At 45.9% G+C, this 72,089-nt stretch overlaps 1 protein-coding gene across 1 annotated transcript; it reads right to left on the reverse strand.

Moving 5' to 3' along the window:
• Positions 1–1,861: 1,861 nt before the first annotated feature.
• Positions 1,862–47,027, reverse strand: PPTC7 (protein phosphatase targeting COQ7). Its single transcript, XM_068271623.1, has 6 exons — positions 46,613–47,027; positions 20,252–20,431; positions 11,529–11,727; positions 6,926–7,049; positions 5,416–5,545; positions 1,862–2,322 (listed from the first exon to the last, which is right to left on the reverse strand). The coding sequence occupies exons 1-6, from the start codon at positions 46,812–46,814 to the stop codon at positions 2,264–2,266; spliced, it is 894 nt and encodes a 297-aa protein (XP_068127724.1). The 5' UTR covers positions 46,815–47,027; the 3' UTR covers positions 1,862–2,263.
• Positions 47,028–72,089: the final 25,062 nt, after the last annotated feature.

A 72,089-nucleotide genomic window follows, 5' to 3' on the forward strand; every position in this document is an offset into this window, starting at 1 on the left:
GCATGGAAAGCACAAAACTTCACTCTGAACACCTCCGCTTTCCATACTGTGGTCCCAGTTAAAACTAATTAGCCGTGGTACAGATATTTGATTACTATTTATGAAAACTAGTATAAAAAAATAAAGTAGTGGTGTTGTCCACAGCAACCTGCCCACTCTCAAGCAAAATATGAAACGACTGGTTGTTTTGAGCAACAACTTCACTTCCATTTCAGTTCTCTATACCCCAGTTTTTATAACATATTGCCTGGTTTACGAAGATTCTACAAGGTCGGTGAACAATGGAGAACGTAAGTAATGCAGCAACCTGGGCCTGGATTTATTGCACATAGTCTGTTCTTAGGGGCTCACTTGGGTCATAATAAAAACACAGTAAGGATACTGGCTATGCTCTAACATGATATAGATGAAGGCATCAGACTAATGCTGGATACACACGGTGCCTTTCTGCGCTCGATGCGCCCGTCGATTCGATTTCCGAGCATTTCCGAGCGCATTTCGATGATTGTTAGGTCAATTTACATGTAAAGTATGCCAAATCGACCTAACGATCCATCTAAACGCGAATCGGACATGTTGGAAATCATCAAGTGGATGCAAATAGACAGGCGCATCGAGTGCGGGAATGCATCGTGTGTATCCAGCATAAGACTAATAGACAAACTCACAGTGACAGACCACAGAGGTTGGATCACTGCTGGTCAGCTGCTGTAGTGTGACAGGCTAGCATGTGTAGATTGCTGGAGGCATCTGCGGGTGGTGGTGGTGTACCACATTGCTGACTGAGCAAGCTTTAACTGCCCACCAGTGGGTTTTCATGTCATAACTGCACAGATGTCAACTAACCAGCAATCACTGACCCCTGCCATTCTTGTTGATTGCCCCATGTCAGAACAACAACAGTAGGGTGAAATCTTCAAGTTCAGCTGCCTTTTTCATGCAGATTTTGCGCTGTTCTACAGCCCTGGAGAACTTTGGTAAATCAGGTCCAAAGTAGCTACACGCCTCATGTATGTAGGTAGTGATTTCTCTAAGTCAGACATTCAGTGATGAGCTGCTACAGAGACAGACATGCATGTAGTACATTACAACATTTCATGGATGTCCCAAGCACTGTACACACCTTCACTATGGCAGACCCTGTCTGGTACAGTAAAGGTGGGCTCTCAGAAACACATGAATGGTTAGAAGAGCTCGTAAATGGGCCATAACTACTCCTGAAAGTTGTGAATGAAAGGTCTTTCTTGCAGAAGCAACAGGCCATACATACCTCATTCTTAGAACAAACAAAAAACTGACCTGGACTTCATGCAAAGGGAAACTGCAGAGCAAATAAAACTGCTACAAGTGAGGCAGCAGAGATTGTTCCGATTTAAAAAGCAGTCAGACACCCGCAGTGATTAAAAACAATGGTGCATGAGCCAGCCTGGGGCCCCGGGAATGCTCACTGCCCGGGGCCCCAGAACCAGCATCTAACACCATATGTGAGCGCAGCCAAAACCTTGGAGCTGCCACCTCCAAGGCCTGTCTCCTACTGCTCTAAAACTTACCAAACACACAATTGGAGAAACTCACTCCCAAACAGTTCTCTGCTGCTTTATAAAGCCTGCAGGCTGCTTATAAGCCAATGAGAAGTGCACACATAATACACCTAGCTTGCAGTGATAATCAAGTAGAAGCTGAGCAAGTCAGCCAATTAGTTGGAGAGGGCTTCAGTTGCATATAGACCTATATGCAACTGAAGCCCTCTCCAACTAATTGGCTGACTTGCTCAGCTTCTGCTTGATTATCACTGCAAGCTAGGTGTATTATGTGTGCACTTCTCATTGGCTTATAAGCAGCCTGCAGGCTTTATAAAGCAGCAGAGAACTGTTTGGGAGTGAGTTTCTCCAATTGTGTGTTTGGTAAGACACCCGCAGTGAGGCAACAAAAACTGAGGCAAAGGGACAACTGATGCCAAAGTAAAGCGCAGTGCAATCTCTGTACAACAGTAACCTGCTGTGTCCTGCTCCTAAAATGTGCATGTGACTAAACTGATAGCATTTGAGGCAAGTTCCTTCTGTATGCATACCTAAACCATTAGACAGTAGTGGTTCCTACAAAGACCCCAGTTTTCATGTGGACAGCATTTCACTTCTTTCAAAACTGGCCAATTAAATAGGTTGGAGGTAAATTGCAGTCCTGCCAGCAGGATACAGTGCAATACATTGTTAGAAAGTCTTGGGATTGTACAGGAATTAAAAAAAAAATTGTAGCAAGTGTTTCAGTCTGTGTATTCAGCTACAATTGAAAGAAGAACAGTGATGTCATCCGGCTTTCCTCCTACAGAAAACAAAAAGTAAATGAGAAATCAAACTTTACCAACCCAAGGAATGCAAGTAGAAATAATTATACAATGGTCAGTCATAGCACTTCAGTAACCTAATCAGCATAGCTGATCATAAAGCATCCTACAAAAACAAACTTAATGAACATTTTTGGTGGCTGAAGGTACAAGTAAACCAAAACTGACAAAACAAAAGACCAGTGGGATAATTCTTGCAGTGTGTGAAAGTTCATTTTATTTGGTAAGGCTGTTTTATGCTAACATGTTGCCTTGCTGCTCAGGTAAATGCTCACCAAGCACAGGTCTTCAGAGACATCCCCTATGTAGCTTAGGCCTTATGTATTTGTACAGGTTAGCACTGTTGATTTAGCGGCCATTCAGATAGAACAGCACCCGGGATGGGATTTGTATGTGAATTACTGGATCACAATGCCATAAAGTGAATGAATCGTTTCCTCGATTTTTACACCCATTTCTCTGCCCCAGAGCAAAAGGAAAAAAGTATGTATTTAAATATGGATCCAAACTATTTTAGTGCATGGTCTCTAAAGAGTTAAGAAAATTGCTGTGTAGGGCTGATTTCTTTACCTTACTCCATAGCAGATAAGAGTAAGAGGGCTGCTTGAGCCACATTCACATGCTAGAAAGCCACAAGCCCGGCCGATAATGACTGCCTCTATCTAGCAACTGTACAGCAGTCCCTCGATGCTTCAGCCAGCAAGCAGTCTGGTGGATAGCCTCGGTCAAGCTCTTGCCAAGAGTATGGTTCTCCTCACTCGCCCCGCTCACTCCGGGAAGATCTATTGGCAACCGCCCCCATCCCCCCCCCAACTTCCCCATAGCAACATGTCACTATCATAGAGGCTAGTCACCCAAGGAATGCAAGTCCCTATAACTGTTGAGCGACATAACCTAGAGAACACTCACTGGTGAATCTAGTAATACATGATGAATCGAGTAATAAATTTGATCTTTTCTTAGGGCTTGGTAACACCTGGGGAGTTTTCGCCTTTTTTTTTTTTTTTTTTTTTTTAAGTGTCAGCGATTTTCAAAATCATCCTAAAAGTGCTTGTGCAAGGATTCCTTATTAGAGTGTTCACAACTGAGCGGTTCAATTCTGATCCACTCACCAAAGTGCTGCCTGTAACATTTTTGGAGCGATTTGCCTCAATGGAAGGTATAGGGTAATCGCAAAGCAATTGAAAAAGCGCTTTGTATAGCGATTTCCGAGCACTTTTAAGAATAAATACATTGTATTATTTTCCGGGTCAAAGAGCTCACTTCCTGACTTGTGTCAGGAAGTGAACAAACATATCGCTCTGCAAAAGCGCTTAGAAAAGCACTTTAGAAAAAAAAAAAAATCACAGCGCGCAGGCAAGGGCCTCAGCGATGGCTACTTTAGATGTGAACAGCCTAGGAATCTTTGGGGGTGGAAGGTGTTAGTTGGGAGAAGCACTCTGCACACAATAGGTCCAGTATATGTACTTCAGGGGTACTTATGCTTGGTTCAGGGGGTACTTGATTCATTTTAATAGGTTTTGAGAAAAAAATTACATACGAACAAACCTGAATAAAATGTAAGTGTTTGGGAAATATTCATACATACATAAATGTGATAAGACATTGCACACAAGGGAGTACTTGGTGAGCACTGTCAAAGGGATTGTGAGAGAAACAGCTTTAGGTAGCCAGGGGAACACCTTAGTATATAACTAGAGGGAAGCCTAAAGGTGCATACACACATCAGACTATAGTCTTTGGAAAATGAAAGATCACAGACCAATTTTACCCCCTTCCATGTAGTATGAGAGCCATACCTACACAGTCTTTTCTATGGAGCTGAACTCCACATCAGAAAAAAATCTTTGCAAGATGCTGCACACACAGATGCTGTACAGACACAAAAGATCAGTATCTGCAAAAGATCTGTTCCTGCCAAAAATCCATTCCTGCAAATTGCAATGATAGTCTATGAGATCTGCAGATCATCATACACACATGATTTAACTGACATTCATCTGCAGATGAAGCAATCATCTGCAGATCTGAATATCCATCCTGGTGGATCTGATCTGCAGATGAATGTCAGTTAAATCATGTGTGTATGATGATCTGCAGATCTCATAGACTATCATTGCAATTTGCAGGAATGGATTTTTGGCAGGAACAGATCTTTTGCAGATACTGATCTTTTGTGTCTGTACAGCATCTGTGTGTGCAGCATCTTGCAAAGAGTTTTTTCTGATGTGGAGTTCAGCTCCATAGAAAAGACTGTGAAGGTATGGCTCTCATACTACATGGAAGGGGGTAAAATTGGTCTGTGATCTTTCATTTTCCAAAGACTATGGTCTGATGTGTGTATGAGCCTTTAGGCTGCAGAACTGGTGAGGATAAGAGGATGTTGCATGAAAATTGATTTACATTTGAGTATGTATAGTCAAAGCTGCATCACGAGAAGCTCAGTTTTACAGCATTTATGAATGTGTTTAAAGGCCCATACACAGGTCGGAGTTTTCGGATTTGATTTTTCGGAGTTTTTTGATTTGGCGTGCGGACGACTGAACGACGGGACGTTCAAACGACCCGTCGTTCGGAAAAATCCGACGTGTGTATGGGCCTTTAGAGGGGACTGATATGAACAGAATAGTGATGTGTATCTGCAATCAGGGGCGTGAATACAAGCCATGCGGTGCCCCTTTCTAGAATCGCCCCCATAAAATCAGCAGAACTCTCTCCCCCTCCCCAAGGGGACCAACAGCCCCCTCTTCTACATATACACCCAACACAACTGTAGCTGCCCCCCCCCCCCCCCCCCACAACAAGCGTAGACTGTATAGCAACCCCCCCAACATCCCAACAACTGTGGCTAATGTAACCTCCCTTCCACCCATGTAGCAAGTGTGGCCAGTATGAACACATCCGCCACCTCTTTTCCTCAAAAACAAGAAAGGCCAGCATAACATTTCCCCACATAGTGTGGCCACAATTCATGACTAATATTTGATAGGAGTGGAAAATGTTTTGCTTTTAACAAATCCTCCCTCACACAAGTATAAGAAAAAACTTTCCATGTTAAACTGTGGCCTTACCTCTGACATTCAGTCCATAGTCACACGCAAACTGTGCAAATGGTGACATGTAATTAGGATCATAGGCTAAATCATGTGCTTGCTCTGCAATGCTGCGGGCTGTCTGCTGTATACTTTCATAGTTTGCATTCTGGAAAGATATAAACAGAAATCAGATTCTATAGGATACTGGAAATAACACAATACTAAAGCGAACCAAGGAACATTTCAGGACATAGAATAGACAGATTGCCATAGTAAGAAAGAAGAAAAAAAATAAAATAAAAAAAAAGGATGTCAATGGATATCTCACGGGGGTACTATGTTCACTACTCAGTCACATGGGCATTAAAGGGATAACAGAGCTACAAGTGAAGTTGCTCTACTGTAAGCAGGTAAAGGCCTTTCAATTGGGAGGTGTGGAGATTTCAATTAGTAGATCAACAAAAATCTAACATTGAAAACAGAACAATTTAGACTTTTCCACAACTGAAAAGCAATAAAGAGGGCAAATCTGATGCTAGTTCTGTACTGCAACAGCACCACGGAATATGTTGGCGCTTTATAAATCAATAATAATAATAATAATAATAATCTGTTTCCGACTACCAGTGCTAATTTTTATTGCATTATGTACCTCAGAAGGGCCACATGCTGCCCAAGTACAGTACCATCCAAGGAAACTGAAAAAAATTACATTAACATTCACATTTTATGTGGCCTGCCACATTTTCAAATGTGCAGGATTGTAAGGAATAAAAAAAAAAAAAAAAAAAAAAAAAAAAAGGAGGAAGTGGAGAGAATCAACCTGTGTTCAAGCAGAAGTTACATCATAATAAGATGCCCTGGCACGTCTACCTGCGGCAGCTGGAGTTTCCGTAGAGATGTCGGCTCTAAGCCAACATATGTAAACGTATGTAATTTTCTTGCCTTGTGCACATAAACGCGTACACACTCACCCATCTCCCGCTGTGATTATTGTATACAGGTAGGGGATGGGTCTACAGTTGGCACACAAACTTGACTTGCTTAAAAGCAAAACATATTTGCCCTTCCTGTCCATACCTGCTGCAGGTAAGCATTCATTTTTTTACATGAAACTGTTTGGAGCTAGCACTCCAACCACCCACATGCCTTGGCATCTTACAATACTGATATTTCAGTTTCCTGTCAGCAAGTTCATGGAATAAAGTGTACATCATAGGCTGATGCTCTCCATTTCCTCCTCTCTTTTACTGCAGATGACAGCACACTGTCTTTCCTTTCAGAGGAGGACTCCAGTGACAGTGCTTCTAGTTCAAACGTGATCAGGTTAAGACTGTTCAATGTTAAATCTTCAACAATTTGGCCTGCGACTTGAGACCGTTTTAGACCCCTTAGGTGATGGAATTTGACACCCCTGTGCAGGGTCACTTATAATTTGTAGAATAAACAAATCTCCTTCATGAATATCTGACTATTCTGTTTGGGACAGGAGGTGGGGAGATATCACAAGGCCGGGCTGGTTTACAGTGTTGTTGGTTCACCTTACCTTTAACTTTTTTAATTCCTGAAGAATCATATAGTCAGGCATGTTGTCAAAAAGTCCATCAGTGGCGGTAAGAATAATGTCACCCAGCTGGACATCAAATGAACTACTGTCTGCAGCATCAGGGCTATAAAAGCAATCAAGAGAAAACAGACATCATAATCTGCCATTAGGGGGCCTAGGAAATGCTTTATCTGCGCACAAAGATAACATTACTCCATTACAAAGCAGTGGGGGTGCAGTACTATGTAGACACATATCTGATGTTTGTTCCTATGCTTTGTGGTATGAGGAGGTCATGTATTGGGTGTTAAATAGGAACAGCATTTGCTATTCACACATATTAAATTGGTGCTGGCATTCAAGACTTATCAGCAACAACTCGCCAGACAAGGTCTATAGTCGCCGTTTTAATGTCTGGGAATTAAAAAGGGATGTACACACATTCAACAAAGTAAATGACCAACACCACAACAAACCATTTTCCCTACTTATTTTTTTCATGCACCAACCAAATGACCAACCTTCAATAATGCCACATGCACCCACGTTTACACCGACAACCACGTGGGGCGCGTGTATGCGGATGGAGGCCAGCACCAGACATGGACAGGTAAAGTATACTGCACTCTGGGTTATGGAGGCATTTTAAATTGGGGGACAGGGCGGCTGTGTTGAGTCGGAGTCAAGACCAATTCCTGAAAGATTTCATGCTGAAATCGATCAGGAATTGTGCTGTGGTGTTTGAGCAGGCAACAGATCACGGGAACAGTAAATTCGGGCGCCTGAGGCAAGTGGACAAATCGGGCGCCGCCATTCACTCCCATAATAAATATCGTTTAATGGGCGCCCGACAGGAAAAAAGGGCGCCGGAGAAAAATAACGTTTTATAAGCGGCGCCCGGAGACTTTTACTGTTTTATAACTGCTTCTCATGATTACACATTATTTTATGATTTATAATTTTTTAAACATTTTTAAACGAAAAACAGTACAATCTTTTTTAAAACATTATTTTTAAACGAAAAACAGCACAATATTTTTTTCACGTTATTAATGCTTATCACAGGGGGGTCTTAGGTTTAGGCACCACCAGGGGGGTCTTAGGTTTAGGCACCACCAGGGGGGGTCTTAGGTTTAGGCACCACCAGGGGGGGTCTTAGGTTTAGGCACCACCAGGGGGGGTCTTAGGTTTAGGCACCACCAGGGGGGGTCTTAGGTTTAGGCACCACCAGGGGGGTCTTAGGTTTAGGCACCACCAGGGGGGTCTTAGGTTTAGGCACCACCAGGGGGGTCTTAGGTTTAGGCACCAACACGGGGGTCTAGGGGTTAGGGGTAGGTACAGGGAGGGTTACTTACTATTTTTTTTTAAACGTTATTATACGTTTCACTTTTTAAACGGAAGATTAACGTTTTCACAATTGCCAATTTCATGCACATTATTTAATGATTTATAACTTTATAAAACATTATTTTTAAACGAAATATAGTACATTATATTTTTTAAACGTTATCCATGTTTATCGTTTAAAACCCGGCGCCCTTTTTTCCCAGCGCTCCTTTTTAACGTACGCACAGATCACTCCCTGATCAGATTCGATTAGAGAGAGACCTGATTCATTGTCAATCTGCCCATACATCGTCTGATCTATGGGCCCTTTATATCCAAAGAAGAATCACTGAGGAACAACAGGCTGTCTGGGCTTTGTCTGGTAGAACAAAGTTTATCATTGCTGGCACTGAGGGAATCTTGTAGAAGTGCATGTAACTCAGGCCATGCCAGGGGCAGAACAGGGGCAGAAGGTGCAGTTATGTGATATTTCAGGATTATAAGCAAGGGAAAGGGATGGAGGGAGGGGGGGGGGGTGTTCAAATGAATTGAAAAAATTATAGGAATGGAAGTTCAAACAACTGTGCAGATAGTCTTTGAAAATATACATCAAGGGTACCAAACAAGCTTTTGGGCCTCACTGGCTATGGATGTCTGTGCAGCACAGGGACCTATAATATAAAAGTATACACAATTTCTGCCCTCCATAAAAGGTTGCACTGTGATTTGCTTTATTTGTACAATTGAATATTCAAATATTTTCATTGAGCCATCAAGGTTCAGTACAATGGTCATGGCAGAGAGCGCATGCTGTGTGCCAGTGCTGTCTGCTTATGACTGAGAAACCCTTTCCACACATCCTATGAACAGCCTGCTTTACGGACACTCCCTTGTAGCAGATAGCTCGCTGCCAAGTGTGGAGCTGCTTTTCTCTGCAAGGACACAGTGTGCTGCTGGGATTTCACGCTGATGTGAAGCAACCTGAGACAGCTTTGATCACATGCCCACTACTCTGTGCTGAGGAAATGAGAAATCAGATACAAGTATTGTGCATTTCTCTTAGGAATACAATGCTTCATTAATGCTGATAGTCTAGTAATGGAGCGGGGGGATTTTTTTAAGTGATTTAAAGTCCCAGTTCAGATAGTTTTAAATTTAATATGAATCCAACAGGATAATTAAAAATGTATAATAGGTATAAGAAGTGTAAAAATGAAACTAAATCTGAAATAAACGAGAAAAAAAAAAAACACTTCATCTGCAAGACAATGGAGTCACTTCTGCGTCCAGAGAAAAGGATAGGAAACAATTGACTTGGCTGTCCCATAAGGGCCCAGTCACGCTTAAAGGTGCAAAACGGTTTTGCGCTGGTGATTTTTCTGCGATTTAATTCAGAAAAATCACTGGACAAATACGCATTGAATCACGATTAGCGTTTCAATATATGCTAACCACAATCGCTCCGGAATCGACAAAAAAATGCCGCAGGTGGCATTTGGCAATTCCAGCCAAGCACCAGCAATTGGCGGCAATGAGATCACTGACATATACTTACTATAGTGCTAGCGCAATGAAAAGCGCTACGCTTTGGCGATTAGCGGGAATTGCCCTAGTGTGAATGGGCCCTAAAGGATATCTGAGTTGGCAGGGAAAGATTAGATTTACTTACCTTGGGCTTTTTTCAGCCCCTTGCAGTCTATCAGGTCCTTCGCTGTAGTTCTGCTGTCCCTTCTGAAAGCAGGGCACAGCATATGCATCTCCTTTAATCGCGCTACCATGGCCGGGAGAGTTCTGCGCTTGAGCAGTTTAAGTCTGTGTGAACCGTGCAAGCACAGAATGCTCCTCGCCACAGGAGCATGATCCAGAGAGGCCGCATGTGCAGTAGCCCGCCACCACAGCTGTGGTCTAGAATCTGTTGGAGGGGACAGCGACACCCTGGAGAGCTGCGGTACTGCAGCGAGGGACCCAATAGACTACTAGGGGCTGGAAGAAGACCCAGGTAATAGTCTAATATTCCCCCTAGCTCAAATATACTTTAAAATATCTGGCATGCTGTAGCTTCGGAGAAAACCCGTACACGCTAGATTCTTATCCAAACAGTCTGTCTAAAAAGCCTAGCTTAAAGAGACTCCGTAACAAAAATTGCATCCTGTTTTTTATCATCCTACAAGTTCTAAAAGCTATTCTAATGTGTTCTTGCTTACTGCAGCACTTTCTGCTATCACAGTCTCTGTAATAAATCAATGTATTTTTCCCCTGTCAGACTTGTCGGCCTGTGTCTGGAAGGCTGCCAAGTTCTTCAGTGTTGTGGTTCTGCCTTCCAGGCCCCTCTATGCACACTGCCTGTGTATTATTTGGATTAGGGCAGCTTCTCTCTTCTCATCTTTTACAAGCTCTTTTACAAGCTGGATAAATCGTCCTCTGAGCTGGCTGGGCTTTCACATACTGAGGAATTAGACAAGGGCAAAGCTGTTTGCAGGAAGAAAAGAGCAGCCTGAAACTTCAGTGCATGAGAACTGCAGGGGGAAAGAAACACACAATGATCTCTTGAAATTCAAAAGGAAGAGTGTATACAGCCTGCTTGTGTATGAATGTATTTTCTATGTGTGGACATACTGTACATCAACCTACTTCCTGTTTTGGTGGCCATTTTGTTTGTTTATAAACAAACTTTTTAAAACTGTTTTAACCACTTTTAATGCGGCGGGGAGCGGCGAAATTGTGACAGAGGGTAATAGGAGATGTCCCCTAACGCACTGGTATGTTTACTTTTGTGCGATTTTAACAATACAGATTCTCTTTAAGTACAAGGCTTTTACTGGCATATATAAATTTGACTTACACAATGTTGGGTTTAGATGGGCTAGCTAGAATTAAAAATGATCAATCTGCAGTGTTAAGTGACCTCATCGCAAGGTTTGTTACACAGAAGAAGAGTTTGTTGCCCTTCCTAGCATTTTTTGGTCTGTGGAAATGCAGGCTGTCTGGCACTTCAACTGCACCAAAAAGGCTTCTCTAGCTGGTCACTGGGCTGAAATGAAGAGGTGGGCAGACAGCATGGCAGTGCATTTTAAACTAATTCAGTGATTTTCTGGATCTGACACAGATTAAAAATGTTCTACCAGTGCTACTTTCTAATGGCACTTCTGTAAATTACTGCAGAACACATAACTACAATATAAAGCTTAAGAATAACGGGGGAAAAAATATACTGATAACACACAGAAAACCCATGACTTAGTCAAAGAAATGTAGATACTGCATACAGAATACTAACCTGTCACTAAGAACTACTCCTTCAGCTTCAGGGGGTGCTATGGACAACTGGAATGGAGTGTTGAAATAGTGCTGCTGTTCATCTGACCGATGTACAACTTCTCCTGCTCGTACTACTAGGAACCCAGAGTCGCCTAAGTTTGCTGTGTGTAATCGATGACTTCTTCTATCGAGAACCACTAGACAAGCAGTGCTGCTTCCTTTAATATAGGAAAAAAATGACAATCATATCACATCTAGAGACTGTGTACACTACATGCCAGAGCAATTCTTACATTACAACTACAGTAGGTTTCTAAAGATTCAGTAGCACCTTTGCTACAATTTATCACAAGAAAATAAAATTATAGTGTGGTTGAAAATGTAACTGTATTTGGACATTTATCCCGTTTACCACAACAAACAAATTACAATGCTGGCACAATTTTTAAGGTATCTTTCTGCTTTATGATTTTTATCATGCTACTTAACCTCCTGGGGACCCCGCATAGAAAATCCCCCGCCTCACTTGTGGCTGCCTAAGCCTGATGCGGCGCAGGATTTATGCCACATGCTTTTTCTGCTCCAGTCGCGATGGCACGCACCCAAGAGGGGAGATTAACCACTTGAGGACCCACCCTTTACCCCCCCTTAAGGACCAGCATTGAAATATGTGATCTGTGCTGGGTGGGCTCTACAGCCCCCAGCACAGATCAGGGTGCAGGCAGAGAGATCAGATCACCCCCCTTTTTTCCCCACTAGGGGGATGATGTGCTGGGGGGGTCCGATCTCTCCTGCCTGCGTGTGGCTGGCGGGGGGGCACCTCAAAGCCCCCCTCCGCGGCGACATTCACCCCCCTCCCTCTCCTACCTGTCCCCCCGTCCTGTGCAGCCTGTGACAGGACGTCCCCTGTCACATGGCGGCGATCCCCGGCCGCTGATTGGCCGGGGATCGCCGATCTGCCTTACGGCGCTGCTGCGCAGCAGCGCCGTACAATGTAAACAAAGCGGATTATTTCCGCTTGTGTTTACATTTAGCCTGCGAGCCGCCATTGGCGGCCCGCAGGCTATTCACGGAGCCCCCCGCCGTGATTTGACAGGAAGCAGCCACTCGCGCGAGCGGCTGCTTCCTGATTAATCAGCCTGCAGCTGGCGACGCAATACTGCGTCGCTGGTCCTGCAGCTGCCACATTGCCGACGCACGGTATAAGCGTGCGGTCGGCAAGTGGTTAAGCGGTCATATGACAGATATCTCCCCTCACTGATCAGAAGCCATGGCGATTGGTTCCTAATCACGTGATCACTACGATCGCCAGCCGATCGTAGTGATCAACTTAAGCAGCGGCAGTAGGAGGGGAAGAAGAGGACCGGGACTCACCTTCCTGACGTCCCCCCGGCGATCCTCGCTCCCCTCTGCTCTGCCTGGCATCCCTGCTCATCGCTGGAGCTTGGGAGATGAATAATGGCTTCTGGCTATATGGGGAACACCACTGCCTTCCTATCTAAACACATCCCCCATTTAAAAATGCTCTGGTTCTTAAAGGAGTCGTCAAACCTCCCCCCCCCCCTCTACTTACCCGGGGCTTCCTGCAGCCCCTTGCAGCTGACATGTCCCATGCAGCAGTTGCACGCTTAGTCGTTGGCCCGGGGTCCCTGCCGATGCGCCTGCACCGCTGTCAATTAAGTCCACACTGTCTGCGGTGTACTACGCAGGCGCAGTAGTTCTGCGGACAACATGGGCTTGATTGACAGTGGTGCTCACGCAGACACGACCTCGATGTTGTCCTCTGCATCGACGGTGACCCTGGGCCAATGACTGAGCGTGCAGCTGCTGCTTTGGACATGTCAGCTGCAAGGGGTTGGAGGAAGTCCCGGGTAAGTAGAATTGGGGGGGGGGGGGGGGGGCTTTTTTTTTTTTACGGATGACTCCTTTAAGGGGAGGGGTTAGGCTGCTGGCCCCCAGACCGTTCAGGTTTACAAAACAAAAACACAGGAATGCTGTTGAAGAACCACTAATACAAAAAGTGTAAGATTTTGAATACATTTGCAGGCATGTGTATAAAATATACATTTGTTTGAGTAAAGCACCCCATAAATTACCTTTTTCTTAAAGAGAAACTCCGACCAAGAATTGAACTTTATCCCAATCAGTAGCTGATACCCACTTTTACATGAGAAAAATAATGATTTTCACAAACAGACCATCAGGGGGCGCTGTATGACTGATTTTGTGCTGAAACCCCTCCCACAAGAGGCTCTGGTACCGTACGGTACTCCTGGCAAACTGCCACAATGTAACAATGTTCAGACAGGAAATAGCTGCTTACAGCTGTCTGTTAAAGCCAGACCAGCTAGCAACAGCTCCTTAATCTGCCCACAGTAACAATGTCACCATGTAATACATGTCAGAATGTGAATCTGGGAGAGGAAAGATTTTACAATGAGCAAACACTGACTAAATCATGTATACATAATTATTGTAAAAATGAAGCACTTTTTTTATTACATTATTTTCACTGGAGTTCCTCTTTAAGTCACTGTCACTTTCAGTAATCATTTTACCAAACTTCTCACACTAGCCCTCTCCCCTACTTATGCCTAACACTAACCTGCCACCCATCCACCCATCATCTAGCACTAACCCTAAAGGTGCCCATACAATGGTCGATTTCAGCTTTCGATCGAACGGCAGATCAATTTGTGGCCAATTTCAATCGATCTAGGATGATCTGCTGTCAGCATCAGATCAATGGCCCATAGGGTTGCATTGGATCAGGGGTGTACCTAGAAAATCCACGGGCCCCCTGCACACAAAAAAAAAAAAAAATCCACCACCCCCCCCCTAGGGCCCACTCAGACTTTTTGGGGGCAGGAGGGGTCGCAGCATAAGAGGAGAGTGTGGCAGATCGGTGGGCTCTCCTCTCAGCTCTCCCCTCCTGCAATCAATCATTGGTGGCAGTGGCAGCAGGCTGAATACATTACCTCCTTCTCGCCTGAGCTCTTCCGTTCTCTAAGAGCAACTTCCTGTTTTCACAGGAAGGTGCATGAAGCTCTTAGAGAACGGAAGAGCTCTGGCGAGAAGGAGGCAATAGGTATTCAGCGTGCCGCCGCCACCAATAATTGCAGGAAGGGAGCGCTGAGAGGAGAGCCCGAGGTGAGGGGGGGGGGGGGATTTCCCCCCTCCCCACCAATCTGCCACACTCTTATGCTGCGACCTCTCCTGCCCAGAAAAAAAAAAAGTTCCAGTCTGGCGTAGTTTGCATGCACACACTACGCAGCACTTTTGCGCAGGTGCAGAATGCTCCTGGCTGTGGGAGCAGCACGTGGCCGGACTGCGCTGACTGGCTGAATTACCGGGACTCATAGCAGAAGATCCAGGTGGCGGAGGACAGCAAGGGACCGATTGGCCTGAAGGAGGCTGGAGGAAGCCCCAGGTATGTATAAAAAACTTCATCCATCTCAGGTACCATTTAATTTGTAGTCAAACAAATTTTAACATATCAAATTATTTGATTTCATGAGCAAATAGAGTGCATACATTTGCATAAATCAGCATCAACGCAGAATTATTTCCATCTCATTGACCATCTCTATTAGTGACACGACTACACATCAGGCTTTATTCTTACAGCACAGATATTTAGTATATATATATATATATATATATATATAAAAAAGATTCCTGTGTACTCATATATACAGTCACAATCAGATATGTATATCTGACTTTATTGAAGCAGCACAAGTAACTAATTTTGATTGGTTTATTTCATTTTTGTGGACTAAGCACAGCTATTACTGTATATATACTGTACATATAAATTATTTATAATGACTATTATGTGAGAAATAGAACAATTTATCATATGTTCTATTTTAATTACAGTTACAAATTCATTAGGAGTTGGAGCATTTTTTCGACTTAAGGCACCCAAAATTGCTCCGACTCCGACCCCACAACTCCGACTCCACAGCCCTGTGTCGGCCTGTGCTCATTGAGAGACTCAGTGTAAATGTAAGCCAGAGATTTACATGCAGTCTCAGCTGATCTAGACACGGGAGGGTAGGAGGCGCCCTTGGAGGTACTTTTGATCAGGCTTCCAACTCAAATGGATACATTTATGTGTAAAATACAGACCAATTAATGGGCAAAGGTTGATATCAATCTACACTCTAATAGTGGAAGTACCAGTATTAATCAGTTATTAATTCAAAGATATGGAATGATCCTACCTTAATAAGTAGTCACTTCCATACGGTTTGATGTAAAACTAAAATTTATTGTAGCACTTTAAAATGACTATGAGTATATGCGATCTTTTCTTAACGAAAGAAACCATTCGTGAGATACTACACCAGATTGGGCTCCCGGTGTCTTTCTGTCCCTTTTTCATTCCTCCAGCACACACAGCTGATCTAGACGTACTTTAACAGATGATGAAGTTGTTAATCTAGTCAGTTGCACCGAATATACGTCTTAAAGTTCACTAAAAGTGAACATCTGTTTTTTTTTTTTTGCCATGCATGGAGAATGAGGGAGACTGAGGCTGCCAGGCTTTTACTATGCAAGAGAAGGTACAGTTTATTAAACCTGAGCACTGTCCTGGGTCTTCCAAGCACACATGAATCAAAAGCTGGTCACTGTATGCAACGTTGTGAAAGGTGATCGAAAGGTCACTAGGCAATAATTAGGACCAGTTCGGACAATATTGAATATAAAATGAAACGGTATTTAAAACACAAAAACCAAATAGGTCTTAAAGTATGGAATGTTAAATAGTGGACTTCTTTTTAGGGAGTCCAGATTACTTCAGTATGCTTTTGGGCTCAAGAACGCAATTCACAGTAATTCCGCAACCACAGATTCTGCTTGCATTGCACTTTTCAAAGGTAATTATTGGCCCTGCAGAATTCTTGGAAGAGTGTAACTTCATTAGCAGGCAATATCTTTAACCTATGCATGCCCATGTATATAGCAACATGTGGCTGAAGTAACAACCTTCACGTTACAAGCACTCATTTTATAATCAGTTATATACTACCATGCCAAAAAGGAAAATGATCTAAACGTTTCAAGCTGGAACTCCAAGAGCCGTCTGTATGCCAGAAATAGAACTCTTCATCCTGTATCAGTTTCCCTCTAGAAGTACGAACTTTCCAAGAAAAGCCATTATGAGAGCCTATGACATAATATGTAACTGCCCAAATCAGATAATCTTCAATAATAGAATTCTTGTTTTGGGGACAGGACAAATTAGGCTATAATGAAGCTAGATTTGCACAGAGGAGGTAGAGGCACAAATTACTGTATAGTGGCAGCATTTTGGTTAGGTAGGGTCACTGATAACCCAAGTCAGTCCAGGTCTGGAATTCTCCGACCAGCCCACCAGGAGGTGCAGTTGCAGAAATGTGCACGTGTCCTCCTCCCCAGCTGCTACTGTAAGCTATTCGTGACAGGGGAGTGAAGGCAGGTGATTGACAGTACCCTATGGTGTGCTGAGGACGGGTGTTTGTGTTAGTGGATGAAGGTAAGGGTGTGTGTTGAGCGGTATGATGCTAACAAATGATGCAGAGGTATAATCTGGTAATAGTGTACAACACTGCAATAATTCAGGAAAGTGATGCTGTAGGAAATAATTGTTGTTGGGGCAATTCATTTGGAGGTGTGACTGATGCTGCAGGAAGCCAATTTAATGCGGATGACATTTCAGAGGCTGTAATTTAGACTGTATTTGCTGGAGGTACATGAAGACAAATTCATGTAAGGGATGATGATGATAGGAATGATAAGTGTGTGGTCACTAGGAGCTGCCTGTAGCTAATAAACACATTGCAGGAGGTCCTGCAAAGCTGAGGTAACTAGAATACACTTTAGGCAGCACTGGAAAGATGGACACTGGGGCAATAGAAAGCTGCCATAAAAAAAAATAAAATACATTATGCATTACATCCGGGGGCGTAACAATAGAGACTGCAACGGATGCAGCCGCAGGGGGGCCCAGAAGCAGCAGGTGGCCCTGTGGGGGGGGGGGGGGGGGGTGTGTGTGTGTGTGGGGTGTGTGTGTGTGTGGGGTGTGTGTGTGTGTGTGGGGTGTGTGTGTGTGTGTGGGGTGTGTGTGTGTGTGGGGTGTGTGTGTGTGTGGGGAGTGTGTGTGTGTGGGGAGTGTGTGTGTGGGGAGTGTGTGTGTGGGGAGGTGTGTGTGTGGGGAGGTGTGTGTGTGGGGAGGTGTGTGTGTGGGGAGGTGTGTGTGTGGGGAGGTGTGTGTGTGTGTGTGTGGGTGTGTGTGTGTGTGTGGGGTGTGTGTGTGTGTGGGGTGTGTGTGTGTGTGGGGGGTGTGTGTGTGGGGAGGTGTGTGTGTGTGTGTGTGGGTGTGTGTGTGTGTGTGGGGTGTGTGTGTGTGTGGGGTGTGTGTGTGTGTGGGGGGGGTGTGTGTGGGGGGTGTGTGTGGGGGGTGTGTGTGGGGGGTGTGTGTGTGTGTGGGGGGTGTGTGTGGGGGGTGTGTGTGGGGGGTGTGTGTGGGGTGTGTGTGGGGGGTGTGTGTGTGGGGTGTGTGTGTGGGGTGTGTGTGTGGGGTGTGTGTGTGGGGTGTGTGTGTGGGGTGTGTGTGTGGGGTGTGTGTGTGTGGTGTAAAGTTTCGCATGGGGTCCAGTGATTTCTAGTTATGCATTACTGGCAGCTTTTCAGCTTTGGCGGGATACATTTGCTGCAAGTTGATTTGCCCATTCTAACATCTCAGAAGACTGGGTATCCTCTACATCCAGATGCTAAATCACTGCAGTGAGCTCCATTTACCCAGCTGTTCAAACTAGAGGAATATGCAGAGGAAAAACTATTGGGTAACCCAGGATTAAGGTCGACCTGAAATGTGCTGCCTAATAACACGCTGTGAGCATTTCATCACAGGAACTGTTTTGTGTAATAACAAAGGAGATGCCATGCTGCTCAGGGCGCCATCACTCCAAAACAAACCTCTGCACAGTAGAAAACACCAAAAAAAAAAAAAAAAAAAAGAAGTCTGCAGATGCTTCATGAGGTTAGCAGGCTTATCCAACTATAGTAGTTTAATAAACATTCCTAGAATGAAAAAATGGTAAAAGACATGTCTGCACATCATTTTGGCAACTGTTGCAGTATACTTTCAGTAACAGTTATGTTGGCTCTTGGGTTATTAGCAGCAGCAGCAGCTTCCTGAGCTCTCCCATAATGTGTTCTGGGTTATTAATATGAGCTTCTATACTTGGAAAGCAGTAAAATGGTGTTGCGATCTCCAGAAGAACATTCTGCTCCTGTCTGACCTTTTCATTTAGAATAAGAACATCATATTCCCAATCACAAGACCTGCATGTGTCCAGCAGATCTATTTCACTGTGTGCTCCATAAACTAGATTCAGTTTGCCACTATGCTCTATTTTAATTTCCAACCATGAATTAATAAGCTTCCAGGTATGCGCAGCCTTCCATCTAAATGGAATCCATCTGACCAATATAGGCATTTACATAATCAAGAATATCAGCTTCTGCAAAAAGTACATTTCCCAGCATGCATTTTTTTAATACCATTCCACAGGCATAATCAGATGATTAGCGCAGCACACAAGGCTCTCGTTTCTTATTCTGGGAATACACGTCTCGATTCTGCGCCATTTAGATGGCTTGATCATTTCCAACACGTCCAATAGTTTCGCCGCTCGATTACGCAATGGGAAAAAAAACCGAGCGGAAGATAGTAGAATCGCCTAGGGAATTGAGCGGCAAAATCGAGCTGTGTATGCCCAGCATTATATCATGAAAAGTTATAAAAAAAGACTGAAATAATGCTGGATAACTAGTGATGATATCTAATGAGTTTTTCACAGATCAGTCCCTTACTACAGATCCAGTTTAACCACTTGCCGACAGCACACTCATAACGTGCGTCGGCAAAGTGGCAGCTGCAGGACCAGCGACGCAGTACTGCGTCGCCAGCTGCAGCCTAATTAATCAGGAAGCAGCCGCTCGTACGAGCGGCTGCTTCCTGTCAAATCACGGCGGGGGGCTCAGTGAATAGCCTGCGGGCCGCCGATGGCGGCTCGCAGGCTAGATGTAAACACAAGCGGAAATAATCCGCTTTGTTTACATTTGTACGGCGCTGCTGCGCAGCAGCGCCGTAAGGCAGATCGGCGATCCCCGGCCAATCAGCGGCCGGGGATCGCCGCCATGTGACAGGAGACAGCCTGTCACTGGCTGCACAGGACGGATAGCGTCCTGTGCAGCCCGGCTTACCAGGGGGGGCCAGGTAGGAGAGGGAGGGGGAGGATTTCGCTGCGGAGGGGGGCTTTGAGGTGCCCCCCCCCCGCCACCCACAGCAGGCAGGAGAGATCAGACCCCCCCAGCACATCATCCCCATAGGGGGGAAAAAAGGGGGGCAATCTGATCTCCCTGCCTGCACCCTGATCTGTGCTGGGGGCTGCAGAGCCCACCCAGCACAGATCAATCAAACCAGCGCTGGTCCTTAAGGGGGGGTAAAGGGTGGGTCCTCAAGTGGTTAAAGACCATCCATTGCATAAAAGATACACACAAAATTTGACAAAAATATTAAAAACAATCTAGTCCAGATCCCAGCAATCACCTGTGCTAGCCCCCTCCCCCCCCCCCCCCACACACATATATAGCAGGGGTGTGGGTGATCACAAAATTGGATTGTAAAGGGTTAATATGAGCATAGAAAGACGAAGTGGTTTGAGCTGAAGGGTAGTTTCTACTTACCTAATAAGGGTACTTTGTTCTGGAGTAACTCACAATAACTTGAGGTTAGGATCCCAACAGGGCTGGTTGGCATAAACCGTCCTTCTTTAACCAACCGTTCACACGTCCGCATGAGAGTCTCTGAAAACTGAGAAGGGTCAACTCCATAGTCTCTCCATCCACCTACTCCATCTGCCACACCTAGGAAGGAAGAAAAGTGGAAAATGCTACTTTATGCCATATGAGAACATTTTATATCAAATACAAACTAGTATATAGCACAGATATAAGAAACTTGCTCCATTACAAAGCCCCACAAGACATAGGAGACACTGTTCCATCACAAAAAATATTTTCTTCTGGTGCACAACAATCGAACAAATGAACGCACACTCTTACCAAATCTATTTAATAATATAAGGAATTGATCACTAGCCAATCCGTTTCACATTTGGAGGAGATAGAATAGACTGGCATCCTCGGCCATTTCAAGGGACCAGGGTTTGAATCCTGGCTACGAACAGTATATTTTCAGTAAGGAATCCTTAGGCAAGACTATTCTATTGGGCGCACCCTAATGGATGCAGAACTCAAGTGCTTTGAGTCTGACAGGAGAAAAAGCACTTCACAAATATTGCTATTCATCAGTAATAATCACCTGCCTAAACCTCACATGCTGAAGTCAGAGCACATGACCACACAGCTGTGCATGTCAGTTACATTATACCATGGTACAGCACGAATATTTGAACATGTACAAAATCAAATGCAACAGGATTAAGAGCCCAACCGCTGCGTCCAAATGGGCAGCTGATAATGAAACCACTAACTCTACTGAAAGCGAGAGCAGAACCTGATACAAACACTAGTTCATGCTCACATTTAAAATGGACCCAAATTTAAAAATACAAGATTTCAGAAATAAAATCTATTTTCTAAATTATAATAATAAATAACAGCCTTTTTTCAGCTGCATGATGACAAATATAAAATAGGTTACATTTATTGGAGGAACCCCTCCCTTCCTTTCATATTGCCAGACAGAATCCGTCAGACTGGTGGAGTAGATGGTGTCCAGTAAAGGAGGAATTGCTAATAGCTGCCACCTGTATAACCCCAGTAATGAAAAGAGAAGGGTGAAAAGCATGCACTGAAATGCTCATAGGCTTGAAGGAGTGTTTATCTTTGTATGTCTCAAAGCGGTGCAACTAAATATTTTGAATTAAAAAAAAAATAAAAAAAATTAAAAAAAACTGTTCGGTTTGGGTCCGCTTTAAAGGAATACTTAAGTCAAAATCAAAAAATGACTTTTACTCACCTTGGGCATCCCTCAGCCCCCTGAAGCTGTATGGTGCCCTCACAGCCCCGCTCCGATTGTCCTGTCCCCGCCGGTGGCTACTTCCGGGTTCAGCGACAGCCACCGACAGGCTGGGAACGTGAGTGATTCTCCGCGTTCCCAGCCACTATATCACCCTCTATGCTGCTATAGCGTATATGTTACGCTGTCGCCGAACCCGGAGGTAGCCGCCGGCGGGGACAGGAGGATCGGATCGAGGCTGCGAGGGCACCATACAGCTTCAGGGGGCTGAGGGATGCCCCAGGTGAGTAAAAGGCATTTTTTGATTTTGACTTAAGTATTCCTTTAAAGCATATTGAGTGTAACACAATTAGCAATGAACAAGATATTGTGCACTGCACAAACATTTTTGTATTTTTTTTTTTTTTTTTTTAAATACCAGTGGAGTTGGGCTTGCAAAACTGTCTTCCTGCATCAATATAAGATACTACTTGCTGGAGAGAATAAGTCATCCAAGCTCATCCCCTATCCCATCATTACCCACAGATGTAGCCCGGAAGGGAGGGATCCAGATAAGTTCTCATATGGTTTGCATGTAGGAAACTCAAAAATATTTAGCGGATTTTTCTGTAATAAATTAGCATTATGAGAGTGGCTGGATAATATACTGGTTAAAGGGAATCTGACGTGAAAATAAACTTATGATATAATGACTTGTATGTGTAGTACAGCTAAGAAATAGAACATTAGTATCACAGATGAGTAATATTGTTTCCAGCACAGGACGAGTTTAGAAACTTTGGTTATCTATGTAAAAGAGCCTCTCTGAGCTTTTCTGGAGCACATATACATCAAACAAACAGATTTAGATACAATTTTTACTGCAGGTAAGTTGAAAGTCATTAGCTTGTTTTCGAATTGCAGATATGGCAGAATTATGCAGTTACTAAAAAAGGTAGATCTCTAAAAATTTAAATATGAGACTATTTTCTTTGCTTCTATTTATTATGATGTAATGCTTTGCATGTGTAGTACTCTTAAGTTTTTTTCACTTCAGTGTCACTAATATATTCATAAATGCATCATTTACCTTACTTCTAAAGTGTTTTAGCAACCAGCTACCTACAAATAGATATACCAAATGTTGCCCAATTAACACTTTACGCATGCTATCTTAAAAAAAAAAATAAAAAAAAAATACAGTGGACCAATGTCGTCTATTGCTTGTGTATGTCCTTCATGAAGGCCTTTTCAGATTGAGAATTAGATTTTACTTTGACCTGCCTATGAACCAAGTAATCTGCAAGCTGCCTTCTGTGACACTCAGTCTAGAAAGATTAATCAGATGCTGCCCAAAAGCAGAGGTCAACCTATGCAACTGTCTGTTCATCTAAATAAAATGTCCACAACACATATACAAGGCAAACCCTCCGCATCAACATTATTTTGATGGAAGCTTTGAAAAGTCAGCCTGTGTCGGGGTGATTTTCTAGGACTTCTGAGCATGTCCTAAACACAACTGATCATTTCCAACCTGTCCGACCTTCTTTCAACCAATAAAGGGATCAATTTTCTGCCGTATTGATCTCAAACCCGACATCTTTATCGATTGAAAGTAGATTGGACATGTTGAAAATTACAGATCTGATGGTAAAATTGCATCGTGTGTACCAAAAAAAAACCAAACAATTTGTTTGTGCAAACAAACAAATAAGAAGTACGTTTTTCCAGAGTAAAATGAGCCATAAATTACTTTTCTCCTATGTTGCTGTCACTTACAGTGGGTAGTAGAAATCAGACTAGTCCAAAAGTTGTTGCTTCTGTCAATCTCTTCATGGGGGATTCTCTGGGATTTATTTATTTTTAGCAGTTGCTCTGTTCAACTGCCAAAAAACTGTGTAGTGAGCAGGGAAGCTGGCCAGCATCATTGTTTAAATCCTTTAGGGAATATCTTTATCCTCTATAATAAAACCGAAGTGTCTCTGCGTCCCATATCCCCGAGTGTGTGTTTTGTAGCACTGCGCAAGTGCAGGGAGGGACGCAGAGACACTGAGGCAGAGGAAGGGGTGGACGTGCACGGCAGGCGCATGGAGACAGACCTAGCCAGTTTTTAAAAGGTCACTAGTAAAGAATAAAAGCCTTGCTTAGAATCCCCTATGAAGAGATGGGCTAGTCCAAAATCTGTTGCTTCTGTCAGATTTCTACTACCTACTGTAAGTGACAGCAACATAGGAGAAAAGTATTTTATAGCTCATTTTACTCTGAAAAAAACACTTATTTGTCTATGTTTGCACAGATTTTACATTTTGCAATTTTTCGCCATAGTGCCCATTTAAATTCCGGCCCCCAAGCCAATTTGGCCCTCAAGAGGTTTGCCCACTTTGCATTATGTTTGGCCTACTCAAGACCACCAGGGACGCTATATTGGAGGTAAAGCCATAGAACACCATAGAAGCCCTATTGGGGAGAGAGGAAGAAAGCACTAGACACCAAGGAACTGTATGGGGGAGGGTGGGGGCCTCTAGACACCAGGGAACTGGATAGGAGGGGGAGTTAGACACCAGAGAACCGTAAGGGTTTGCAGGGGGGCCATTAGACACCTGGGAACTTTATAAAGGAAGAAAGGTGGCCGGTAGACATTGAGGTTGGCCCACGACTAGGTCCCAGTGTACAATTTCATCCCACTTTGTATTTGAGGTTGACACTCCTGCTTTATACCATATGTGATTAACGCTACCAACCTGCACCAACATGTCAAAAAGCCTCACCAGATTGCAATACTGATCTCTAGCACAAACAAGGCACTTTAGAATGACACTTTTTCCAATCCAACCAAAATTTCAACAGAGTACGTCATAGAAAACGGGATTGCATTCCAACACACACAAACCTGTTTTCAGGCCTCACAGGCACTGCATACTTCTGCATGCCCACATAGGAACACAGAGCAATCCAGCTGACCAGTTTATTGTTCTGGCGAAGAAATCTACAAAACATGCCCTGCAGGAGAGGCCTGAGAAGCTCCACTCTGACAGGCTGAACAACAAAAACTCACACACTGCATCTCATACATCCAATCACGATATAAACAGAATGAAAAGTGTAATGTTAGGCCGTAGCAGGGACATAAAACAGGTCATGGTTATTGGGCACATAAAGATGCTTATAATGGGCAGTTCCCTCCCAAACCTGCAAGCTGCGATCTTATCCTCTGCACACTTACCTTCCAGACAGCTAAATAAATAAAAAGTATCACAATGCTATTTGCTTTCACACTCCAGAAGAAACACTAATGTGCTCAGAATCTGTAAGGCAAATGACGATATACAAAGTAACTGCCAGCCTGGATATAGGGAAATATTTATAGATTACCCACTTCATGTTCATGGTATATGCTCTGTAGATAAACCAACCAACCTAATATCTGACCTTTATTCCCACTGAGAGGATAATAAGAGGTTACTGCAGATTAAATGGAGTATGTGCTTACAGGAATGGATTTCCAGCACTGGGCTTGCCCCAGCACATGGGAAAGCATTCTTGGCATTATATAAATCATGAAATGAAATCTTTAGCGTGTTGCATAATCGGCTTTGTTAATAGACAGCAAATTTAACTTGTACAAAAAAGCATGGACGCACCACGGCAAACTATTTACATATCTATAGCATGCTGCAAAATGTGTCTTGTGTGAGGAAGTGGATAATCTCATTTAAAAGTATAAAAAAAGAAATAAATCCATAATTGTGGTTAAAAATATTTGACATTAACGCAAGCATCCATGGCAAATTTTTACAGCATTTCTTTCTTAGAGTCACAAGTTATGGCTTCCATCCACTTGTAATAGAATATGAATGCATAAAAATACAAGTAAACAGGAGGCATACAGCTCACTAGCCAGGAAAGAGGGAGGGGACAGGCAAAAATCTTTCTGGCAGACTTTAGTTGGGCTTTAAAATGAACATGGAGGTGGAAAGATATCAATACCAGTTACCTGGCAGTCCTGCTGATCTATTTGGCTGCTGTAGTGTCTACACCATCATGCTGCTAAACTGGTCAGACTTGCGACAAACTCTTATCTGCATGGTTTTCAGGGTCTATTGAGAGTCAGGATCAAGCAGGACAGCCAGGCAAATTGCACGGTTTAAAATAAAACCGTTTTAAAAAGGATACCTGACCAGAGGAACGCACAAAGGCATGTAGTTCCAGCATGAACATACCTCTGTGCTTACCTTAGGTAGCTTTGCCGCGGGTCATGTATACAGTACTTTAAAATGTTATTTTAACTGGTAAATAGTTAAAATTTATATTTTAATTGATAGCGATTTGACCTGATCAAAGTAGACTAAAGACAAAAAAAAAGCTCTGCAACTAAATGCCTACACAGATATAGGAAGACAATTGTGCCTTGATAGGGATCATCTCCAGGTACAGATCTAACAACTTAGTGCTCTAATGTTCTATTTTTTAATACAAACCTGTGAGAATTGGTGAAAGAGATATACTTCCCTCCTCCACCAAGGCGTTCGAGAGTAGGGACCCCTGAGAGGCCACACTGGGCCAGTGCAGTAGTACACACCTGCTCGGGCTTCGGCGGAAATAGTTACTGCGAAGGTGTGAGCCATCCACAACTGTGCAGTAGCTCGAACCTGATCAGGCACAGCTTTTTACACCAAAGCGGGTACATGCTACTGCGTGTTCCCGAGGGGACAGCACTGGAATGGCCCAGTGGAGGAGCATGTGGGAAGCCTCTGGATCACCCCTCTCCCAAACCGAGTACCCATTTGGGGATGTTCCCGATGCCTGAAGTGCATCATTTCCACTGTGCAGATTGGAAGGGGGAAGCACTAGCGTTGTGAGGGGTGCGGGGGGGGGGGGGGGTCAGGCTGTGCGACCTGCACCAGGTGCGGTGCGAGATTGGCAGGGAAGTGGTGATATCTGCCCGGATAGCCGCCCTGAGCGCTGAGGGAGGGTGGGGTGCTATAATGTAGGAGGGGCACTGTAATAGAGGGGGGGGGGGATGGGAGTCAGCCGCAGGGAAGGCAGCCCTCCCTCTCCCCGGGCCGCTCTCCGTGCTCCCCACTCCGACTGCAGAGTTAGCGCAGGGAAGCACTGTAAATAGTAACTCACCTCCCTGGTTCCAATCGCTGCTCACTTGCCGCCGGTCTCCTCCTCTGCAATGATGCCCTCTACACACGCTGCTTCCTGTTTAGCAGGAAGCAGCGTGTGTATAAGCGTCTATGCAGAGGAGGAGACCGGCGGCAAGTGAGCAGCGATTGGAACCAGGGAGGTGAGTTACTGACTATTTACAGCGCTTCCCTGCGCTAACTCTGCAGTCGGTGGGGGGAGAACGGAGGGCGGTCTGGGGAGAGGAAGGGAGGGAGAGGTCGGGCTGCCCTCCCCACGGCTGACTCCCCCCTCCAGTATGGGGGTGGGTGAGGGCACCTACCCTATACTGGGGGGGCAGCTACCTAACCTATACTGGGGGGCAGCTACCTATCTCACCTATACTGGGGGGCAAGCTACCTATCTCACCTATACTGGGAGGCAAGCTACCTATCTCACCTATACTGGGAGGCAAGCTACCTATCTCACCTATACTGGGAGGCAAGCTACCTATCTCACCTATACTGGGGGGCAGCTACCTATCTCACCTATACTGGGGGGCAGCTAACTATCTAAGCTATACTGGGGGGCAGCTACCTATCTAACCTATACTGGGCGGCAGCTAACTATCTAACCTATACTGGGGTACCTACCCATCTAACCTATACTGGGGTACCTACCCATCTAACTTATACTGGGGGCACCTACTTATTTAACCTGTATTGAGGGCACATACCTACCAAGCCAGCCTATACTGGTGGCAACTATACTGGCTACCTATATTGGAGGCACTTACCTAGCTAACCTATACTGGGGGCACCTACCTATCTAACCTATGCTGGGGGCAACTATTCCGGCTACCTATATTAGCCCACTGCCTTAGTGTTACACAGTTACATTACAGTTGGCTCCGCCTATGTGATGTCATGGCCACACCCACTTTTTGCCACGGCGCACTTTTTTCTGTGGGGGGGTGGGCGCACTTTTTTCTGTGGGGGGGTGGGGTAAATTTTCCGCCTTGGGTGTCAAATACCCTAGCTACGCCACTGGGGGGTGGAGTCAGTCAGTGGAGGAAGCAGCCAGTGCTTCAGCATATTGCCAGCTATTTTAAAAGGGATTTATCTGGCACCAGCTAGTCAAGGGGCCTCTACACAGACATAAAACCAGCCCTGCAACTGTGCGTCTACACGGCTCTAGAAAAACATTTTTTTGACTGGATTGTGGTTTTAAGTATAATCTATAGGTCCATCTATTTACCATAGTACATAAACAGCGTACATGATATAGAAAGGAGTTCGACTGCTTGGATTACTCATCTAGAGAGTTAAAAACCCCAACACAGCAAACCGCACACTGCAACTAACAATTACAAGAGCAGCCAGCACCATATCCTGAGGCTAGCAGACTAGAAAAAGGAACAAATTAGAACTTAAGAACTGTATGACTTGTTTTTCTGCCTCAGCATGCCATGAAACAGCACAGCCCACTTCAAGAGTGCTTTTACGCTCACAGAAGAATTGTTCTTCAGGTTTAAATACACTAAAAGCTTTGATGGTGTTTTTTTTTTTTTTTTTTTTAAGTAAAAAGGTGGAATTCTGCAAACAATTCCGCTATCTTGCATACTTGTCTATTTCATGCTGGACATGCTTTGTAGTTTTTCAGCCTGGGAAAAATGAAGGTGAGAATTTTCTCTTGGAAGAAAATAGGTCATCACTGGCAGGTATGTAGGGCACACTGTATTAGTCGATTGGCAAGGTTAAACTGCAATGACAGAAATAACCTTCAGATGACTTTCTAAGGATGCAAGTAACACAAATGAGAGCAGCCAGGTGGTAGGTTAAACATTAGTCCATCCAGCAGTGTGCCAGGATGCAGTTATCTGGAGGACAAGGATATCAGCTTCCCGGTAGCACTCCTTTCTATGCAAAATGAAAGTAATCTAATGACAGCAGCAAAGTATATGTGCAAAGTGTACTCTCAGTAATGCTTCAAAAATAGAAGGGCTTCAAGTGTTTGGAAAAGTGACAGTTCCACAAAGACCACAGTTAAATATCAGTGCCCTGTAGTCACAAACAGCACACAGCAATAAAACAAGCACCATTTCCATGTAACTTCAGGATCCGCAAAAGAGTAAGCAAGTTGATTTACAGGTCAACTGTCCCGAATAGGAATTTCAGCTGTAGGTTGCCAGTCACCATGCAACTTAAGCTATATCTGACTTCTGGAAGAAGAGTAGCCTCAGCGATATGCCCTTCACCTAGTCTATAACCGGGGTCATGGTCAAGGAAAAGCACTAACACAGGGCTGGACAAATTCAAGCCTATTCACCTGGGAGCCGAAAACATATTCCTGCTCGCCACTCGGAGACTGTTATACCTGTACAGCGCTGCGATCTAAGGCAGCGCCGTACAGGGGACAGCAGTGTCACACGGCTGCCCCCTCTGTAGTCCAGGAAGTGATTGGCTGTCAATTAGGCTGAAGCCTATGACAGCCAATCATGATGATTGGCTGGCGGGGGGGGGGGGGAAAGAATATAAAAGGTAGGCCTTAAAGGAACACTGTAGGGGGTCAGGGGAAAATGAGTTAAAGTTACCAGGGGCTTCTAATGGTTCCCCCACAGACATCCTGTGCCCGCGCAGCCACTTACCGATGCTCCGGCCCCGCCTTCGGTTAACTTCTGGAATTTCAGACTTTAAAGTCTGAAAACCACTGCGCCTGTGTTGCCGTGTCCTCGCTCCCACTGATGTCACCAGCAGCGTACTGCACAGGCCCAGTATGCTCTGTGCCTGCGCTGTGCGCTGCTGGTGACATCAGTGGTAGCGAGGGTACGGCAATGCAGGCGCAGTGGTTTTCAGACTTTAAAATCTGAAATTCCAGAAGTAAACCGAAGGCGGGGCCGGAGCATCGGTGCGTGGCTGCGCGGGCACAGGATATCTGTGGGGGACCATTAGAAGCCCCTGGGATTTAACTCATTTTCCCCCGACCCCCCTACAGTGTCCCTTTAAAGCTGCAGTGGCCCAATTAGTAAAAAATGGCCTGGTCACTAGGGGGGGGGGGGGGGGGGGTGGTTTAACACAGCTGCCCTCAAGTGGTTAAAGGACTCTTAATTCTTAATTCAACATTGGTAACACTAAGCGGTCTGATCAATTTTATTTTTATTACACCAAAATCTCCCTAATGCTTAGGCTTACCTTTGAAAGAAAAAAAATCTAGAGCAATTTGTTTCATAGATTTTCATTAGATTCTTATATTAATCACCTTAGCGGTAATCCCGAGTCAGGCTCAGGCTGGAAATCCGCAGCTCAGAGCGGTAACACTGAGCTGGCTCCATGGGAGGTATGTCATGTGCAGGGCTGCTGCAGATCTATCTAGCGCAGGGTTTCTCAACCAGTGTTCCTTGGGTACTTTGCAGGGGTTCCATGGCATTCTTCCCCATCGTGGGTGTTGAGGGCAGTATGATAGAGGGCACACTATGACATGGGGTACACTATAATTGGTGGTCAGAATAGTAATGAACACATTAATAAAAAAAAGCATTAGCATAAAGAGACATAATAAAGGGCACTACAATAGGACAAATGGCCACACCAGCTTTTAAAGACCATGCCACCTGCAAATTAAATGCAGGGGTTCCTTGAGATCCAAGAAGTATTTGCAGGGTTCCCCCGGGGTAAAAAGATTGAGAAAGGCTTATATAGCGGTATGATTTTGAAGGTCAAAGTGTGTGAAAACATTGCACTGCTTTCAAACACTAAAATCCGGAAATCATAACGCCATGGAGGTAATTCAATCTTTTAAAAATATTGCGTAGTGAATCTTAAAAAAGGAGCAGGTTCAGCTTCACAAAACCTTACCCTTGCTATACTGAATTGATGTCTATAAATCTAGTAACACACGGATATGGGAGTGGAGTCCATTTAAACTAGCTCTTCCTTCCCATCCCATGACATGCAAGGAACAGAAGGAAGGCGTGGAAACGCACCACATTACAGGTTTGAACACAGAATCTCTAATTTGGAACAACACAGTAAGTATCCTGAATTAGCTGACAGCTAAGGGTGGATAACCGATGGGCTTATGTACCTTGGATGGTTATTTTAAGTAGATTCCTTCAAAGCTTTTGAAAAAACTATTATAAGATGAATACTATAGCTCTACATCCTGCGCGTGTAAATCTATTTCGCTGCAACATACTATATAGTGGCTCTAAAATAAACCTGTGGCGTTTTGTATTAAAAAGTCCCTGTTTTCTTTGACTACAAGATGCCTGGTATACTATTTTATAGCTCAGTGATAAATACATATGTCGATGAGGAAATCTCCCCCCCCCCCCCCCCCCCCAAAAAAAGAACGCACTGGCTTTCCCTGCAGAGGTTGGCTTATGGCTAAAAGTTTATTTTTATTCAGAAATGCTTTGGCACCCTTGTACAAAGAATAAAGGCATTCCGCCTGCTTTTTGGCAACAGTAACCTTTATGTCACACTAACAATATGACAGACATTCACACCAATGTTACACCACCACCTCTGTCCCATTTTATCCCAGTGGTCAGGACTGCAATGCAGCATCTCAAATAAAACAATACAGAATGGAGGAAAGTCCTAAAAAGAGCATGTTTACCCCCACTTATGCACTGCTTGCAATGCTCTTTTTTAGCACTTGATAAAAACAATGCAGGGTGATTGCGATAATTACAATGGGGTTTCCACATGAAAACTACTGGGAACTAAGTGCCAAGACAAACTGCTGACATTCTAGATCAGTAAAGCCCACCAAAAATATATTTTAAGACACTATGTGGCTCCAATGATCTGTTCTGGCAGACTGACAACTCATCTGTAGAGCATAACATACCCTTGAAAATATGTGAGTTACACAATCCTTCTGCACGCAATAAGTTAAAGGAACCTAAAGCTAAAGGAACCTATGGCCTGTGTAAACTTTGCCACCTGAGCTTAAAAACCCTTGTAAGCCCCCATCCAGCTAATCACACGCCGCCCCCCCCCCCCCCTCATGAGGCACCGCACATAGTGTGTGTGATCCGTATATTAACATGAAAGTCTATAGACATTTCTGTTGCTGTTCACAGTCCACCTGGGCGTTCCTGCATTTATCACACAATGCACATTTCCCAGTGTGTTCTTTCATACTGCAGCTGCCGACTTCTGCACTTTACTCCGCCACAGCGCACATTCTGTGCGTTAGCAATGCATGCACGAAATCATGCAAGCATTCTGTAGTGTGAAGGTGGTAGTACGTCTTTATTAGGCATTTTACCAATATTTAATTTATCAAGGTTCAAACCATGAAACTTTTGAGATCCTCTTTCACTGATTAATGGGAGCCAGTTTGTAATATTTTTCTTTAGCGCACCCTAGACTGGCACTTGATGTACATGTAAGTTTGGTACTGTATACAGCCATCTCAGGAGGATTGCTTTTCTACACAAAAGTAATGTTGAAATAACTAGAGGCTCTATGGTCTCTTAGCAACTGTTAGATGTCTGACCGACCAGTCAATGCCAACAAAAGGATAGCCAAACCGAGCAAACTCCTGCCAACAAAAATCAGTATCGCTGCTAATCTATTTCATGTTAAGTGCACTAAATATACTCCGACTTTGTAAATGTATCTCAGTGTACAAGTTCTTTGATGCGTTTATATATATAGTACATAAAGCAGGTCACCATGTTGACCTGTTATGGACACATGCCTTTAGCTAATTAACAGACCCAGTAGACAAAGAAATAAAGTGCAACATAACAAGCAAGCTGAACTTAATCTCCGTCTCCTGCCATGTAAAATATCACTAGTGCTGTCAAAGAAAATTCCCTACAATCCACTGTTATAGCCATTACCCTCCCTTCTGTCAGCGAGGAGTGAGCTATAGAGGGGCAGACGCTACATTTCCATGCAGGAGTTCTGGAATGCCTTGTGGGGAATTATGGGAGGGGAAGGGGGTACAGCCAGGCCATTCTCCGAAGGGGCCACTGATACTATTGCATCACAGTCTGTATAGCTTCAAGCTTATATGGCCTTAGAATCCTCCACACACTGCTCTCTGCCAAAAGCAGCCGCTGTTCACATAATATGACAGGCAGGACAGAGTATCAGGGAGGCTCTTCTGTGTGACCTTCAGTTTTAGCAGCTTCATACCAGTTTGTCACAGCTTTGTCTTGGGAGAAGCCAGTGAGGTACTATAACATTCCACACCTATGTTATCTCCCCAACTGGAATAAGCAGGCACAGGGTAAAGCTGTCAAGGTTGGAAATTTCCAAGCATCAAATACAAAGCTTGTATGTTTGTTCGACTGGTGAGCTTTGTTGGAGGACTACTTTGTTCTCTTACCGGAATCCACCTGCAGAGGAAGAAATAGTTTAAGCATGTAATTTAAAGGGAACCTTCAGTGAAGAGTATATGGAGGCTGCCATATTTACTCAAACAATACCAGTTGCCTGGCAGCCCTGCAGATTTGGCTGCAGTAGTGTGAATCACACCAGAAACGAGCATGCAGAGACACCTGTTCTGCTGCATGTTTGTTCAGGGTCTATGGGTAAAAGTATTACCCATAGACCCTGGTTGCATGCAAGCTGTTACAGGAAACCAACATCCTCCAGTGGTAGACAGGTCATGTGTATGCTCGGTGTGTATTCGACCCCACAAGTGGGGCTTGCACTCTTTTGCAGTTAGGCACTAGTCTGTTTTTAAGTAGCACTGCTCATTTTCTTGCTGTGTACTAATTTAATTAGTTTTTGGTCAGCTGCTCCCACTTAACAGCCATGCTTTTGGTGTATATGCAGAGCTTCTGTTTGGGTTCAAGGTGCGTTTGTAGTTCCTGGGGGGGCTCAGCGCATCTCTGATTGAAGGCCATTCGGAGGCGGCCTGGTGTTGTGCTGATCCACCTTTTGCACAATTTTCGATTTTTCAATTTTACTTAGTAGTGCACCCAGGCTATGCATATACACACAGGTTAGGATTTAGTTAGTGTTAGGCCCCTCCCATGGAGGATTGACTTCTTCGCAGTGGGAGGGACGAGTACTTAATAGGTTGCATGCAAGCTGTTACAGGAAACCAACATTCTCCAGTGGTAGACAGGTCATGTGTATGCTCGGTGTGTACTCGACCCCACAAGTGGGGCTTGCACTCTTTTGCAGAAAGGCACTAGTCTGTTTTTAAGTAGCGCTGCTCATTTTCTTGCTATGTACTAAAAGTATTAGAGGCAGAGGATCAGCAGGGCAGCCAGGCAACTGGTATTGTTTAAAAGGAAATAAATATGGCACAACCTCCATATCCCTCTCACTTCAGGTGTCCTTTAAATCCATACTACCTACTCACTGAATTATATGATGCTGCTGCTCACTTCTTGAACCCCCACCACGCTGTATAGCTGGAATCCCACCCCCACTGACATTCACTCTCCCTCACAAGGCAACATTTACCTGCATAATTATTCTGGGTCAGCAGCTAGAGGTACCAGTATATCAGCACCTGCAGGGGGCAGTAAGTAATTCTGGCACCTTGACAGGTTTTCACTTTAAAGAGACTCTGTAACAATTTTTTCAGCCTTAGTTCTTCTATCCTATAAGTTCCTATGCCTGTTCTAATCTGCTCTGGCTTACTGCAGTCTTTCCTAACTGCACTGTCTCTGTAATAAATCAATGTATCTTTCCTCTGTCCTGTTTGTCGGGCTAAAGCTTGATTGTGTGGAATGTGCAGGGCTGCTTGTGATTGGTAGAAGCGATACACACCCTCTGCAGGCCCCCTGCATACTCTGAATGACTCATACACTATGCTTAGCTGAGCCTATTAGAAGCTGGTTAGTTTGTTTGTAAACACTGCCTAAAACTGTTAATTACAAGCCAGGATTGCAGCAGAGAGTGGCAGAAACAGCACAGAGGGGCACAGGAGAAAATAATGAATAGAATGGTATGCTTTTTATTGTAAAAATATTAGAGTACAGATTCTCTTTAAGGGTGAAGGCAGTGGCAGGCTTCCAAGCAAGAACCAGCATTCCAATCCCCTCCACAAGTGTGTGAAATTTATATTGGAAATGAGGTCTAGGGCCGCCCCCTCTTACAGTGCACATTATTTGTGCAGTATTCTGCATGGGAAAACACACAGGGCCTTATCCAGTAACTTTTTCTCCTGAGTTCTTCAAAGAGATAAGTTTCCAGCTCTTAAAAAGGTCAACATTTTGCATTCGAAAAAGTACCAAAAAGTAGTATCAAAATTGTTTAAAGTATTTTGTTGCTGGAGGCATAAGAAGCATTTTATTGGCAATATGTGAAATATCACCTAGGAGAAAAAGTTATTTGCATACGGGCCTCTGGGTCTTACAACGCTGGGTGGCATCTAGTGCTTTGCTGAGAACTTAGAACAACCATTTATCATTAATCTGTGTACAGATGTGCTACTTGTTTCTCTGCAGAGCAACCCATTCTGTCCTATTTAGAGGGGAGCTACAGCTCACAGCAGACAACAGAGCTCATCAGAGTTTTATGTAATTTGATGCAGAAGGGGAGGCCACAAACACCAGAGGACACCTGTACTCACACTTAATCTACACCCAAAACATGGGGGCCCTTTTCCACTAGCAGTCGCTAGCGTTCACGCTGAACGCTAGCAATTGCTGAATCGCAATTCCGCTGATTTCCCGGCGTTTGCGGCCGCGATTTTACTATGCTATGCACTGCATAGCAAAATCGCGGGCAATATCGCTCCGCCGCGCGTTCGCGTCAAAAACGAATCGCGGTAGTGGAAATGACCTACCGCGATTCCTATGTTAAAAAGCAAACCGTAGCGATTGTAAAATCGCTAGCGGTTTGCGACTTTACGATTCGGCCAGCGCAAACGCGCTGGTGGAAAAGGGCCCCTTACAATCGCTACGGTTTGCTTTTTAACATAGGAATCGCGGTAGGTCATTTCCACTACCGCGATTCGTTTTTGACGGGAACGCGCGGCGGAGCGATATTTGCCGCGATTTTGCTATGCAGTGCATAGCATAGTAAAATCGTGGCCGCAAACGTCGGGAAATCGGCGGAATTGCGATTCAGCAATCGCTAGCGTTCAGCGTGAACGCTAGCGACTGCTAGTGGAAGAGGGCCCTAACTATCTTTGTGGTGTAAAAATCTAAAAGAGAAGTTCTACTTCTGATGAGACCTTCATATAGTGCAGAGATTGGCAACCCTTTCAGCTTCCTTTATTTGCATGTAAAACAGTCATTTCACAATGCTTCCTGTCAGAGAGGTGCGCCCAATTGTACTGCCAGTCAACTTGTTAGTCCAGGTGTTGAAAATGAGTAACAAAGCTGAGGCCCCATGCAGCTAATTACTCCTACAGGGAATGGGAGTATCTGCACAGCCTCACAGGCAGCAGTGCCTCTATCAGTACACAGAGTACTATCAGCAAGACTGCAGAGCAGAACATTCTGAGCTTACACTGTTTTGGTACACCTTACAGCTGCAGACGGAGATGCAAAGATTTCTTTTTTAACAACATTAAAAAAGATTTGTTCAATACAGATCTGTTATATAAATTCCCCAAAACACTGAAGTGGAATTTCCCTTTAATACATTTTCATCAAGGCCTTACAAAAGAACAGAAAAATCAGAGCAAGCTACATACATCTAATGAGACACTAGCAGATATATTTCTGTCATCGCTATCACAGTACGGACCTCTAAGCTACACATCTGTAAATGCCACCTCCTCCCATAGGTTACACAAATGTCAGTTTCAGTTCATACAGGATTTTTATAATTCAGCCAAACCAAATAGCACATCACAATCACAAAGCTGTCATAGTAAAGTTAAAGGACCACTATAGCAAAATTAAAAAAAAAATATGCAAGTTCAAATCTGACAGGTTTTGGAGTAGTCCATCTCATGGGGGATTCTCAGAATTTTCTTTTGGTTTTCAAAAGTATTTCCTGAATGGCAGTTCAGTCTGTCAAAATAGTAAGCTACCAGCGAGTGTCCCTACTCAATTGCACAATTTTTAGCAGTTAGGCCCAGAGCACACTGAGCGGTTTTAGCAGCGATCCGCCAGCCGCATCCGCCAGTGAAAACGCTTGGCTGATGTATTTCAATAGGATGGTGCACAGCAGAGGTTTGAGGTTTTTTCCAAACCGCAAACGTGCCTCCTGCTGCACGTTTGCAGTTTTCAGAAGCGTTTCGTCCTCAATGTAAAGTACAGGAAAAACGCAAACCGCTGTGGAAAATGCTACATCGGAACGGTTTTCCAGGCTTTTTTGTTACAGAAGCTGTTCAGTAACAGCTTTTACTGTAACAATATTTGTAATCTGCTACACAAAAACTCACCCAAAACCGCTAGGCAGGTTTAGACTAGGTCTCTAAATCAGCTCTAAAAACCGCTATCGTTTTACGATCTGCTAGCGGTTTTGGTGTGCACTGGGTCTATGACTTAGCAACTGCTGTTCATGGTATGCTTTTGAAAACAAAGACAACCCTGAGAAAACCCCAAGAGGAGATTAACTAGTCCAAAACCTGTTGGATCTGTCAGGTTCTACCTGCTTACTTATTTCGCTGTAGTGGTCCTTCAAGTATCTACGCTGGAATGGAAGGCTCTCACACAGCTATGCTAATATGTTTGTAAAACTATGTCAAGGTTTGCCATCTCCACATTTAACATAAAAACAGGGCTAATCAGGCAGGATTCAAATAACAGAATTAGTCTTGTGCATGAGTCACTGAACTCTTGGTATTCACTGTGGAAAAGATTCATATAACCCTGCAAAATATATTTCCACTTTTGTGACTCACAATTGCTTATCTATTATTCCACAAACGTGGGAAAAAAAAAAACCACCACTATTCCAGGGGAACATCTAGGCTCGGATGTCCTCCACACATGCACTAATATTAAAGTGATAGACAGAGCTGAGTGTGGAATGGGAGCTGCACTCATGAGTGAGGAGAATAATTAGGAGCACTAATTATGAAATCAATGCTCCTTTTCCTTATTCTCCTCACTCATGAGTGCAGCTGCCATTCCACCCTCAGCTCTGTCTATACATTACATTCATAGATTTGGCCCTTGTAGCAGATCAATGGCAGCTATAATGTGGGGTAAGGAACAGGGCTTAAAGTGGACCTGAACTCTTGCACAGTACAGTCGGAAAACATAGAAATGCACCCTGTATTTAGAGAGTTTATCCTGTTGAATTTCCCCTCATCTGTGACTAATCACCAATGTAAGTTGATCTCTCAGCTGTGTCAGCTGGCTTCCTCGGCAGAGCAGCTAATTTGTAAGCAGGGAATGTTAACCCTATGTCTGCTTCTATGAAATCAGGAAGTAGATACACTGCAGATTTATATCAGCTGTAACACACAAATGTATTTATGTATGAACTTATGCTGTTGCGTATCTTTTAGAGCAGAGAGGAAGTTCCCAAGTTCAGGTCCACTTTAAAACAAAATATGTAATGCCAACCATTACTTTCTTGCTTTATTTCAGAGGAGAAGAGACCACTTAGATTTTTAATTGTGGTTTATATTTGGAGAGAAATCTCTGGTCCCTTCTGTTTACTTTTGGTCTCCTTTTTCTACACTTCAGTCCTTTTCCTTTGACTTTTCTGTGTGCCGATACCAGCTTTCTGTTTTCTATGCCTTAATTTCCCTCTTTCCATTTCTTTAGGACACACAACATATCAGTGGTAGGATGCAATATGTGTGAAGACAGCAGAATGCCAATGTTGTGCTCCAGGCCCTGTGCTTTATGCCAATTACCGCAATTCCACAAGCAACTCTTTCCTTGAAACTGATGCAGCATCATTGCTTCCTATAGTAGCCTAGCCAGGTGTGGACCTACTCAGCCCAGATTGCAGTGAAAGTAGTAGTACACCCATCTCTCTGTGGGCACACCCTGCCTGGATGCATGATTTATGTTGGAGATGATAGACTGTTTAAATAAAAAGGTATGGCTTCATAATAGTGTCTGGAGTCTGTCTCTTATTCCAATAGAGAGGTTAGTATGATCAGAAAAGAAAGGGCATCCACAATATCACTGTAGGGAGGCATTTTCCTTCACTGCCTTATTAAAGCAGTAGGATCAGCCATACTATGCCAGGGAAAAAAACAAAAAAAACCACATATATATAAGTAGATAAATACTTGATCTACTTACATAATATGTATTATACTGTCCACGTTTTGATTTCAGTGAATGTTATATAGTAAATTACGAGAATTCTGTTCCTGGTGGGGGCCATGTTTTTTGCCCACAGTTAAGGCTAACTCGTGATGTAATTTCTGCCCTTTACTTTTTTTCTTGTCTCCTCCAATCGCTGAGTTGCCTCAGCCTTGCTTGTAAACACAAGTGAGTAGGGGATTAGGTTTCAGATAAGAAGCTGGCAGGGAAATAAAGAGAAGAGGAGGAATAGATTATAGATAAAAAGAACCCCCAGCATGCAATTCTTTAGCACGACTACTAAAGGGCCAGTGTTCCTTAAAGGGATACTGTAGGGGGGGGGGGGGGGGGGGGGGGGGAGGGGGTCGGGGGTAAATGAGCTGAACTTACCCGGGGCTTCTAATGGTCCCCCGCAGACATCCTGTGTCGGCGCAGCCACTCACCGATGCTCCGGCCCGCCTCCAGTTCACTTCTGGAATTTGACTTTAAAGTCAGAAAACCACTGCGCCTGCACGCCCTTGTCCTCGCTCCCGCTGATGTCACCAGGAGTGTACTGCGCAGACACAGACCATACTGGGCCTGCGCTGTGCGCTCTTGATGACATCAGCGGGATCGAGGACACGGCAACGCAGGCGCAGTGGTTTTTAGACTTTAAAGTCTGAAATTCCAGAAGTGAACCGGAGGCGGGGCCGGAGCATCGGTGAGTGGCTGCGCCAACACAGGATGTCTGCAGGGGACCGTTGGAAGCCCCGGGTAAGTTCAACTTATTTTCCCCTGACCCCCCTACAGTATCCCTTTAAGTATGTGATAACTCCAAATCATAACAGCAGAAAAAGTTTTGAATGCAGGCTTAGCATCTTTATCACTTAATACACTCAGACCAGTTGCTGTTGAAATTTGATTTTTATGGTGACGATACCGCTTTAATGGGTCAGTGCAGTAAACAAAGGACACAGATGCTGGAAATGTTGCTTTGTGCATACTTCTGGGGAAGCCCTGGACCAGTGACAATGATATGACATGGGACCAGTATATCAGTATACATAGGCTAGTTTAAAATTATACCAGTATTGGGAAGCAACTGATAATTATTCATTGTAAATAAATGTATTGGCCCTAACAGATCATGCTGGCATGTTTTACAGGGCACAGAGGCTTGGTACATATGAGTATCTGTAGAAAACTAAAATGGTCTCTCCTAATTCATTGGTACTTCACAGAAGATTAGCAGGTTGGTCGATTGTCATCACTCTCGTTCCACTGGTCTTTTGGATCGTGCTGCAAGATCTTAAATTGATGGAACAATCAACTTCAGGCCAAGCTAATGCTGCATAGCCCACCTTATTAATTATTACGCGAATGTCAAATAAATCTCTGCTTGAGTCATTTTACATAGCATAAAATCTTCTGCATAATATACAATAAGAAAATGTGTGTACATAGTGAACCTTTAACACTTCTAATACACACAATATAATGAACTTGTTGGTTTTAATTCTCAGTAGATGTACCCTGAAGGAATATTGTGCACCTTGTACAGAGCAGTGCTACCACCGTCAAAGGGAAATGGAAGACAATGGCACAAACGGCTATGGCCCGAAAATAGAGTAAAGGTCAACTTCAAGACATGAGCTGCATTGCAACACATTCCTCACCAGATAATTGACACATGAAGCTATGGGAAGTGTGGATGAAAAGGGACAAAGCCAATACAGCATATAAAAAAAAAAAAAAAAAAAATCCCCCTAACTTACTATGCATTTAACCCATGCTGCCATTTTGCACTTTTGCTCAGGCTAATACATCAAACTTTTGCACTGGACAAAAACCAGGATATGAAAGGCCATCACATTTGATTTGAATTAGTGCCGCTACAAATACAGAAAAAAACTGAGATTTCTATGCATGCCACAGTTGTCCTGGACTGATGATATGAAATATCTGACTAAAAGGCAGATTTTTCACCAGGTCCTGGAGAATGGAGATGATCATAGATTTTGAGTTATTTCTTGCTCCGTGGTAGGCAGAATTCACCTGGACTAAGCTAGAACTTTGGCCACTAGTCTAGCTTAGGGAACCGTGCAGGAAACCTCAGAAATTCTGCTATTGTGATTGGATGGACAGCACCCTCAAATTAGGTTTCAGATTGGCTGGAAAGTGTGGGTGTAGTTTACAACAACCTATCACAACGCTTCATGCTGTAGCGGGCACTGTAATTGGAGAACTGTTCCCTATGAGAGTTCCTGCTAGGTCGCCTAGACTAGCTCCAAACGGTGTCACGGGAGGAGCTAGTCAGGCAGTTCAGCCTCCTGACTGCCAACCACAAGAGCCTTTCAGCTGCAGTTACGTGCAGCTGAATAGCAGTGTTTGTAACCACACACATGGTCATCATTTGCCATGAGGCGAGGTTACACAGTAGCAGAAATGGGTCAGATGTGATTATAGGAAGGTGGCCTTTACATTACGCATGCTGAACACTAGAAAGTGGCCGGTCAGTGCACAAGTGCAGCTGACAGGAGGTGGATTCACGCTTTCAGACTCCTATGTCTGAAGGTGGTTACACACATCAAATAAAAGTCTTTGGAAAATGAAAGATCACAGACCAATTTTACCCCCTTCCATGTAGTATTAGAGCCATACTCTGCACAGTCTATTCTGTTGAGCTGAACTCCCCATCAGATAAAAATCTTTGCAGGATGCTGTACACATGCAACAGATCAGTATCTGCAAAAGATCATTTCCTGCAAAGTGCATTCATAGTCTATGATATCTGCAGATCTCACACACACCTTGTTCAACAGACATTCATTTGCAGATCTGAGGGCCCTTTTCCACTAGCGCGTTTGCGCTGGCCGGATCGTGAAGTCGCAAACCGCTAGCGATTTTACAATCGCTACGGTTTGCTTTTTAACATAGGAATCGCGGTAGGTCATTTCCACTACCGCGATTCGTTTTTGACGGGACCGCGAACGCGCGGCGGAGCGATATTTGCCGCGATTCTGCTATGCAGTGCATAGCAAAATCGGCCGCAAACGTCGGGAAATCGCCGGAATTGCGATTCAGCAATTGCTAGCGTTCAGCGTGAACGCTAGCGACTGCTAGTGGAAAAAGGCCCTGACAATCATCTGCAGATCTGAAGATCCATCCTGGTGGATCTGATCTGCAGATGAATATCTGTTAAACAAGGTTTGCATGAGATCTGCAGATATCATAGACCAGTGGTCCTCAAACTAAGGCCCGCGGGCCGAATGTGGCCCCGAGGCTTTTTTTTTACCGACCCCCCCACACACAAAATGTATTACTTATAGATGTGGTCAGCTACATCTTTAAAATATTGGTCATCCGCATATAGTATAGGCGTGCTGGCACCACCCATCCACATGGAAGCCAGAAAGCAGTAATTCGCTGGTTTCCAATCAAGTTCCACATCAGGTGACACGGCTATCCAATTGGACTGCAGATTGTCACCTAGGTATGATTCACTGTCTGGCCCGCAAAGACTTCTACATCATTTTATGTATAATTTGGCCCCCAGCAGTCTGAAGTATGTTGACCCGGCCCTCGACCCAAAACGTTTGGGGACCCGTCAGACTATGAATGCATTTTGCAGATACTGATCTGTTGCATGTGTGCAGCATCTTGCAAAGATTTTTAGCTGATGGGGAGTCCAGATCAATAGAATAAACTGTGTAGGTATGGCTCTCATACTACATGGAAGGGGGTAAAATTGGTCTGATCTTTCATTTTCCAAACACTTATCTGATGTGTGTACCCACCTTGAGAGGTCTAGAGGGGCCCATACACTTAAAGGGGAACTGAAGAGAGAGGTATATGGAGGCTGTCATGTTTATTTCCTTTTAGACAATACCAGTTGCCTGGCAGCCCTGCTGATCCTCTGCCTCTAATACTATTAGCCATAGCCCCTGAACAAGCATGCAGCAGATCAGGTGTTTCAGTGGTTCAGACTTATAAGTCTGATCTGACAAGACTAGCTGCATGCTTGTTTCTGGTTTTAATCAGATACTACTGCAGAGAAATAGACCAGCAGGGCTGCCAGGCAACTGGTATTGATTAAAAGGAAATAAAGATGACAGCCTCCATATACCTCTCTCTTCAGTTCCCCTTTAACGATTTTCTTGCCGTTATACAGAAGATTCGATCACTGATCGAACCTGCTGTGAAATCGTCGCGCAAATGCTGACCGAACAAACGATTTCCGTCTGAAATCGATCGTTTCCCGTTCTGTCCGTGTGGAAGATTTCGCTCGGGTCTGGAGTGCGTTTGAATGTCTGATGACCAACGCTAGCGGCAATACATTACCTGTTCCGCCGGCGCGTGTCCCCGCAGTCACTTCTCCGTGCTGGGCTCCGGCTGGCTTCACGTACTTCCTGTCCCGACAGGAAGTTTAAACAGTAGAGTGCCGTCTACTCTTTAAACTTCCCCCGGCAGGAAGTAAAGTGAAGCTGGAGCCCAGAGCGGAGAAGATACAGCGGAGACCAGGGGACTAGCGCTGGCTGGATCAGGTAATGTATGCGGCGGGGCGGGGGAAACAGCAGCGGCAGCTCTACAGATTGTGAATCGGTTTCATAGTGAAATCGATTAAAAATCTGTTTGCAGCGTAGGCCACCAATAGATCCATCTTTGATCAGATTCGATCACAGAGGTATCAATCTGCTGGTCGATCTGGTGGCAATCGACCAGTGTATGGCAGCCTTTAGGCTTCTTGCACACAGGGACGTAACAGGCGCACGTTAGTGCAGCCTGTAACGCTCCCCCAACACACAGCAATGTAACACAAGTGGGCTGTTCACACTGCCCACGTTAGTGCTGCATGCTGTGCGTTCTACGCGGCTAAGCCGTGTTAGACTGTTTGCACATGCTCAGTCATGTTGGGGAGGAGGGGAGAGCGGCCGGGCACATGGCTAATTAATATTCACTGCACTCAGTGACGTGCAGTGTTTACTTCCTGAAGCGGCCGCTCTGTGCGGCAATTAGCCGGGCAGGACCATGTGATGCCGCATGCGTCCAAGAGTACGCATCACGGACGCCAGAGTGAGCTGCACAACGCAGCTCACTCCGACGTCCACACCAGAGAGCACCAGGCGTTGCATTTGGGGCACGTTATGTGCCCTATAACGTCCCCTAAACGCAACGTCCTGGTGTGTAACTAGCCTTAAGCTGGCCACTAACGGTCCAATTTCTAGGGAAAAAAGGTTCGAGCGATCAGAAATTCTGATCGGATGTAAAATCGTTCACTACACCATCAACTAACCAATCATAGCTTCCTATCACGACCACCAAAAAAATCCAAATTTTCGTTCGACGAAAATTTATTCGGGCGACATTTTTTTTTACTCGTTCAAAATCGATTGTGTCCATCAATGGAGATTATTTACAACCAATCCGATCAGAATTTCTGATCGCTCGAACGATTTTGCGCTAGAAATTGGACCGTTAGTGGCCAGCTTTAGGATGATCAATGACATGCAAATAATTCCAAGCTGATGCAAAGTGTTAAGGTTATGGAAATGTATGCAGCTTGAAGATGGACCAATCACATGTACCTTTTGCAGCATTTGATTCATCTTGTGTGTGCATAGGAAGAAGGAATTTGTTTTGTTTTCACACTCACCCCATAGGTTATTATCTGATAATTAGAACATCCATTGCATTATTTTAGAATGCAGCCTCATTCACATTTTTCACACATTACACTTGAAGCCCAAGACAGACACCACATAGCCCAATTTACTATCTCCCATATAAGCTACATCCCGATTACAGAAGATGATACAGAACATCTCACTCTGTAGGAAATGTTGCACGAAATGCCTTCTTTTTCAGGGGATGTATCAAAAGCACATACCAACATTTAACATAACCTTGACTAGCCGGTAACATTAATTACAATGTTAAAACAGTACAAGAGAAACAAAATACTGGAACAATTCAAGGTCTACCACCATTCAGTTCACATTTTACCAATAACAAAATAAGAACAAGGTAAATACTTAAAGCACAGAAATACGTATCTTCTGCAAGCTGACTGTGCAGGAATGAATCCTGCACAAACATAACAGTGACATGCAGGCCAAAAAGACACAGAGTACATGTTCTGCCCCTGTGTCCTCTAAGGTCAAAATGTCTTCCAAAGTCACCTGGCCAAGAGAAAGTAACACTCAATACATACCCGTGTCAGTATTACAGAGTGTGGTAAATGTAATGAAATTTGAGCCTGATATTCAGAGGCACCTTCCTAAAAGAATATATGTAGTATTTGCCATCATAAAACCTGAGGCACCTAAAACATACAACAGCCATTGTAGAGACCTGTAAAAAGCACTGGGGTGTTTATACACAGCAGCTTAGTGAAGGATGAAAGATGAAACCCACCACAATGCAAGACAGCATGGTCAGAAATACAAAGAGGCTCAAATTGTAGGCAGACGATCAGAGTGGCGACACAGCGGTCACTACCCACTGGCTTCCTGTGAAGTGTAACAATATTCTGTACACAGGGCCACACAATGATCTCTGCACAGTGTAATATTCTGTACACAAGGTCACACAATGATCTCTGCACAGTGTAACAGTATTCTTCAGTATACAAGGACACACGATGATCTCTGCACACACAGTTTAACAATATTCTGTATACCAGGCCACACAATGATCTCTGCACAGACAGTGTAACAATATTCTGTATACAAGGACACACAATGATCTCTGCACAGTGTAACAATATTCTGTATACAAGGACACACAATGATCTCTGCATACAGTAACAATATTCTGTATACAAGGACACACAATGATCTCTGCATACAGTAACAATATTCTGTATACAAGGACACACAATGATCTCTGCATACAGTAACAATCAGGGGCGTAGCAATAGGGGGTGCAGAGGTAGCGACCGCATCGGGGCCCTTGGGCCAAAGGGGCCCCGAAGGGCCCTCCCTCAACTACAGTATTAGCTCTCTATTGGTCCTGTGCTCATAATTATCACTTCTATAGATACTGTGAATGGTGGTAATCACTAACAAACAGCTCCCTATCCCCTTTTAGCACCTCTGACACTGTTGTTGCCATTTGCAGGTTTTGGTGCGCAGTGGCAATTGTTATGTATAGAGTGCTTGGGGGGCCCCACTGTAAAACTTGCATCAGGGCCCACAGCACCTTAGCTACGCCACTGGTAACAATATTCTGTATACAAGGACACACAATGATCTCTGCACAGTAACAATATTCTGTACACAAGGACACACAATGATCTCTGCACAGTAACAATATTCTGTACACAAGGACACACAATGATAACTACACCAAGCTCTGCACAGTGTAACAGTATTCTTCAGTATACAAGGACACACAATGATCTCTGCACAGTGTAACAATATTCTGTACACAAGGACACACAATGATCTCTGCACAGTGTAACAATATTCTGTACACAAGGACACACAATGATCTCTGCACAGTGTAACAATATTCTGTACACAAGGACACACAATGATCTCTGCACAGTGTAACAATATTCTGTACACAAGGACACACAATGATAACTACACCAAGCTCTGCACAGTGTAACAGTATTCTTCAGTATACAAGGACACACAATGATCTCTGCATACATAGTGTAACAATATTCTGTATACAAGGACACACAATGATAAGCACCTGCACTCAGCCAAGCAAGCACACAGCAGCCTAGACTAGTAGTAGTGAATGTGGGTGAAAGGCCACGCTGAGCCGTGCAGCCCCTCCTGCGCTCCCCCGTGGCCACATACAGCAGCATACAGAGCACAGCCTTCCCATATGCCCCACTCACCCAGGACATCGGCCGTCCGGTGTCGGGCGATGAAGCACGCGTCGTCCCCGTAGCACATGCCCTTCTTGAGGATGCCCTTCCTGGCATCTTTGCCGAAGCCGCAGCTGGCGGTCACCAGGCTGTAGTCCCGGGAGTCCGTCTGCGAGAGTCCACCGAGCACCGCTCTCGCCACCAGCCTCCCGTAGGAGAGTACCGAGAACATGGCCCCGGCCAGCCCCCCGCACCTCTCCCTCCTCTCCTCCTTGTCCCGCTGCCTTCTTCAAGGGCACTCCGGAATCTCCCCTGATGTCTGCCCTCTGCCACCTCCTCTGTGCTCCGTCAGGTGTCTCCTGCCCTCGCTGTATATGTATGCCCGAACTCAATGCCGGGTATCACGAGTCCAGCCGACCTCTGCCGCCATCTTGGACTGCACTGACACTCCGGAGGCCGGAGGAGGGAGGCAACTGCAGCAAAGCATGTGACTGCTTACGTCGTGTTACGTCACCAGGATTCCCTGCAGTGGTCTGGGTACGCTTGTGGAGAGAGCAGCTGACTGGTGTAGTCCCAGAGCGCTGCATAGCAGCTGAAGTGTGCTGTGTTTCCATACACTGCCTGTGCAACGCACCGGGCTATTTCTGTACATAGCACGTGTATATTCCAGTCACACGCTGCTACCGAACGGAACCTTCTCATCATGCATAGAGGTGCCTGCATATATGGAACTCAGGCATCAGTTTTGTTTTTATCTCCACTTTGTTTTATTATCTTGAAATACATTTAAACCTATGATTGAATTGTATTGCAGACTCTATTTGTACAAACCTGCACGTTCATCCTGAATATTACTAAATTAGAACCATTGCTTACATTTAACAACGTTCGTCCATAAACGATTTAGTCAATGGTTGCCCACTGTAAAGGGGATCCGAGATGAAAAACTAACTATAACAAGTAACTTGTCTATATATCTTATCTAAAGTTTAGTTTACACAGCATTTCCATATGTCTCCATGGCAGTCACGCTAGGGTTAAGTCCCGCCCACTTCACCCCATAGGACACAGTGTATAAATGAATTCCCCATAGACTTCCCCCTCAGTCTTTTGTCCTCGAGATCACCTCACCCCGGGACTGGTGCAAGTAGAAGTTTTTCTTTTTCCTTAAGGTAGCCATACACTGGTCGATTTGCCATTAGATCGACTAGCTGACAGATCCCTATCTGATCGAATCTGATCAGAGAGGGATCGTATGGCTGCCTTTAGTGCAAACAGATTGTGAATCGATTTCAGCCTGAAACCGATCACAATCTGTTGAGCTGCTCCTGCCGCCTGTGCGCCCCCCGTATACATTACCTGAAGCTGGCTCCTGGGCGTCTTCTCCACGCTGCACCGCACCGCTCTGTTCCGGCTCCATCCCGGCGCTTCCTGTGTCACTCCGTGACCAGGAAGTTCAAATAGAGCGCCCTCTATTTGAACTTCCTGGTCACTGCAGTGACACAGGAAGTGCCGGGATTGAGCCGGAACAGAGCGGTGCAGCGCGGAGAAGACGCCCGGGAGCCAGCGTCAGGTAATGTATACCTGATCGGATGACGCTAGCGACGCGCACCCTACCCGCGGGCGATCGAGGGTAATTTCCCGCACGGCGCGATCGACGGACCGATCCGATTTCGGGATTTCGGGATTTCGGGAGGAAATCCGATTTCGGGAGGAAATCGGATCGGCGGGTGCGTTTAGCGCGAACAATTGGCAGCAGATTCGATCCCAGGATTGAATCTGCTGTCGAAACGGCCGCGAATCGGGCCAGTGTATGGCCACCTTTAAACTGCTTCCTATCATACCAGCAGGTTCAGCCTCTCCTGTTGAAGTTCCCTGCCTGCAACTAAATGACGCTGGCTGGAGAAAACAACCATTGCTGGCCATGGTTTAGGTTTGGTGTGATAGCAATGCTATCTTTCACCTCCTACATATAGATATATATATGTTGTTAAATGTCGAGTTGTCACTGCAATGCTCTGTTTGATCCTCCGTTCTGGGTTATTACCTGTGTTGGTTGCGCAGCGTGTACTCGGAGACACTTCCGCCCTCGGCTTGGCGTGCGTTCCACTACCCGAGAGCACTTCCGGTATCGAGGACGTCACTTCCGCTCGGTGCGGAGCCCCGGATTGGTCGGCGAGAGGTCATGTGGACGCGGATCCGCCCCCCTTACTTACGATTGGAGGGTGAGGCTGGAGAGGGATATTTAGCTGCGCGCTGGGTCTCGCTCAGTTTGTCAGTAGGAGCGTGGACTGTCAGCGCGCAGGACCTCACCAGCTGACACTGAGCAAATCTACTGGATTACTCAAGGTACATTCTGAATTACTGAATTGGAATCTGCAACTCCTATGTGTTTTTTTTCTAGTTCGTCACCACCTTACTTTATTTATTAAAATGTCTTTACAGCAGGGCTGCTGTTATTATGGAGACAATATCACCTGACACTGACCAGAACAATGGCCTAAGGTAGGAAGCAGTATGTAAGTGGCCTAATTCATAATATAAAAGAGAGCTTTCTAAACTGGATCCTATTGTCTATTTCAGACTGATCCAAGAGCAAGTGCTGGAGCTGGATCAAGTAGAAGTCTACGAAGGTCCATCTTATGTATACCCAACTGAGAGGAGATCACCTTCAAAGAGAAGGACTTATTCACGCTCTCGCTCCCGTTCTCGCTCCAGAAGGCGCTCTTCATATAGAGGGGACAGAAGCAGGTCACCTAGGCGTAGAAGCTCACACTCAAGTTCAAGGAGAAGATGCTGGGCCTGTGACAGAGATGTCATGCCCGGGAAATTAGTTTGCAGAAGATGCTTTGACTCCATGGCTAGGGAACCCGAGCAACCAAAAGATATATCGTTAATGATCAAACAAGCGGTTCAGGAGTCCATGCAACAATATATTGCATCTTTACCATCTGGACCAAGCTCTTGGGAAATGACAGAATCTCACGAAGATGGCATGTCAAATCCTGATGGTGACCTAGAACAACCATCTGTAGGATTCGATTTTTCACTGGTTCAGCCATATATAAACTCAGTAAGAGAAGCCATGGAATTGCAAGATGAGGAAACCCCGAGCACCTCTTCACAACAAAAGGAATATTACGCCCATCTTAATAAAAGTGTTAAAACATTTCCTTTTATCGAAAAAATTTGAGAAGTCATATTAGAAGAGTGGAAGAAGGTAGAGAAAAAAACATCTTTTGCCAATAAACTGAACAAGATGTACCCACTAGAGGAAGGGAAGACTGATATACTAGATGAAGCCCCCAAGGTAGACGCATCCGTCATGAATCTGGCAAGACGTGACGTTGCCAAGAGAGAACGCGGTCTCATTCGCGGATCCATTGGATCGAAAGATCGATGCAGAACTAAGAAAATCATACACGTACGCAGGAAGCGCTTGTAAACCGGCAATAACTCTTACGGCTGTGACCGAAGCGTTAAGGAGTTGGACTAACAACATCGAGAAAGCTATTAGGTCAGACGCAGAAAAATAAGTCATTATAGCAGCACTAGATGACTTCAAGCTGACTGCTGATTTTATTGGCGAAGCTTCTGTGGATATCCTTCGATGCTCATCGAGATCCATGCTCAGTTCGGTAGTATCTAAAAGAGCATTATGGCTCAAACATTGGTCGGCTGACCAGGGATCCAAGCAGGATTGGTGCAACATCCCTTATGATGGTAAAAACTTATTCAGGCAGGAAATGGACAGGGTAACTGGAGGCAAATCAGGAATGATCCCTCAGGATCGCAGAAGCAAGAGACCAATCACAACTCAAAGACCGGCTTATCAACAAAATAGATACAGATCAACTACAGGATTCAGAACATCTGGAACATTTAGACGCAACTGGCATAGCTCACAATCAACCCTACAGAGAATTAATAAGCAAAAGCAAGCTAACCAAGGTCCAGGTCACCAAAAGAGTTTTTGATGGTCACACCGTCCAGACACTACCAGTAGGAGGGAGGCTTTGTGCCTTTTCGAATGTGTCTGGGCGGCGAACGTCAAGGGCCCCTGGGTAGTACAGACAGTGAAAAACGGTCATCGTTGGAGATTTACCTCAAAGCCACAGAGAATCTTCACAACAACAAATGTTCCAACATCTCAGGAGAAAAGACAAGTGCTTATGGATTACATACAGGACTTGTTAAGGAAGGAGGCAATCATAGAAGTGCCTCAAAGACAGAGAGGCAAGGGAGTCTATTCCCCCTTGTTTTTTGTCAAGAAGAAAACGGGAGACCTTCGACCAGTAATGGATCTGAGAAAATTAAACAAATATATCAGGTTGAAGAGATTCAAAATGGAAACATTACAGACTATGACAAAAGTCTTCTTCAAAAACGATTGGGCTCTATCAATCGACTTGGAGGACGCTTATCTCCATATTATGATTCACCCTCGATATCAGAGATTCCTAAGATTTGCCATCACCACCAATTTCACTGCCTACCATTCGGTATCTGCATTGCTCCAAGGACCTTTTCGAAAATTCTATTGTCGTTCGTAGAGACGCTAAGATTGAGAGGCCTCAGGTTGTTCCATTATTTGGACGACCTACTTCTTCTACATCAGAACAGAGAGCAGATCTTACTACACAGACAATTGCTACTAGAACAATTGGAGAAGTTCGGATGGTAAATCAATCTAAAAAAGAGCCAATTGTTACCATCCAGGGAAATTATCTTCTTGGGAGCCAGGTTTCAAACACAACTGAACTTGATAAGTCTTCCGGAAGAAAAACAGAACAGACTAATGGAAAGGATACGCAATACAATCTGTACAACATCACTTACAGCAACCCAGAGTTTGAGTCTAATTGGGTCCATGACCTCAACAATTCCAATGGTCCGGTGGGCCCAATGGCACTCCAGGGAGTGGCAGATGGGGTTTCTGGCACAATGGCACAGCATGAGAATGTCACAACAGATATTAATCTCACAACCCATGAGGGACAGTTTATACTGGTGGATCAACCGGGAGAACCTATCAAGATCTTTGCAAATCTACCTATCCTCTCCGATCATAATTACTACAGACTCGAGTCAAAGAGGATGGGGGGGCTACCTACGGAAGCAGGTAACACAGGGCACATTGAGTCCTCAGGAATCGGATCTCCCAGCAAATATCCTGGAAATCAGGGCAGCACATCTCGTCCTAAGAAAATTCAGGCACCTGATAAAGGGGGAAAAATGTCCTACTCAGGATGGACAACAGGACAGCTGTAGCCTACTTCAACAGACAGGGCGGTACAAGATCCAGGAAGTTACTTCAGGAAGTTACTCCTATATACAAAATAGCGGAGGAGCATCTTTTGAATCTATCAGCAGCATACATTCCAGGGATAGAGAATACGGAAGCAGACTATCTGAGCAGACATCACCTCGACAACAATGAGTGGTCTCTGGACAACGACATATTCCTACAGATATGCAACAAGTTGGGGATGCCAGAAGTCGACTTAATGGCAACAGCCAAAAACACAAAATGCAAAAATTACATGTCCAGGTGGAGATCCAAGAAGGCAATAGCAACCGATGCGCTACTAGCGGACTGGAATTTCAAGCTGGGATATGTATTCCCTCCAGTGCCTCTGATCCACCGACTACTACTAAGATTGCTCAGGGAACAAGTCACCTTGATAGCGATCATCCCCTTCTGGCCCAGACGACCGTGGTTTCCACTGCTATGGCATCTCAGTGTATCCCAACCCTTGAAACTACCTCGTTGCTCCAATCTTCTACATCAAGGTCCAATACTTCATTCCAATCCACATCGATTAGAACTAACAGTATGGACATTGAGAGGGAAAAACTTGAGTTACTAGGTTTTTCAGACGCTGTAGTTAACACCATACTCAAGGCTCGTAAGTCATCTACAAAGACTGCATATGAAAAAATATGGAACCACTTTATAACTTTTGCAAATAATGTTGGTTGTAATCCACTTAAGCCACAGATTAAAGACATCCTCCAGTTCCTACAGACTGGTTTCGACAAAGGCCTTGGATATCACTCATTGCAGGTACAAGTTTCAGCCTTGTCGGCACTTACCGATACTAGATGGGCACTGTGTCCTCTAGTAATACAATTTCTAAAAGGGGTAATGAAACAAAGACCTCCTAGAACACCAACACCAACCCTGAGCTCACTCCACTGGCTACCGATAAAATGGAGAATTCTGTTTAAGATTGGCTTACTGACATTCAAATCCTTGCACAATCTGGGCCCTGGATACCTGAAGGACTTGTTGCAACTACATCACACCCCCCACAATCTTAGATCAAAAGGACGTAACACCTTGGTCACCCCCAGAGTCCACCTCAAAACCTTTGGAGACAGAGCCTTTTGTCATGCTGCCCCTACACTTTGGAACTCCCTGCCACACCCAATCAGGACAGCCCCATCCCTGGAAGCATTTAAGTCTAAACTGAAAACCTACCTTTTCAGTCTGGCATTCATGAACATCTGACTATCTCCTCTGTAACACAACCCAGCCTGAAACCCTGTATTAATCTGAGACACAGCTATGCGCTTTGAGTCCTATGGGAGAAAAGCGCTTTACAAATGTTATTGTATTGTATTGTATAGAAGGACCTTTTTCCCTAAATGGGGTTTGCCCCTTGTGTTGGAAGTCCTATCAGAACCACCGTTCTCACCCATTACAGATTGTAACATGGTACAGCTGACGTATAAGACAGCATTCCTGGTAGCCATTTCGTCAGCTAGACGGGTCTCAGAACTACAGGCCTTGAGCTCTGAAGAGCCATATTTGACCTTCTTCCCGGACAGGGTGGTCTTAAGACCAGTTCAGCAGTTTGTTCCAAAGACAGCAACTTTATATCATTTTAATCAGGACTGGACTTTACCCACTTTATGGAAGGAAGATATGGAAGAACCACACCCCTTGGATGTAGGAGCCGCTTTAAAAGAGTACATTTCTAGAACCAGAGACATAAGAAAATCAGAAAGACTTTTTATTGTAACTTCAGGCTATAGGAAGGGACTAGTAGCTTCTTCTAGAACAATAGCGAACTGGCTAGTTAAAACCATTCAGGACGCCTATAAGAGGCGCGGACTAGCTCCCCCTGAGCAGGTCTCTGCCCACTCGACCAGAGGCATGGCTGCCTCCTGGGCAGCATTCACAAAAGTGTCACCTGAAAAAATCTGTCAGGCGGCAAATTGGACTTCACTAAATACATTCATGAAACATTACAGGGTAGACCCTGCTGCTAATACTTCTGTTCAATTTGGAACAAATGTACTATCTGTAAACACTGTAAATACTGTGTGATGCATATATATAAAAAAAAAAAAGAAGAAAGTAAAATAAACGGAATATAAGATTGTGTATGATATAAGAACAATAAAAACTTCTGAATCGCACCTCATCCCTCCCTCATTTTTGACTAGTTATCTCCCTATCGTGACTGCCATGGAGACATATGGAATAAGGAAAATTGAAATACTTACCTGCCGGTAATTTTCCTTTCCAGATGTATCCATGGCAGCACGAGGCTCCCTCCCTAAGATTCGGTGATTCCGAGTTACAAGACTGAGGGGGAAGTCTATAGGGAATTAATTTATACACTGTGTCCTATGGGGTGAAGTGGGCGGGACTTAACCCTATCGTGACTGCCATGGATACATCTGGAAAGGAAAATTACCAGCAGGTAAGTATTTAAATTTTCCTTAATCTAGCTGCAAACAGCTTTAAACGTTTATGATTATTTATTCCTGTAATACAATGAGGGCAAACATGTTCTGTTTGTCACATTGTCACAAGCTGAGGGCCAGTGTCGGACTGGGAGGTGGAAAAACTAAGGAAATCCACCTGCTGGCCAAGCAGCAGTCAGGGCCGGATTTGTGGGCAGGCCGAAGAGGCACGTGCCTAGGGCGGAGCCAAGGAAGGGGCGGGTTAACAAGTGAGCAGTCAACCTACCAACCAGGCTCCTAACAGCCGATGACACTATTCCCCACAAAAATGTAGTGCCAGTAAGGTACCATGTTTGTCAGCAGCCGCCCCCTGCTTTGCTCACAGATGTCTCTGTGTGAAGCAGCAGTGGCTACTGACAGGGACAGAGCGGGCAGCTTTACTAACTTGTCTTGAGTGTGACAGGAGCAGCGGCTGTATCGCTGCAGCCCTGCTCGCTGTCATTCTCCTAGACGTCAGATGGTAAGGCTGCCCCGCCTCTGCTTCCTCCCCCTTGCTTGTGTGCCCGGGCAATATGAAGAGCTGGAGAGGAGTTCTGCTCTGTGTGTTCAGAGTGAAGTGAAAGGAGGCTCATCTCCTCCCCCTCTTCTCCACATGGCTGCACTACTGTGTGGCATGTGTGCAGGAATTGTACAGCTGCTTTATCCAAATCAAATCAAATCAAAGATAGCTTTATTGGCATGACCAAGATTCATTACAGGTATTGCCAAATCAAGGGGAAATAGGGGACATGGGAGGGGGTGGGGTAGGGGGACAATGGCTAAGCAGTCTGTGGACATTTTTTTAGGTTTACAGTTCCGTTATGCTACTCTCAGTCTGTGGCATGCTGTGACATAGTGTGCAGCGATTGTCACTGTGGATTCCTCTTCTCCTAGTAGGATATATGTTTTTCTCTCATCTTCTAGTGTGAGAAAGTCTGGGAATAGTTCCAACAATTTCTTAAAGTAAGTGTCCCTGGTTGCAGTATATTTGGGGCAGTGCAGCAGGAAGTGGCTTTCATCCTCAGGGGTCTTCTGCTCACAGTGTTGGCAAAGTCTCTCCTCCCTGGGTTTGTACGTCTGTCTGTGTCTCCCAGACTGTATTTCGAGGTTGTGAGCACTCAATCTGTAGACACTCAGGATTTTCCTCTCTTGAGAGTTTTGCAGCTTTTCCAGGTATGGGGCCATTTTATATTCTCTTTGTAGAGACTGGTATATGGCTAGCTTTTGTGACTGTTTTATTTCACTCCTCCATTTTTCCACATAGTCTTCTTTGCTCTTAGCTGTGGTGTGTTTTATCTGGACTTTTGTTATGACCTCTGGGTCGGGGGTTGGAGGGAGTATAGAGCTGACCACTACTTTCAGTGCAGACGGCTTTTCTTGGTCTTCATTGTGCAGCATGGCTTTGTAGTGGGGTGAGTCGGGGCTGCTGCTCTGTAGGTGGGCCCAGAAGGACAACACTCTCTTCTGTATCTCAAGCAGTAATGGTGTGACATCCTGTGAGGGAATGAGAGAGCACATCGTGATTGAGTGGAGGAGGGGACCCAGGACACTGTAAGTTGATTAAGAAGTACTGAGTGAGAACTAAAGCTAAAAAACAGCTTAAAGAGAACCCGAGGTGGGTTTGAAGAATGTTATCTGCATACTGTGAGGAAACGCGGAAAGCCGCCGCGTGTGCCAAGAGCTAGGCGGCTGACTCTGCGTCCTACGCGGCTGTTTGCACGCGTCTGGTTGTTTGGTGGATCGCGGAAAAGCCGTCGCATGTCCTGACAGCAAAGCGGCTGTTTGCATGCAGCAGCGTGTGCTTGGTGTGGCTGGGTCTGTTAGTGCACCTAGGCAGATGGAGAGCTATGCACGCGCGGGCCTGAATTAAGGACCTTTATACCAGCAGGGGAAGTGTCAGCTGATCAGGAAGGTCAGCTGATTCCTGCAGGACTCATGATTGGCTGAATGGTTCGGGCGGGGCGGCAGTGTCCAGCAACTATATATTCTGCTGCTTGGTCAGTTGCTGGTTGCCTTTCGTTGCAAACACATACGTGGGAGCACTCAGACCTGTAGTCGGATCCTTAAGTGTGCCGGGACCAGCTGGAGCTGTAATCCTACACTTAGCTAGATTCTGTTGATAGCTTAAAGTACTAGTTTGATTGTGTTTATCTGTTATGACTTCCTGCCTGTCTGACTACTCTCCTGATATCTGACTCTGTACCTTGCCTTTCTGATACTCCGTTGCCAACCTCCGCTAGCCCCTGACTCTGCCTCTATCTTCTGATCCTGTACTTTGTTTGTCTGTGAGTTGCCGACCTGGCCTTCCCGACCCTGAGAACTATCTCTATCACTAGGAGATAGTTCATGCCTTGTATGTTCTGGGCACCTGCTCCACAGGGCTAGCTTTGTATGTTCTGGGCACCTGCTCCACAGGGCCAGCTTTGTATGTTCTGGGCACCTGCTCCACAGGGCCAGCTTTGTATGTTCTGGGCACCTGCTCCACAGGGCCAGCTCTGTATGTGCTGGGCACCTGCTCCACAGGGCCAGCTCTGTATTCGCTGGGCACCTGCGCCCCAGGGCCTTCCCGACCCTGAAAACTATCTCTATCGCTAGGAGATAGTTCATGCCTTGTATGTTCTGGGTACCTGCTCCACAGGGCCAGCTCTGTATGTGCTGGGCACCTGCTCCACAGGGCCAGCTCTGTATTCGCTGGGCACCTGCTCCCCAGGGCCTTCCCGACCCTGAGAACTATCTCTATCACTAGGAGATAGTTCATGCCTTGTATGTTCTGGGCACCTGCTCCACAGGGCCAGTTCTGTATGTGCTGGGCACCTGCTCCACAGGGCCAGCTCTGTATTTGCTGGGCACCTGCTCCCCAGGGCCAGCTCTGTATTTGCTGGGCACCTGCCCCATAGGGCCAGCCAGGGCCGGGCCGAGGCAGAGGCTGAAGAGGCTCCAGCCTCAGGGCGCAGTGTAGGAGGGGGTGCACAATTCATTCAGCTGTCATTCCCAATTGTGTTTGAAGCAGAAAGAAATAAGAAAAGGGCATACATAGCAGTGACTGCAAGCCAGATAACTAGAGATTAAGGTTGGGGGCCCCGGGGTGGCTCTTAGTCTAACAGCAATCAGTGTGTGACGGCTGGGGTGGGAGGGATGGAGGGGCGCACTTTGGTGTCTCAGCCTTGGGTGCTGAAGGACCTTGTCCCAGCTCTGGGGCCAGCTCTGTATTTGTTGGGCACCTGCTCCACAGGGCCAGCTCTGTATTTGCTGCCTCAGGGCCCATCCTGTATTCATTGGGAACTCGCTCCTCAGGTTCCCCAAGCTTGTTACTATTCTTCTGTATTCTGATCTTGTACCCCGATATTTCTGATACCCTGTTGCCGAACCCGGCTTGTTTATTAGACTCCGCCTCTGCTTTCTGAATCTGTACTGTATATGTCCGTGTGTTACGACCTGGCTTGCCCGACTTCGAGAACTGACCTTACTGTTAGAGGCAGTTCCCAGATCTGTTAGTGACACTCTCTCCTAGGTGTCACTCACGTTCTGTCCTTCCTACGCTCCGCCTGACTCCTCCCCCGGGAGAGTCTAGGCCTTCGGAAGGAATCTGTATTGCTGCAGTACTTCATACTGTACGGCACTTGTTTCTGAGGCTTAGCCCTCATGGTATTACTGTTGCACCAAGCACTCACACTACTCAGGTGTTCAGAGGTTAGCGTTATATCGGATTATCGGTGACACTGCAGATCATCAATAATCGGATATATATCTGTATTCCCAGTGATACTGCAGATCACCGAGAATCAGACCCTCTCTGCTCCACCGATCGTGACACATACAGAGGCTGGATCTGCCTATACAGCCCAGCCTCTGTTGCTATCCCAAACACCCCTAAGGTCCCCCTGCACTCTGCAACCCCTTTAGCTTGTCAGAGCTGGCTGTGTTTATCTCTATAGTGTCAGTCTGCTGCTCTCCCCGCCTCCTGCAGAACTCCGGTCCCCGCCTGCATTCCTTCCCTCCCTGCTGATTGGAGGGAAGGGATGGGAGCAGGGACCGGAGCTATGCAGGAGGCGGGGGAGCAGCCGAGACTGACACTACAGATGTAAACACAGCCTCACAGCACGGCTGTGATTTATGGGGGATTGCAGGGTGCAGGGGGACCTTTGGGGGGTTTGGGATAGCAACAGAGGCTGGGCTGTATAGGCAGATCCAGCCTCTGTATGCAGATAGCATTCTTTAAACACACCTCAGGTTCTCTTTAAACTGGATTTACACATTTCTGGGGTTTCTTCCAGCTCTGCTCTGACTGGAAGTTAGCAATTGTGTTTGTTGCAGTTGGCATTCAGTTTAGAGGTGGTGGGGTGAGTTCCCTGGAGGTGAGAGGTCCAGGGCTTGCCCGCACTTCCCTCTAGGTGTCGCATGGTGGTTTGGGGGCCCCAGTGAGTGAGAGAGACCTGGGGCCCCTGGGCTGTCATGTGGACCAGTGTTTGTGATTTTAAATTTTATTTTTTGCAGCTTCTACGATGCGGTTGACAGGTGAGTGGTTAGGGAGGGGACCGTGTGGGAGATGTGCCTACACGGGGCGTCCCTGTTAAACGACGCAATTCACGATTGCGTCCAACCGAAGCCTCCCACCTGAATGCTAATCTATGTAATTCCTGCTAGGTATGGTACAGCAGGCAAAGGGTGTATGACAGTGCACCTGATTGGCTGACAAGCGCCTGCTGGCCAGATAGAGGCAGGATATTGCTCTGACTGGAAGTTAGCAATTGTGTTTGTTGCAGTTGGCATTCAGTTTAGAGGTGGTGGGGTGAGTTCCCTGGAGGTGAGAGGTCCAGGGCTTGCCCGCACTTCCCTCTAGGTGTCGCATGGTGGTTTGGGGGCCTCAGTGAGTGAGAGAGACCTGGGGCCCCTGGGCTGTCATGTGGACCAGTGTTTGTGATTTTAAATTTTATTTTTTGCAGCTTCTACGATGCGGTTGACAGGTGAGTGGTTAGGGAGGGGACCGTGTGGGAGATGTGCCTACACGGGGCGTCCCTGTTAAACGACGCAATTCACGATTGCGTCCAACCGAAGCCTCCCACCTGAATGCTAATCTATGTAATTCCTGCTAGGTATGGTACAGCAGGCAAAGGGTGTATGACAGTGCACCTGATTGGCTGACAAGCGCCTGCTGGCCAGATAGAGGCAGGATATTGCTCTGACTGGAAGTTAGCAATTGTGTTTGTTGCAGTTGGCATTCAGTTTAGAGGTGGTGGGGTGAGTTCCCTGGAGGTGAGAGGTCCAGGGCTTGCCCGCACTTCCCTCTAGGTGTCGCATGGTGGTTTGGGGGCCCCAGTGAGTGAGAGAGATCTGGCGCCCCTGGGCTGTCATGTGGACCAGTGTTTGTGATTTTAAATTTTATTTTTTGCAGCTTCTACGATGCGGTTGACAGGTGAGTGGTTAGGGAGGGGACCGTGTGGGAGATGTGCCTACACGGGGCGTCCCTGTTAAACGACGCAATTCACGATTGCGTCCAACCGAAGCCTCCCACCTGAATGCTAATCTATGTAATTCCTGCTAGGTATGGTACAGCAGGCAAAGGGTGTATGACAGTGCACCTGATTGGCTGACAAGCGCCTGCTGGCCAGATAGAGGCAGGATATTGCTCTGACTGGAAGTTAGCAATTGTGTTTGTTGCAGTTGGCATTCAGTTTAGAGGTGGTGGGGTGAGTTCCCTGGAGGTGAGAGGTCCAGGGCTTGCCAGCACTTCCTTCTAGGTGTCGCATGGTGGTTTGGGGGCCCCAGTGAGTGAGAGAGACCTGGGGCCCCTGGGCTGTCATGTGGACCAGTGTTTGTGATTTTAAATTTTATTTTTTGCAGCTTCTACGATGCGGTTGACAGGTGAGTGGTTAGGGAGGGGACCGTGTGGGAGATGTGCCTACACGGGGCGTCCCTGTTAAACGACGCAATTCACGATTGCGTCCAACCGAAGCCTCCCACCTGAATGCTAATCTATGTAATTCCTGCTAGGTATGGTACAGCAGGCAAAGGGTGTATGACAGCAGGGGCGTAGCAATAGGGGGTGCAGCGGTAGCGACCGCATCGGGGCCCTTGGGCCAGAGGGGCCCCGAAGGGCCCTCCCTCAACTACAGTATTAGTTCTCCATTGGTCCTGTGCTCATAATAATCACTTCTATATATACATTGAGTAGTGGTAAACATTAACAAGCTCTTCCCCCATCCCCTTCTTGTACCTCTGACACTGTAGTTGCCATTGGCAGGTTTTGGTGCGCCGTATCAATTGTTATGTATAGAGTGCCTGGGGGGCCCCATTGTAAAACTCGCATCGGGGCCCACAGCTCCTTAGCTACGCCACTGTATGACAGTGCACCTGATTGGCTGACAAGCGCCTGCTGGCCAGATAGAGGCAGGATATTGCTCTGACTGGAAGTTAGCAATTGTGTTTGTTGCAGTTGGCATTCAGTTTAGAGGTGGTGGGGTGAGTTCCCTGGAGGTGAGAGGTCCAGGGCTTGCCAGCACTTCCTTCTAGGTGTCGCATGGTGGTTTGGGGGCCCCAGTGAGTGAGAGAGACCTGGGGCCCCTGGGCTGTCATGTGGACCAGTGTTTGTGATTTTAAATTTTATTTTTTGCAGCTTCTACGATGCGGTTGACAGGTGAGTGGTTAGGGAGGGGACCGTGTGGGAGATGTGCCTACACGGGGCGTCCCTGTTAAACGACGCAATTCACGATTGCGTCCAACCGAAGCCTCCCACCTGAATGCTAATCTATGTAATTCCTGCTAGGTATGGTACAGCAGGCAAAGGGTGTATGACAGTGCACCTGATTGGCTGACAAGCGCCTGCTGGCCAGATAGAGGCAGGATATTGCTCTGACTGGAAGTTAGCAATTGTGTTTGTTGCAGTTGGCATTCAGTTTAGAGGTGGTGGGGTGAGTTCCCTGGAGGTGAGAGGTCCAGGGCTTGCCCGCACTTCCCTCTAGGTGTCGCATGGTGGTTTGGGGGCCCCAGTGAGTGAGAGAGACCTGGGGCCCCTGGGCTGTCATGTGGACCAGTGTTTGTGATTTTAAATTTTATTTTTTGCAGCTTCTACGATGCGGTTGACAGGTGAGTGGTTAGGGAGGGGACCGTGTGGGAGATGTGCCTACACGGGGCGTCCCTGTTAAACGACGCAATTCACGATTGCGTCCAACCGAAGCCTCCCACCTGAATGCTAATCTATGTAATTCCTGCTAGGTATGGTACAGCAGGCAAAGGGTGTATGACAGTGCACCTGATTGGCTGACAAGCGCCTGCTGGCCAGATAGAGGCAGGATATTGCTCTGACTGGAAGTTAGCAATTGTGTTTGTTGCAGTTGGCATTCAGTTTAGAGGTGGTGGGGTGAGTTCCCTGGAGGTGAGAGGTCCAGGGCTTGCCCGCACTTCCCTCTAGATGTCGCATGGTGGTTTGGGGGCCCCAGTGAGTGAGAGAGACCTGGGGCCCCTGGGCTGTCATGTGGACCAGTGTTTGTGATTTTAAATTTTATTTTTTGCAGCTTCTACGATGCGGTTGACAGGTGAGTGGTTAGGGAGGGGACCGTGTGGGAGATGTGCCTACACGGGGCGTCCCTGTTAAACGACGCAATTCACGATTGCGTCCAACCGAAGCCTCCCACCTGAATGCTAATCTATGTAATTCCTGCTAGGTATGGTACAGCAGGCAAAGGGTGTATGACAGTGCACCTGATTGGCTGACAAGCGCCTGCTGGCCAGATAGAGGCAGGATATTGCTCTGACTGGAAGTTAGCAATTGTGTTTGTTGCAGTTTCTTCCAGCCCCCCAGAGTGTTCTTGCCCCTCAGTTCCTTAGTAGTCCTCTTTGTTATATAGCTGTCACTCCTCTTAAAAAGCTACAACTGGACACAGTTATAGCTATGGCACATGCAAAGTCCTGTGTGCACAGCGCCTCCTTGATTATGCTCCCCAGTGGCTGTGCCCAGCAACAATGGCCAGTAAGGATCTGTGCATGTGCAATCTGAATTAATTTCGAACTACACATGTGCAGATTGCTCTGGGACACGGCTGCGTCGCTGCTTGGAAGAATACTGCACCATAGCTTGGAAGCCTAATGCACCCACTGCTCAATAGCCCCCAGAACGGCTCCCGACCGCACAGCCCAGGTCGGGCTCTCCTGCCTGCACAAAGATGGCTGCCGGAGCTGGCCGCAGCTGCGCAGTCTGCATAGCCACGAGTGCGGCTGCGCAGCTCTAGGGCCAACCCCCTCCCCCCCGATCCACACTGCAGGAAACAGCCTGTAGCGTGGATCGGGGGGTTGGCCCTAGAGCTGCGCAGCCGCGGCCAGCTCTGGCAGCTATCTTTGTGCAGGCAGGAGAGCCCAACCCGGGCCGTGCGGTCAGGAGCCATTCGGGGGGCTATTGAGCGGCGGGGACCCTGCGGAACAGCACGGAGGGCGCGGATGGCGTCCTCCGTGTCTTCCAAAGTGATGCAGGTATTTCACTTTTTTTTTTTTTTTTTTTTGTAGATTTGGCCTTGGAAGTCCTTTAAAGGAATACTTAAGTCACCTAAAAAAATGACTGTTACTCACCCGGGGCTCCCCTCAGCCCCCTGCAGCTGAACGGTGCCCTCGCCGTGTCCCTCCGATGCGCCTGGACTCGCCAGCGGCCACTTCCGGTTTGGCCGTCACCGGCCGACAGGCTGGGAACGCGGCTGATTATCCGCGTCCCTGGCCGCAATAGCTCCCTCTATAATGCTATTGCGGCCGGGAACGCGGCTAATCAGCCGCGTTCCCAGCCTGTCGGCCGGTGACGGCCAAACCGGATGTGGCCGCCGGCGAGTCCAGGCGCATCGGAGGGACACGGCGAGGGCACCGTTCAGCTGCAGGGGGCTGAGGGGAGCCCCGGGTGAGTAAAAGTCATTTTTTTATGTGACTTAAGTATTCCTTTAAGACTATATCCTTGAGGGAAAAGTGTGTGTAAGTTGTGGGGTGGGGTTGGTAGGGATGCTGTTGGTCTGGGGGCGGCTGGTGAAAGTGGGCCTTGGGCGGAAAAATGTAGAAATCCGGCCCTGGCAGCAGTAACCCTGTGTTATCACTCCCAATAGAAACATGCAGCAAGTCTTCACTGTGAGCATTAAAACCTGATTACTGCTGCTTGGCCAGCAAGTTCATTTCCTCAGCTTTTCCAGCTCCCAGTCTGACACTGCTGAGGGCTGTAGATGCTATCAGCTTGCCTGTGTGTAGATTCAGTCCCCTCTTCTCCTCCCTCCTCCCCTCTGCCTCTGAAATCAATGGCTAGTAACCTCCTCCTGACCATACTGAGCTCCCATAAACCCTTGCTACAGTGCCAAGGCACAAAAGGAGCTGTGGGTGAGGCTTGTTTAGTTTATAGGGAATCAGAGTATTAAAACAAATCAGAAAAAGTATTTGGCTTGAGGAATGCCCTATAAACTATATGGCCTAGTGCACACCAGAGAGGTTCTGCTGCGGTTTGCGATCCGCTTGCGGGCGTGGATTCGCTAGGGTAATGTATTTCAATGGGCTGGTGCACACCAGAGCGGGAGGCGTTTTGCAGAAACGCATACTCCCGGGCTGCTGCAGATTTTGGATTGCGGATGCGTTTCTGCCTCAATGTTAAGTATAGGAAAAACGCAAACCGCTCTGAAAAACGGCACTTCAGAGCGGTTTGCCAGGCGTTTTTTGTTACAGTAGCTGTTCAGTAACAGCTTTACTGTAACAATACATGAAATCTACTACACCAAAACCACTTCCCAAAACCGCAAAATGCTAGCTGAAACGCTACAGAAAAATAAGAAAAAGCGTTTCAAAATCTGCTAGCATTTTGTGGATCTGCTAGCGGTTTTTGGTGTGCACCAGGCCTAAAAAAGGAACACAATTATGCAATGAGTGAGGCCTGGTGCACACCGAAAACCGCTAGCAGATCCGCAAAATGCTAGCGGTTTTTAAAACGCTTTTTCTTATTTTTATGAAGCGTTTCACCTAGCGTTTTGCATTTTTGGGTAGCGTCTTTGGTGTAGTACATTTCATATATTGTTACAGTAAAACTGTTACTGAACCGCTTCAGTAACAAAAAAACGCCTGCAAAACTGCTCTGAACTGGCGTTTTTCAGAGCGGTTTGGTGTTTTTCCTATACTTAACATTGGAGGCAGAAACGCCTCCGCAATCCAAAAAATGCCTCAGCCCGGGAGTATGCGTTTCAGCAAAATGCCTCCCGCTCTGGTGTGAACCACCCCATTGAAATACATTAACCAAGCGTATCCAGTCGCAAGCGGCTGTAAAAACGCGAGAAAACCCGCTCGGTGTGCATCAGCCCTAAAAGTTTATCTCGGATCCATCACAGGAGGTGGTATCTTTACTGCAGGGAGGTGTATCACTGCAGAATGTTTGTTTACGTTGTGTTCCAAAGGCAGAAGAAATAACACTTTGCTCTAGGAAAATTCTGCATAATACAAACATCACTGGGAGGGTACAGTTAAGTACCAATATACAGCAATATTACTAAACATCACTGGGAGGGCGGGGTTACATACCATAATACAGATATAGGAAGTGTTTCTGATGCTGAAAACAGGCTAATTAACATAAAAATGGGTATGCTGAAACATTTACTACATTCTACTTTGTGTCACTACAGTCCCTCTGTAAAGTAAACCTGAGACGACAGGATACAAAAGTTTTATACATACCTGGGGCTTTTTCCAGCCACCTCCACGACGATAGCTCCCTCGCCTCCACCTCTTGGATTCTTCGGTAAATGTCCCGTTAGATTCTCCAGTCACAGTGTACTGTGCATGCACGGCATGACTGTGTGTGCGCTCCTCTCTGCACTCCCATTATCGAGAGTATTCTGCGTCTGCAGACATAGAATGCTCCCAGCTGTGGGAATGCGACAGAGGAACGCGGGCGGACTGGGCCTGCGCTGACTGATCCCGACTGGAGAATCTACAGGAAAATCCAGGATGCAGAGGACAGCAGCAATGGAGTGATCAGTGGGGAGGGGGCTGCGGGAAGCCCTAGGTATGTATAAAACTTTTGTACCCTGTCGTCTTTATACATACAAAGTAGGGGTTATCTAACCTAAACTAATATGGGTCAAAAATCATCTGGACAGTCATTAAAAAGAACCCGAGGCGGATTTTATAAATCTTAATAGGACACAGGCGCATGTTCTGTGCACAATGACATGCCTCTGTGTCCTTCTATTGCCGCCCCCTGCGCTCTGCTGTCCCCCCTGAAAAATACCAACAGGATAGCAACAATTAGAGATGGCCCGAAATGTTCACAGCGAACAGGCCATGGGGAATGACCTCGAGGTCATTTCCGCATTCGCCATATTACGCACTACTGCGCAGATGCTTTCCCGGTGGCCGTGCGTCCTTGATCGCGCACCTGCAGCCGGGAGTGCTCTGTGTGAGGTCATGCTCAGAGTGCTCCCGGCTGCAGGCGCAAAATTAAGAACGTGCAGCCGCCGGAAAGCGTCTGCGCAGTAATCTGTAATATGACGAATGTGGAAATGACCCAGAGGTCATTCTCCATGGCCTGTTCACTGCGAACAGTTCGGGAATGGGGCCTAAAACGGAAAAAAATGGTAGTCCGCAGAAGTATGTACCCACCGTGCTGGAAAAATTGTGTCTGGTGGCTGGTACAGAGTAGCGCTACGGCTCAGGTAAGTGGGCGGCCTTTGTCGAGGGACTCAATGTTTTTTTGCATTATGTTTTTTTTTTATTGTTTGGTGTGATACAATTTTGTAATAAGTTTGCAGTGTTAAAATGTGTCTGAATTGTTTAATATGTTTGAAATGTTATGATATGAAAATAAAAGCTCTGGCCATTTTAAAATCCAGAAGGTTGTCACAGTCTTTTATTTACCAGGTAAAAGCGAGCTCACACATTGACCCCTACCCAGGTCAAGAAGCCCCCAGAGCAGGCAGAGCTGGGCGGAGAGGGGGGAATGACCTGGGTGTGGACAGGTGACTCTCTGTTAGGACAGGATAGGTCAGCCAGTGGAGAGGAGAATAGCCAGGGATAACAAAAGACAGACTTTGACTTCATTTTGGGATTGTCAAGGAAGGGAAAAAAAATCCTTCCCAACTCCGGGTAACAATCAGATAAAATCTCTGGATCAATACCACCGGGAATTACCAAGTAATTAGAGCCTTGGATGCCCTTTAAAGAGAATCTGTATTGTTAAAATCGCACAAAAGTAAACATACCAGTGCGTTAGGGGACATCTCCTATTACCCTCTGTCACAATTTCGCCGCTCCTCGCCGCATTAAAAGTGGTTAAAAACAGTTTTAAAAAGTTTGTTTATAAACAAACAAAATGGCCACCAAAACAGGAAGTAGGTTGATGTACAGTATGTCCACACATAGAAAATACATTCATACACAAGCAGGCTGTATACACCCTTCCTTTTGAATCTCAAGAGATCGTTTGTGTGTTTCTTTACCCCTGCAGCTATCTTCCACTGAAGTGTCAGGCTGTTTCTTCCTGCAGAGTGCAGACAGCTCTGCCTGTATGTAATTCCTCAGTATGTGAAAGCCCAGCCAGCTCAGAGAAGGATTTATCCAGCTCGTAAAACATAATAGAGAAGAGAGAAGCTGCCCTAATCTAAATAATACACAGGCAGTGTGCAGAGAGGGGCCTGGAAGGGGGAGATGCATCACAGAACCACAACACTGAAGAACTTGGCAGCCTTCCAGACACAGGCTGACAAGTCTGACAAGAGAGAGATAAGTTGATTTATTACAGAGATGGTGATAGTAAAACGTGCTGCAGTAAGCCAGAACACATTAGAATAGCTTTTGGAACTTGTAGGATGATAAAAAACAGGATGCAATTTTTGTTACGGAGTCTCTTTAATGCATGGAAAGCGTCTAAGCCCCCTTTAAAGGGAACTTAAAGTGTAGTGAAAAAAGGCAGTTTTACTTACCTGGGGCTTTTACAGGCCCCCTGCAGTCACCCTGTGCCCGCGCCAGTACTCACAATCCTCCGGTGTCCCGCCGCGGCTAAGTTTTGATTTCCTCTGACTGGCCAGGCAATGGCCACTGCACCTGCGTGGTTAAGGCCGCGCACGTTCTCCTTCACACTCCCTTCACCAGCAGTGTCCGGCGCAGGATGCGTCTGACGATGGAAGCGCAAAAAAGGGCGCACATGGCCGCACAGGTGCAATGGCCATCCAGTCGGCCAGTTATACAATACAATACAATACTATAACATTTCTATAGCGCTTTTCTCCCATAGGACTCAAAGCGCTTAGGCTCTCTCAGATTCAGTTGGGGGAAATCGAAACGTAGCCGTGGTGGAGCACCGGTAGGAGCCCCAGGTAAGTAAAACTGCCTTTTTTCACTACGCTTTAGGCTCCCTTTAAACACAGGATTTGCCATATTTACTTCCTTTGGTAAGATATTCCACATTTTAACGCTCTTACTGTAAAGAACTTCTTAGATGGCAAAAATGTTTTTCCCCTTTACGCAGATCTTGTCACCTAGTCCTTTGCACTAGGTGTTTATTTCTGTCGTACAAGATAGACCATATCAGAGGGTATCTGGTGGCCAGGCTGTATATGATAGCTCATCAGATATTGTGGAGGTAGCTGCATCCATCAGTGGGTGTTTCATACACTGATATATGCAGTTTACCATTTTGTCTAAAACAATTAGCAGAGTTCACAGTGCAGTCCACTTTTAACTCGATAGATGGGTGAAATGTGTGTAGTTGTGAGTTACAGTGGAGTGTGTAGAAGCATCTGGATTCACCACCACCGCCCCAACAATTCTATGGGTGTCTATGGTTACTGTGTGGTCATGGCTGCACTCACCAGTGTTAAACACTGACATGTGTGAGGTTACAAACACTGCCATTCGACTGTATTGTATTACAACCGCAAGGAACTCTGTGGCTGACAGATGGGAGGCAGAGCTGACCAACAAGTGTGCAGTTCAGCCTCCTGTGTGAAAGAGGACTGAAAAAGTAAAATGTCTCTAGTCTGTAGAGTCTTCCCATTATGAATAAAAAATAAGGGTTCCAATACATTACTCTATTTGCAGCATCAATGTCCAGCCAATTTGATTATAATGATTGAAACTAGTAGTGACCAATGCCGTGACATGGCCTCCCAAATATATTGTTTCAATCGATCCGGCATGCTGGAAAGGTCTCGCTAGAAAGGGCTTGGCCAGGTGTGCGGCAGTGACAGCATTCCCACGATCTATGGACCCGATAAACTCAACAGTCGGTCTCCCCTCATGTAATATGTTACCCCCCCTGTACACTGCAACCCTGTTCCATGTACTGAGGAGACGTGAGATGGAGTACAAACTACCACTATGATGCAGAAAAGTGAAAAAAGCTGAAATCTATTAGAAATCTGCAGGGCCTTTTCACACTGGGGCGGTGTGGTAATTTTACCGCACCCCACCGCAGGGCAATGAAAATCTATGAAGACTTTCATACTGATATGGTACAGTGAGATCCGATGGAAGAGACACTTTCGCCGCATCCCCGATGCTCGGATAGACCTACGCTACCACACGGTTATGTGTCAAATTGCAGCAAAGTGCGGCGGACCAGAAGTAATGTAAGTCCATGGTGACGCGTGTCAGTGTAAAAAACCTGCCGCAGGTTTACATGTCGCGCATGGACGGAAGCGTATTTTTTGGAATACGCTTCCGTGCATCCAATCGCATCAGTCACAGGTAGTGATCATCGATTCCTGCTTGGCCATCTGCCAGACGGGGATTACCGTGTACTAACACGGTATTCCCCGAAAGGCCTGTTTTTGGTGGTGCGGACCCGCCAATCTGCAGTGTGAAGCCGACCACAAGGTGTGCGTGTGCGTGTGTGTCTGTTTCTGTGTGTGTCTGTGTGTGTATGTGTGTCTGTCTATGTGTCTGTGTGTGTGTAGGCAGGTAATAGATCCCTCTCTGACCACATTCAATCCTATCGTGTCACCACCCCTCCCTGTAGATTGTAAGCCTTTGGCAGTGCCCTTCCTCCTTGTGTATCCTACCTTATCGTGCTTCCTGCTCATAGAATAACGTGACCTTTAATTACTTGGAGTACTACTCCAATGTATGATCTGGCATTGTGTGTCATACTGCTTATTACTTGTATTGTGTTGTCTGTAACCCCTATTATCATTGTCTGTAATCATATTTATTGTTCAGCGCTGCATAATATATTGGCACTATATAAATCCAATAAATAATAATAATATCAGATGGTTGATCTAGTGGCCATTGGCTAATGTATTGCCACCTTTTAATCTCATGGTTGCAGTCACCATCTGCAGAGATCTTTTCTCTCAGGAAGATTAAATGTTACAACATATACTTTTTACTTGTAGATGGTTCATTGGAGTGGATGATATGTCTTCAGTTTTCTTGATGTTAAAGTGTACCAGAGATGAGAAGCACCTCTGGTGCAATACTTACCTGGGGCTTCCTTAAATTGTACCCAAGGAAGGTGGAGCGACGGGGAAGAAGATGGGACACAGAGGCATGTTCCCTGCTGCAGGACATGCCTCTGTGTCTCTCCCCCCCCCCCCCCCTCTGCTCCCACACCGCTGTGCTATCACCCCCCAAAATTGGCAACAACCGATTGTTGCTAATCTTGAGGGTAAAGGGAGGAGAGGTATTCCCTGCTCAAACACCCACTGGGGGTATTCTTGCAGGCCTTCTAAAGCTGCCAATGGGCAGCTCTGTCTCTCCCTGGCCACTCCCCCTGCCTCCTTGCACGCTGCTCTGTGAAGACACACAGAACAGCTCTTCTTCCACCGTGATCACAGATACCTGATCCGCCCAGCCCCCTGGATCAGGTAGCATTGTTTATTTTAATATAGATCCCCACCTTGGGTTCCCATTAAGCCCCGTTAAGGCTGCTCATCCTTTGCCGGGAGACGGCGAGGGACGAGCAGCCTTAACGAGGCTTAAGGAAGCCCCAGGTAAGTATGGAACCTGAGACGCTTCTCGTCCCAGGTTCACTTTAAGCGGTAGACCAGCTTTGGCACTTTCTTGTTTCACATTTGTTATTAGGCTCTTCAATTATTTTTCCATTTCACCCTTCAGAGTGTTATCATATGCATATCTCAGATTGTTAATATAATTCAGCAACACATGCTATTTTAATTCCAGCAGGTGATTCATCAAACCAGCTTTCTGCATTACATATTCAGCATATAAATTAAATAAACAGGGAGACAACCTTGTCGGACTCCTTTGCCGATGGTGAACCACTCATCTATTCTATACTATTGCTTCTTGGTTCGCATATAGATTACTCAAAAGGCAAAATATATTGCCTGGTATCCTCATTTTCATGAGAATCTGCTATAGTCTATAATGATCTATATAGTCAAAAGCTTTTGAACAGTCAATAAAGCAAAAGTAGACATTATTCCAGAATTCCCTTGCTTTCTGTATAAAATATCAGCAATATGATTCCTTATGCCTCTCCCTACTCTAAAACCAGATTGCACATCTGCCAGCTCTCGCTCCATATATTGCTGCAGTCTGGCTTGTAGAATTTTGAGCATTACCTTGCTAGAATGTGAGATAAGTGCAATTATTCCATAATTTGAACACTCTTTGGCTGGCCATTTTTTGGGATTGGAATGCAAACTGACTTTTTCCAATCCAGCAGCCACTCTTGTGTTTTCCATACAGCACTTAATAATATCCATTTAAGGACCAGGCTCTGCTGCGGTAATCTGTGCTGTGCGGGCTCTCCAGCCCACAGCACAGATCGTGATTGTGCCAGGGCGATCAGACTTCCCCCCCTTTTTTCCCCACTAGGGGGATGTCCTGCTGGGGGGGTCTGATCGCCGCCGGCTATATTTGTGTTGCGGGGGAGGGGGCTCCTCAAAGCCCCCCTCTGCAGCGTTTTCCGCCCTCCCTGGCTTTCCCTCCCTCCCCTCCTTTACCTGGGCGGCTCAGGATGGAGATCCGTCCTGCGCCGGAACTGACAGGCTTCAGCCTCTCATATGCCGGCGATTCCCGGCCAATCAGAGGCTGGCGATCGCCGATCTCCTTTACGGCGCTGCGGTGCAGCAGCGCCGTATGATGTAAACAGCGGGGATTTCTTCCCCACGTGTTTACATTTCGCCTGCGAGCCGCGATCGGCGGCTCGCGGACTGTTCACGGAGACACCCTCCGTGAACTGGCATGTCCGTTTCCATGCTATACCACTAACGACCTGCCGACGCCTATCGGCGTTAGGCAGTCGTTAAGTGGTTTTAAACAGCTTTGTTTAAAAAAACAATAAAGTCTAGTGCTGAAATGATCCATAATGGCTATCTGGCTAGTGTCCTGCTGGCCTGTCGATTGACAGAATTCAAAAACAGATGTCATGATAGACAAAGGACCCTGGACCAAGCGTGTCCCCCTGAGTTTTACTCAGTTCTCTAGCTGGGAGTGGCTATGACACGCCAAAGTCCAGCCTTGTGTAATTGAATCAGCAGCCACCAATTACAAACAAACAAACACAGAACATTTATATCGCGCTTTTCTCCTGGCGGACTCAAAGCGCCAGAGCTGCAGCCACTAGGACGTGCTCTATAGGCAGTAGCAGTGTTAGGGAGACTTGCCCAAGATCTCCTACTGAATAGGTGCTGGCTTACTGAACAGGCAGAGCCGAGATTCGAACCCAGGTCTCCTGTGTCAGAGGCAGAGCCCTTAACCATTACACTATCCAGCCACTACAATTAGGTTGTGAAAACCTCCGCCTGCGTTGCTACAGCCCGATCCCAGCTCAGCAGCCACCAATTAGGCCACGGAAACT

This window comes from Hyperolius riggenbachi, chromosome 1 (genome assembly GCF_040937935.1).
Source record: "Hyperolius riggenbachi isolate aHypRig1 chromosome 1, aHypRig1.pri, whole genome shotgun sequence".
NCBI classification, from domain to species: domain Eukaryota; kingdom Metazoa; phylum Chordata; class Amphibia; order Anura; family Hyperoliidae; genus Hyperolius; species Hyperolius riggenbachi.

What these genes read in the sequence shown, in the direction of transcription:
- PPTC7 (XM_068271623.1), bottom strand. Translation starts at nt 46,814, where the DNA reads ATGTTCTCGGTACTCTCCTACGGGAGGCTGGTGGCGAGAGCGGTGCTC. An exon ending in GAACAAAGTACCCTTATTAG is followed by an intron (nt 11,728 to 20,251) that starts GTAAGTAGAAAC and finishes CCTATATTAAAG; the next exon opens with GAAGCAGCACTGCTTGTCTA. An exon ending in GGAGTAGTTCTTAGTGACAG is followed by an intron (nt 7,050 to 11,528) that starts GTTAGTATTCTG and finishes TTGCTTTTATAG; the next exon opens with CCCTGATGCTGCAGACAGTA.